Below are 72089 nucleotides of genomic sequence, written 5' to 3' on the forward strand. Positions count from 1 at the left end.
AATTTGGCCACAGGTCTGTAGGTAGAGTGACTGTTACAAGACAGCTCTGGCTGTACATATATACAAATATTTAACAAAAAATGCCATACGTGGCATAGCTCCTGGGTTTTGTAGACCAACATTCTTGTTGTGCACAGCAAATGGCTTTCTTTGCACTGCTCTTCACCGTAACGAGGGATGTTCTTTCCGAAGGTCTGGCTTGTAGGAAATGCTGAGTGCTCTCACCTCCCCGAGAGAGCTCCGCACTTTATGACTCAGACCCACGCTGACAAGATTGGATCTTTTTTTAATTCTGTGTTATAATGAGCAATCTCCTAGCAGCAAAGCAGGTAGGAAAGAAGAAAAAATCCAGCAAGGCTAATACTGAAACAAGGGGAAATCCCTGCGTGAGTCATTATCGAAAAAGGGAGTTTTCTATCCCCTTAAGCCATGTGATACTTACTCGTCCAAATAAGCTGATCAAGACTGTTAGGTATGCTTCTGTAATCTACTGTAGGCCTCGAATATAGGCTTGGTGTGTCTCTCCGTGCCTCTATAGCAAAGCACTCTTACGGTCTCATCTTCAATTTGCTGTGAACACAAGGTAGTTTCATGGTTGCAATGGGATAGCTCTGTTTTTAAGGACTGGCAGATACACGCTCAGACCTGATTCAGATTTTACGCTGAAGTAACTCCAAGGACAATTGCATCTATGTTACTGCTTTACAATGGGTGTAAACAAGAGCAGAATCAGGCCTACAACATTTTAATCATTCTATAAATTGCAGCAGCTGTTTGGTTTATTGTCCCCAATTTGTTCATTATGGTTTCCTGTTGTCTCTCTCCCCATGCTAAGACTCTGAGCTCTTCTTTATTACACAGAGTACTAATGCCTAGCACAATGAGCGAGCCCCGTTGTGTTACTGCAATACAAACTAATAATGTAGTGTAACAATGCAATAAACAGCCTATGAGTGTTAAGTTTCCATGAACACAGACTGCTGCAGGGTCATTATGCTAGGGCACGGGTGGGCAAACTTTTTGGCCTGAGGGCCACCATCTGGGTATGGAAATTGTATGGCAGGCCACGAATGCTCACAAAAGTGGGGGTTGCGGTGCGGGGTGTGTGTGAGGGTTCTGGCTGGGGATGAGGGGTTTGGGGTGCAAAAGGGTGCTCTAAGATGGGACTAAGGGGTTTGGAGGAAGGGAGGCAGGAGGTTGGGGTGCAGGAGGGGAACAGGCTCCAGGTGGCGTTTACCTCAAGAGCTCCCAAAAGCAGTGGCATGTCCCCCTCCTCTGGCTCCTATGTGGAGGCGTGGTCAGGCGGCTCTGCATGCTGCCCTGTCTGCAGGCGCCGCCCCTGCAGCTCCCAGGGGCCATGGTTTCCAGCCTACAGGAGCTGTGGGGGTAATGTGCAGAGCCCCTTGGCTGCCCCTATGCATAGGAGCCGGAGAGGGGACATGCCACAGCTTCTGGGAGCCATGTGGAGTAGGGCAAGCCCCAGCTCCCACTCCCCAGCTGGAGCTTGAGGGCTGAATTAAAACATCTGGAGGACAGATGTGGCCCCCAGTCCACAGTTTGCCCACCCCTGTGGTGGTGGCTGGATGACTGTATGGAAGAGCCATCAGGTACACTCCAATGCACACAACATCTCTATCACTACATTTGTGTCAGTTACCTTCCTTGGATGACATATCTTCACAGCAAAACCATTATTTAGATCATCCGAAGGACTGAGACCCTATGTTGTTATGCTGGGAAAGATTTGTGTGGGACAGAAGATTGTGTCTTTGTTGAAAGTGCTTAGAGCAATTTGTCAGCACTGAACTGGGGGGACATAAAACAACATTCAGATTACAATCTGTTTGTCCTAGCGTCCTTTAGAGCCTTGCCAAAGACCTAAGGATCTTCAAAGGGCCCAGTCTAGTGCCCACTGAAATGAACAGGAGACTTTCCCTGGACTTCTGTGGGCATTGGTCAGGCCTTGATTCCCCTGTTCCCTCGCCTCTAAACTGGCATGTGTGGTAATCATTCCCCACTGCCTGAGAAATGGATGGAAAGAGCGTCCTGTCAGTCTGTTGGCCTAGTTCCTTTTCTTCAGTTAGGGGATTAACTAATGATAGAAGGCACTCTCCCTCAAATGGCTTGCTGATTGGATGGTCCATGCAGTGTCCTCAGCACACACTGAGAAACTGGGTAGAACATTATTTGGGATCAAACTCAGCAGCACTCTGAATAGTAGATTAATATTTTGAGTTTGTCATTATAATAGGTTTAACATATCCGCATTGCCTGTTCTAGTTATAATCATTATCCTGCTTTCGCTATTTAAAAAAAAATAAAAAAATCTTCAATTAAGTATTTGATTACCACTTACTCAATACTCCAAGTACATTTCCTTTCAAAAAACAAAACACCCTAAAACACAAAATCAAGCACACCTGTCCATTTAAAAAAAAAAAAAAAAATATTAGCATTTGATAAATTTTCCTGGCTTGATAAATATCAGAAGTTTCACTCAATTTAATAAAACCTCCAGAAAACAATATGTTCTGGGTAGTGTAAAGAGAGTCACTCTACAATATATCTCCCTTTTAAATAGACAGAGCTGGCAATTATATTACTGTATAAATATTTCTCTAAACAAAAGTCCTCTGTTGTAATTATTTTCAGTTCTCCCTGATATGCACATAGCAATGTGTTGTAAGCCTGTGAATATTTCCTAAATATATAAATAGGTTAAAACAACGTTAGAAACAGCCGCCTGGTGCCTCTTTTTTAAGAAAAAAGAAAATTCAGGTTTTTATAAAGAAAGAAAGAAAGAAAAATCATCTTAAACTTAGTGGACAATATCCCTTTAAGCAGTTTCTGTGTCGGAGCTCATCTTGGTGTTTGGAAAACACTGTTCTTCAGGGAAGAGCCTGCTGAGATGCCAGCCTTCTGTGAAGTCAAGCTTCCTGCATGGCTCATTGCGGTCTGTTCCTGGCCCATGATGATATTAAAGTTCATTGTGGGTTTTGCAGAACTGTGTGTGTTTTGAAGCCAGGTATTAAGTATCAGTGGAGATTTTACAGAGAGGGGTCTGGGATTTCATATAGCACAATACCAGGACATCATTTTTTGGAATCCTGAGACTAAGGCAAAAACTACGTGAATAATGCTACATACAGATGTGAGTATAAGACCTGCCTGACTGTTTGTCTGGAAATCTAAGCTCTTGCTTTGGAAATGTCACCTTTAAATAGTATTTATTTACTACAGTCCCTCTCACGGTTATTGCAAGAGCTTGTCATGGTCTTCTTTGTAACAATGAGATAAGCAGTGATTAAAAATACTAAGAGAACTGTGCTATATAAAAAAAATAGATTCAAACTGGAATGCTGTGATACTCAGAAAGTACATCTGGTGCTGGAAAGCTAGTATTTGCTCCTAAATGCTCGTGTAAAAATCTGAAGTTGTAAAGATTCATTTTAAGGTTTATTTGTGACTAAATATTAATACGGTTACTATTAATGTTAGCGAGACAGGTTCATCTAGAGGATTGAGCCCTGGAATGAGAGTCAAGAGACCTGTATTCTAGCCCAAGTTCCAACAGTCATCGGTGGGCAAGCCACTTCCCCTGTTTGTTTCTTCTCTGCCCTCTGTCTGTTTTGTTCATTTTGATAATCTGTTCTAAAAGCAGGGGCTCTCTCTTTCTATGTGTTGGCACAAGTCTGCTCCAATCTGGGTGCTCTTTTAATGCAACTGCTACTATTGGTGCTCCAAAACATGTACTAGAAAATGTATAAATGGCTTTTTGTGCCTGAAATCAACTGTAGGCAGGTTACATTTTTCAAAGTTGTCACTGGCACATGTGGTGGGGTTACAACTCGCCGCTGTGGCGCCTCCTGCTGGTCATCCAGGGAATTAGCTCACCAGCCTCTGGAGTGCCCGCTGCAGGCCAGTGTCTCGCCTTGCCGCTGGCCCCCATGTCTCTCCTGGACCCCGGTGCCCCTTCTCTTGAGATTCTGCCCCCTGCAGTACCCCACATTCTCACTGGGTCTCCCCTCCCCAGGGAACTCCTAACCCCCTATCCCCACCTCAGTCTTTGGCTACTGCCAGTCACCATCGAGCTCCTGCTCAGTAGGGCAGTCTGCAGTATAATTGCCACTCATCAATCGGCAAGGGGGTTTGGACCTGCTGCCTCTGCCTGTATCTGGGCTGCCCTCTGCAACCCCGGTACATTTTCCGGCCTTTAGCAAGGCCTGCAGCCTGGGGATTTTCCAGACCGGAGCTCCCCAGCTCCTCTGGCTTTCCCCCAGCCCAGCTCCCAGCAGCCAGGCCTATCCCTCTCAACAGCCAGAGAGAGACTGTCCCTTGGCTTCTGATCCCCAGCCCTCTTATCAGGGTCAGCTGGGCCCTCATTCAGCCAGCCACAGCTGTCGTCAGCTACCCACTCAGCTTCCTCAGCCGGTCTTAATCTCTCTTACCCTGCTGCATCCCTCTCCAGGGCTGCTTTTACCCTTCTGGGGCCAGAGCTGGGTGATCACCCTGCTGCAGCATGACTGCAGGGACTCAGAACCCTATTCATGAACCATGCCTCCACTGCGCTAGGTACTGTACAAATGCAGAAGAAAACGATGCTAGTCCCAAAGACCTTACAGACTAAGAAAATACCAGGCTTTCAGCCCTTCTAGAGCACAGGTGGCATCAGCTATCCCGCTACATTGCATCTAAACAGCCTCTCAGTGCAGGCCCTTATGCATGAGCTACCCAGGAATGAAACAGCCAGATCTGCAAGATTTACAAGCCTGTCAGCATTCTACTCTGGGGCTTCCTGAGCACAGCACAGAGTGAAGGACAATACCAGCTTAGCCCCAGCCATGCTGTTGGGCTACAGGTCCAAGAGGGTGTTTCCAATCTTCCAAGCAGCTCTATAGACTTGAGAAGCCAGAGCTTCAGCTAGTGCAATCAGAACATTTAGGGTGACTATCAAGGAAAACATCCTCACTGTGAATGGATTACACCAATGATTTGCCACCTTTCACATCCCATGAGCCCTTGTTACAACAGAAGGCGGCTCTGGGACCTCCTAGTTCCTATCCATCCAGCCACAAGGAAAGGGAAGACGGTCCCAACCTTTGAAACCTGTTCACCAGCCTTCCCCCCGAGGAGTAGTTATGACCTCCAGACTGAGAACCCATGGACTGAGCTATAAGGACAGCCACCGACTGGGGTAGGTCATGGAAGAAGAAATTGCATCACTTGGGGATTTTATGACTCAACTAGACATTAAATATGCAATAGGGAGAAATATGGGACAAGGTGGACTGCTGATGAGTCTCTCTCATTCTGCATCCTGGCTGTGGAGTCCTTTAAATAGAATAGAGGTCCCGCAAATCTCTGGGTCTGGTCTCATGAAGCACACAACGGCAATGTGCTATGTACCTGGTGTCAGATAAGTTTTATTGCCTGTTTTAACAAGTACAAGCTGCTTTTGGATTCACTACTCCCCCCCACCCCTGTTCCATATATTCAGCCATTTCTTAATTGCTTCTATTTCATGCCTTCTCCCCCTTGCAAGAGATATGTTTTAATTTTATAATGTTTCTCATGCACTAAAACAAGTCAAGCAGTCACCAGGGCTAGAGGATCTAACCCTCCTCCAGTCAGCATGGCTGTGGCATAATAGCCATCATGTTAACTTTAAGTATAGATTATTATTATTGAGCTTGTATTTCCTTTGGCTGTTTGCCCAGCATGTCCTTGATAACTCAGGGTCACACACACACAAATAAATGAGTAATACTCTGGTCCTACTCAATAAGACGCAGTATAAAGATGATTAAAATGGCTTCAGTATTCAAGAATCCTTAAATATTGGACTTCAAATTAAATTTAAAATGATTTAGATTGCTTTCCATGAATAATTACTATTAACTCTTACTACTGTTTTTGCCCCTTTGCAGAGCCCTTATTGGTTCCCTGTTGTTCACACAGTAAAGAATATCCTTGGGTAATGTTTTGGAGATTGAAGGTACTAACAAGAGTTTGTAAAATTAATGGAATTCTGAAGTACCAGGCAAAAGAAAATTGGATTGATTTCTTTTGTGTGACTAATTGGATACCTGCCTGGTGAGCTGGAAGCAATGCCAAATGATGCATTTCAGTAGCAAAGCTATCATGCAATCATTTGCTCCATGGGATCATATCCTATCGGCACTGGGGGTTGTTACCCGGGCCCATTCTGAGTGCTTCCCAATTAAAAGCTTGACAGGGAACTGGCTCTCCCAGTCATTCACCTCCATGAAGCACTAGCCCATGTTGTTCATGCTAATAATTAAATCTCCCTTTAAAATGGGCATGCAATCACAAGCAGTTGCTGAAGAGAGTAAGGCTGCCTTCAGTACTGAATTGCATTTCACAACTCTTTCATTACTTCGCCTGGAAACTGTTAAGGACCTTGCTGAGCGCAGGCGGGTCCAGCTTAGATTAATTAAGCTGCAGACATTTTGTTAAATTGTAAAAATCCTAGAAAAAAATACCCGTTTCCTCTCCCTGGGATAGTTACTGACAAAAATCTTGAAAGCCTGAACTCTGTGCAGTCAGTGAATGGAATGAGGAGGAGAATCAAGATACTGGATTGTTAATTATGGACCGGACATGGTGATATTTTTTCTATATTCTGAATTCTCCATTAGATTTTAAGAGCCTCTCTCTCTTGCTTACCACAAACCTCCTGGCAGGAACAGAGGCATCAGATGACCATTTCTTTTTTTGAGTGCCAATCGTCTGCAACCTAATGTTGTAACTTGTGAGAGTGCTAGGCAGTCAATTGTAACATGAGTGATCTACCTTGGCATTGGCTTTAAATGCCATCAAACCTGCTCTGCTTTCTCAAGATGGGCACTGATACAAGACTCACCGTCTCAGAGCATCCCATCACAGCAAGATCCAGCATTGCAGCACTCTGCCTCAGTTTCCCCACAAATATCTTCAGCAACCAATGCATTTTAAATCATTCTACTCTCTGCAGGGTAACAGAGTCCCTTAGTCCAAGTCTAACACAACATCATAGCAAAAAAGTCTTCAGCCCCACTGGGTTCAGCCTTTAGCTCCCTTCCTTACCGGTGGGCTCCCAGCAGCAACGGCCCACCACACTGTCTAACCACCAACTCCTTCCTGGACTCCAATCACCTGGATCAGGACTACCCCCTACCTCAGGCCTCTAGCAGATCACAGGCCGAGCTCAGTATCCTCTCCTCTCCAGCCAGCTCTCTGGCTGACTATCCTCTCTAGGCCTCGCACAGGAGACTCCCCCTATATCTCTTTTCCCTCAGCTGATCTAGATGCCCCAGGAGATTCCAGATGCTTTTCTCCATGGACCTCCCCCACCTGCTTCATCTTCCTCCTTTTAAGTCAAAGCCCTGCCCAAGTGCAGCAGGGCAGAGCTAACTGAACAGGGCTGGCTGGCTGGCCTAAAACCTGCTGGTCCTTAAAGGAGTGGGCTGCTTTGTTAGACACTTTTTGTTATGTGGATCTGGACACTGGTCTTTTATAGCTAATCACCACCAAGGATGTCACCCAAACATCTTTGATGCTGGGTGATTCTCCTCATGTTCAGTCTCCCCTTCACTGGTTCCATTCATTTTTCATTCTTTTACATCCCAGCAATATCACCAGTTCCTCAATAAGGGTTCATGGACATTTTAGGCCTAGGACAGGTAAGGCTTCCCTACACAAAGATCTGAAGTTTTACCATATTTACACACTGACCCCTAATGCTAGACATGACGATTATGAACTTGGAAAGGACACGTTTCCTCCTTGCCACTGGCCAATCCAGTGTTTACCTCTTCTTCTTAAACTCCATGAACATCCTTCCCCTTCCTGAATTATATACTTCCTCTGAGCACCTTCTAGAAGTGTTGCCAAATTTATACCAGTGTGAAACCCAAATGACCTCTTGCAAGAGCCCATGATTTGTCAAGGTCTTCCCCAGGGTGAGAGCAGGGTACATCATTTGCTCATTCTGATTATCCATCATAGCCTTGGTAATAGCACTATGAGGTTCTTTAATGTTTTTTGAGAGAGAAGCCAGTAGCAGGGATGGCTGCTGTGCATACATTCGGGCTCCATGAAAACTGGTATATACAAGATAGCCTTGTCCGTATATTTTATACCAGCAACAATGCAATAATCGTTCATGATATAGAGATTACGCATGAAACATAAGAATGTCCTTAACTGGGCATGACCTTTACATATTCCTTGCACTGAACTTTGAATAATGGACCTTTGCATGCCTTGATTCATCCATGAGTGCTCCTTGCCCTTCTGTCTGTATAAGACACTTCTGTTTCTTACAATACTGTAGGATTGGAATTATGTAATGCACTTTAATAATGAGCATCCCTGTTATTCCACTCCGGAATCTCTCATGAGCAGGGAACGGCAACCATGTCAAATTAAGTGGGGGTCCGCTGCTGAGGACAAACATCCAGGAAGGAGAACGCTGAGGTTAACAAAGTTGTCCTGTCATGGCTCATTGCATGGCAAAGGTCCATTCACTTATGACTACTGAGACATTGTCCTAAACTTACATAGGAATGACAAGGTGTGTTAACAAATGGTGATGGAGGAAGAGTATAACACAAAGGAAATAGAAACATACTTTGATACCAGATGCAAACTGGAGATATCAGAGCAACAAACAATCAACAGCAAAGCCTTCTGAAGAGCATCAATAATGAGCTAGAGGCTAGGCCCTATTGCCAGCCCAAAATCTCACAAGACAATGGTGGTTATTTCAATACAACATGATATAGCAGAGAAATAGGAAACAAAATACCCACTAATTAAACTGACCCCTGCAATGTGAAGAACATTCAAAACTAATACCAGAGTAAGCTGTATAGGCCTATATATGGGACATGCTAGCATGGCTGGGACCACACCAGCCTCTAGCTGAAATCCTCCTTCACATCATGCCTTCAGAGTTTACCACCAAGAACAACAGTCCTTTTTTTTACTCGCTTTTAAAATATCTTTCCCCAAGCAATTCTGCAGTGAGTTTTGCTTCCCATTTACCTTCACAAGAAAAGAGTGCTCCAACTTCGCTAAATATGGGTATTTCCCCCCCTTATCCCCTGTTCGCTTACTTCCCCAATTCTAGGGAGGGCCTATATACAGGGGAACTGAAATCAACTAGCGCTGCCTGAGACTTGCTTCCTACAGCAGAGCTTGAAGGTTTGCCAGTGTATTATTACTGATCATGTTTATTATGGCAGAGACTATGGGCCAGGCCAAAATAGGGCCCCATTATACTAGGCACTGTACAAACACAGACTAGAAAAGGGCCCTTGCATTTGTAAAGAAACTGCTTAGTTCAACAAAAATAACGCTCTACTCACAGTACTGCAGGCTGGGAACTTGCTGCTTTATACCCCTGCATCACAACAGAGTTTGTAGGGTGTGGTGGGGAACTCCCACTTACAAAGAAAGCAGCAAGGAAGGGGTGGAGCATGGCTCCATCCCATAATACTTTGGGTAATCAAATTAACCCTATAATGACTACCTTACTACACCTGCCCCAAAAAGCATAGTTTAGGAGTTAGGGACCTAAAAGCCTTTGCGGATCTGGGTCTTACTACTTCTAGAGGATAATGTCACATATCAGGCCTATCTGAGGAGGTTGCTAGAGATCCGAAAGACATACTCTATTTTAAGAGGAAACAAAGGTTTAAAGAAATCAGCCACCCCAAGAAAGAAAGAAATACTAATAGGAAAGACTCAACCACTCTTCCCTGAGGCCCCATTATACACATCTAAAAGATGTGTGGTCTAGTCTGTCTACTAGCTATGATTTTTACCATGAGTACAGTCCATATGCTACCAGCAGAAGCATCTTTGTTGTGACACCTGTGCTCAAAGCCAAGACCACCTAAGCACACATGAATACTAAGAGCACATGACTCAACCTAAGTCTACAGAAATGAGAGATTAGTGCAAAAACTCACCGACTCCCAACCTAATGCAAATCCCAGATCCAAACGTTCAAGGGTGTCTTGAGAACTTTGTAACCTAGCTGGGTTTTGTAGCAATTCTAGAGCCTCCATTTTGGATGTGATCTCAATTTCTTTCCCTCTCTATCACTGTTTCCTCCCCAGCTTTGTGGCAATGAAAATAAATTGGCTTTGGCCTGTTGTATCCATAGAAGAAAATCATGGGCACAGCATGTCTTGTAGAAGCAATATGCTCCATTTTATTTTTTATTTGTTATAATTGGTCTCCCCATCTGGTCAAGAAAAGCACTAAACTCCAAAGAAGCCAAAAGAAAGCAAAGGGGAGGAGACAAGACAGTGCTCTCAAGTTGTGCTATTGGCTACAAGCACCAGGAGAACCCAAAACTAACTCAGAGCAATTTAGTCTCCAGGTCCATTCAGCCCTTTGCCATTCTGTCCAGAATTCCAAGAGCATATCACACAAACAGCTTAGGGGAGGGAGAATTTGAACTAGATGGGGCTGAGACAAAAAGAGCCTGATCCTCAGCTAGTGTAAATCCACATTAGGGTGACCAGATATCCCGATTTTATAAAGACAGTTCTGATATTTGGGGCTTTTTTATATATATGGGCTCCTATTACCCCCACCCCATCTCAATTTTTCACACTTGCTATCTGGTCACCCTAATCCACATAGTTCCATTGAAATCAACGCAGCTACACTGATTTACAACAGCTGAAGCTCTGGTGCAAAGTCTGGATCCAATCTGGATGCAGAGTCTGATGTGTTCAGATCCAAAGTGTGAGGCCCAATCTTAGGTTTTCACTTATGATGGAACTGCTGGGTTATGCAAATGAATAAGAGCTGAGTGGAGTTTAGGGCCCAAGTGGTGTAACAGAAAATAGCTGCTGACAGTCTGAATAGCTCTAGAAAATGCCCCTAGGAAGCGGGCTGCACATTGTATTACTCATTTCATATTATGCTGCCCCTGAGACAGCTTAACTTTACTGAACAAGGGCCATATTGGGAACTTGCTGGCAACCTTTGGGCTGCATTAATTTATATAGCATGGAGCAGAATAAAAGAGGCTGCTTGGATGAAAATGGAGTCTCACATGTTTGGGCCTGTAGTTTGTTCAGTTTACATATGTATTAAAAATGGGCTGTTATCAAGTATATTGTCAAACTCCATCAGTCAAATTTTTGGCCACCTGTTATAACCCAGTGACCAAAATTACAAATAAATGACTTCAGTGAGTCTACTTATGTAAATAAGGCAAGCAGGATTTGCCTGCAGAATGTGTCAGAAAGCAAGCAGCGGAGTGTAAAAATGATCTTGCGGATCACAATAAAGAATAACACCTATTTTTTAATTAAGCAGGGACACTATGCCAAATTCTGATTCACTTACTGAATCAAAAGTAACCCCACCAATTTCAATGCCATTATGCCATGCTTACCCCCAGCGTAAATGAGATCAAAATGTATTCCCACACCACTAAGCACTCAAAAAGAATCAAAGAAAAAGCAACAAAGGAATACAAGACAAAGCCAGACAGAGGATTCAGGGAGCAGGCGGAGGAGGGGAGTTAGAGGAGAGATGTTAAGATTAGAGAGTTTGTTTTCCTCTACAATTTCCATTTGTAAACTATGGTTGATCTAGTAGCTCCTGCATAATACAGTTCTTGGTGTAGCTCTCCCATGTATGTAAGGATTCTGTTAAAAGCACAGAAAATAAATGAAAAAAAATCAGTAAGAGCAGGTGGAGATGAAATAAAAACCCCCACACAATGCTGTTACAGATCAGTTTTCTGCAGCCCTAGCTTCTAGGGACTGTGGCTGACTCTTGCCATGAGGAGCCCTAAATGTTCTGTGAACACTTGTGCACAGTGTCTGATTTGGGGTGCAACATGGGACTCTTCTCCACAGCCTTCAGAGGTCTCTTTACACTACACAGTGTGCAAGGCATCATTGTAATGGGAGGATGAGCACTGTGCTGACAGGAATGCAACAGAAGGGATACATTATCGTAGGCACTGGCTCCAAAGCTTTGCTTGTGCCTTACCCTCCTTCCCGCCTTGCATATTGGAAATGCTGTGGTTGAATTCCATGGTCCCCGCCTTTCACTGAGTTTTTCTCCCTCTGTGCAAGCGGTTATTATTTTTAATCTCACTGAAGATAATGAAGCACCCTGAGTGGATGCTGGTAAACCTGTTAACTAAGCTTTGGACAACACAACCGTTTGTATTTGTCTTTTGAAGGGAATTGCTGGTTAACAAACATCTGACTATTACATTTGTAAAGACGCCAAATGTCAGCAGCTCTAATTTCCCCTTTAGTTTTCAGGACCTTATAAGGACTTTGAATCTGATAAGAAGCATTTGCGGGAAATGTCAAAGTATCTATGAAATCTTGGGCTCATTCTAGAATATGCCTCTGTAATAACTGGCAGAAGCCAGCTCATTTAGGCATCTCTTCCTATGGTGCAGCGCCATCTGCTGGCAGTGGCAATTGCATAGGATGCATTTGGAACCGTGCTAAATCTTGCATACTAAAGGTTATGGATTGCTTATGATCAGATCTCAATAGTTTAAGGCCAGATCATGATGATAGGTGATATGGGGGCTTCTCCTGACTCTTAATGTTCTGAAGACGCAATTTACAAATGAAATGTAAAGACTTACAAGTCACAGCTTAAAACAAACATAAGTTTGGGGAGTGGCGTTCCTATGGGGAGAAAAGCTAATTAGTGCCACCTTCTGCTGCTGAGCCTGGTGACAGACGCGTCTCACTGTAAATTAATGCCTGACATTGGAAGGGCTGTGCTCTAGGGTACCCGCAGGAGTCAGTCTTACTTACACCATTTGGTGATGGACTTTAGAAACCAAACACAGGAGCGAGGACTGATTGGCTGGTAGTGAAGACAAACTTATAATAAAATTACATTGATGTGCTGTGGAAAAATGGCAACAAAGTCTGATTTTAAAATGCTTATAAATGTGGTGTGGAGGGAAGGCTCTGGGATCTCTCTGATCAGCCTTGTGATTAAGAGAGAGGAATGGTTTTGTGGTTAAGGACAGCGAAGGACTAGGACTCAAGACATCTGAGTTCTATTCTTGGTTCTGCCACAGATTTCCTGTGTGACCTTGGAGAAGTCACTTACCTTCTCTGACCTCAGTTCCCCACCTGTAAGATGGTGTTAATACTATTCCCATTCTCCTGTCCTTTGTTTCCATTGTAAACTCGTTATGCAGAAACTCGTTCTTACCGTGTGTTTGCACAGGACTAAGCACTGAAGGTGGTCAGAAAATTGAGATTTCTTTCCCAGAAATGTTTTTAAGTTAAAATGAAATTTTTCAGTTCTCATCCATTTTCAACAAAAACTTGATATTTTTAAATGAAAAATAGGTCCCCCCCAAAAAAGTGTTTTGCAAAAACCCCATTTTCTGTCAAAAAAAAAAATAAAAATTGACCAACCCTACTAAGCTTACAAGGGGTTCTGATCTACACGGGTGCTTCTGAATACTGCGAGCAATCAGCTTACCTTGGTGACTAAAACAGATGTTTATTCCACCCCACCCCAACTTTTTCACCTGCAGTCAACACACCTGGACAAGAGAGAGTTAGAGTCTGTTCTGGTTCAACAGAATTGTTCAACTGCAGACACACTGTTACTGGTGATGAAGAGACTGAGATGGAAAGACTCTGCTTGGCTTCAAATCTCAGCGAGAGTTTTCAGGACTGTCAGAAATCAATAGAGTTACATTGATTTACACCTGCTGGGAATCTGGCCCATGGACTTGTTCACTGAGAATGATATGGCGTGACTGAGAAGCCAAGCTGGAAGCCCAAAATGGTTTTTAAGAAAGTTGCTTTTGCAGAGTATACCCCTTTAAATATTGCACTTTAAAGGATTTCATCTCAATCCAGTCTGTAGAGAAATATTTTTAACCCATATTGTTGTGCAGGAAAATACCATTCCAGGTTGATAAAGTAAAGAAGTCCCCTTCTAGCCTGGTTTGTGGAGATAGGAATATCCCATAATTTTTCCCTTCACTCTTGTAGTTATGTACCAACAATGCTGGATTTCTGTCTTTCGTTTATTTGCCTACATGCCTGAAAAAGAATGACAGGACCAAGTTTCTCCCACCCCCACAGCACCCCTTATGCTTGTTTGTCTTTGATTTCTGGTTTCCATTTGATTTTGAGGCACCCCAGCTTCTTGTAACACCCTTCCCCTCTCCCCACACTCTCTTAGGCCAGGAAAACAAGAAGAATCAAAGCAGCAGCATACCTTACTGAAGTGAGAACAGAGACGGCAGTCAGAGATCTCAATCTCTCATTCAGCCTGCTGGTGCCAACCATGGGTGGGAAATGAGTGGTTCTGGCTGGTGGGCCAGTGTGGTGTGGGGACCATGAGAAGAGCAGGGCTATGCCTAGCAGAAAGGGTAGCGTAGATGTAAGGCAGTCCCTGAGACCATGTCTAAGAGCGCAGTTTCCTCCCCATGCATATTCAATCTGGCCTTGCAGAGACAGCGAGCAAGGTTTTTGAAGTTAATATGGGCTTCACCTTAATTCAACAAAGGAATGGAACCTAACCTTCTACAACTGGTTTTGATGAGCAGGGCTTGATTTTACAGATTGTTCTTTCTCCTTTCCTCCTTCTCCAAACAGCCCCCTGAACGCCAGAGAACTCTCTGCATTTACTGTAATGGTTGTTTATTTCAACACTATGCCATTTAGCTCCCCAGTAATGTCAATCTTTCTTTTGCATGCAATTTCTCACTGCATGTGAGTTTCCTGCTGAGCTCTACAGGGCTTACTTAGGACAAGGTCCGAGTGAATAGGACAGTGAGTCATAACCACAGGCTGCCAGAGGTCACTGCCACTGCACTGTTTGGGAAATACTTCTGATTTACATATTCTGTGATGGTCATCACAGCTGAGGTAGTCTCCTCACACGTGGGCTGGATCTGGTCTGGCGGTAGAATAAATCCATAGGCACCCTTGTCTCTCAGCTCAAATGTGTAGAAGAATGGAATGCCAATCATGTGAGCCCAGTCCCACCAGGAGCCAGAGTTCTTGTCTATGAATTTAAAAATATAGATGAGACAAATGTATTAGGCACCATTCTTTATACATGACCCTGGGCATAGTTTATCCAAAATTGCTACAAGATCCCTGTACCAAGCACTATAATCATTCCATAGATAGCCATACTTCACAGTGGGAAAACTTGTTCTAGATGAAGTATTTGATTGCATTAAATATGTTTCTATAGAACTTGCATATGGAAAATACCACTTCATATCCAATAACCAGAGATGCATTAAAGGAATCATATACCTTCTTCTGAAGCCTTTGGCCTTAGCTACTATTGGAGACAAGACATGGGGTTAGATGGACCATGGTTTGTTCTAGTTTTGCATTTCCTTCATTGATACCATTTGGAATTTCCTGCTATATTAATTTTACTGCCAGCCTGAAAAATCCCTGACTGTTCTTTGTGGCCAGACCTCATTGTTCCTCTGCCTTGTGAAGCTCTTTCTCCTGCAACTTGCCATGTAACAACAAACGCTGGCTCAAGAGCACACTAATGTCTAAACATGCCAGCGTTGCACAAGCAAAACACCTTGTGTGTACACTCAAGACAGTGCAAGGCACGCACTAAAACACATGCAACTCAAGGTCTGATTAATGCAGGCATTGTGTCTGTGTAATTTACAAACACAAGTGCGTGTGTGTTCGTGTTCGCTAGAGCCAATTTACTCATTGTGAATATTATCTGCTACACCACCCCACCAATGTGACTCAACCCTTATTTAGAGGGAATACCTCTCTGGGTCAAGGGTAACTTGACTCTCCATGATTTCTACTGAAACTGTCAATCAGACATCATCATCTAGTGCTTGCTGTGGTATGGACACCTGTCCACTGGGAACTAGATTGAGACCAATTTATTTCACACAGAACATCAACCCACCCACCAGATGATAATGGCTGATAGTTACTATAGACCCAATCTGGATTTGAACGGCTGACTCATAGGTATGGTGAAATCACTTCAGTGAAGTCAATAGGAGTTTTGCCATTGATTCCAAAGGGACCAGGATTTCACTTTATATCACATACCAATCCCTGTGTGTGCCATGTGACACTCTCATGATGAGTTCTATATAAGAATTAGCATCTGATTGATCCTCCATGCTGTCAGCTGTTTTTAACGTATGAAAGGGCTCCACAATGTATCCCACATTGAAATGGCTGCAACTTAGATACTCATCTAAACCAGCTCCTCCATTATTACTCAAAGTGGAAACGCAATGAAACAGCAATATCGAGGAATAAGGCACATGGACCACCTTGCTTGCCCCATGAAAATAGAGAAAGCTCAAAACACAAACTTACACAAAACCAGAGAAGTCGGTCCCACTGTAAAATTGGTCCCATGCTTTTCCTTCAGTGCGACTGCTGCTTTCTCTGCAGCTTCCAGCTGTACATTTGAAAAGGAAAGAAAGTCTTAACCGGTTCTGGTAACCACATGAACTATTTGGAGTTTCAGGCTTGATTCTGTAGTTCACTGGGTTCAGGTTTGGGCATCAATTATTAGTTCAACACCAGAGCTGGTGGGAAAATGTGTCCAGCTAAAAAGCATTCCTTTTTTATTGCAATGGTAGGAACCTGTACTACTGGAGAAAGAGGATCTAAGTAATATACTTCCACTGTCAACAGAGGTCTGAGTGGTTGTGGCATGGATAGATCACTATCTATCTACCACTCTATGTTACATATAGGGTCCCCATTACCATAGTATCTGACCTCTGCACAGTCTGTAATGTATTTATCCTCACCACACTCTGGGATGGTAGGGCAGCGCTATTATCCCCATGCTAGAGGGGAAACTGAGCAACAGAGAGGCTAAGTGACTTGCCCAAGGTCACTGAGAAGGCCTGTGGTAGAAGAGGGACTCAAACCCAGCTCTCCCAAGTCCAAGGTTAGTGCCATAAATGCTGGACTGTTTTATAAACATGGATTTTAACTGAGTATATAGGGTTTGATTTTAAAACACTGAGGGTATGTCTGCCCTGCAATTAAAAACCCATGGCTGGCCCATGCCAGCTGGCTTGGGCTAAAGGGCTGTTTGATGGCAGTATAGATGTTCTGGCTCAGGCTGCAGCCCGAGCTCTGGGACCTTCCCACCTTGCAAGGTCCTAGAACCCAGGCTCTGGACTGAGCCTGAACTTCTATCATGAGACACTAGGTATTTGTAGGCACAGTTGTGGCAATCATGCAGACAAATGCATTTGCACATAAAACTGCAGGCACATTTTTTGCACATGGCAGTGGGTTTTGATGTTTTGAAAAACAGTCACATCCTGGCAACCCCTCAGTAATCAGATCCCTAATAATCAATTGCTAATTAGTTATGATGAAGGATCAGGATTAGTTCAGCCAAAAAAGACTTGCAGTCATCACACAACAATGTGCAAGACTGAGATGAGAAGAGAACGCAAACCTGAATTAATAAATTGAAGATTTCAATGTTTTGCAAACTTCCCATCCCCCTGGAAGCTGCAGTTATTACTGATCTTTTTCCTCTTGATACCTCATCTGTCCCTTCAGACAAATGCTGAGTCAATACCAATAAATACTCTAATTTCTATGGTAAATACAACAGTACCAAAGAGAGGCAAAGGGGGACTGAGTACAATATTACATAGACATGAGATCAATCTTAAGCACAAAGATGATGATCAAGATATACAGAGTTCATGCAAGCGTAATCCTTTACGCTGACATGGAGCATGGTTCTGTTGCCTTACCAAATCCTGGTGGTTACTTGCCAAATTGGTTTTTTAACCGTACGGAGTGAGAATGTACTGTCCATAAGAGTGGACAGTCAAAAAGCACAAAACATCGCTTTTCCTTTTTTCTATAAATCTGGCTACAGCTTTAGTCTCGGGTTCTGATTCTGGCCCTGTTCCACAGAAAGTGAGGCTGCTGCAGTTATGAGACACACCAATACCTGTACAGGAATTAAAAAACAAAGCTAAGCAGAGATGTTCACAAAACCCAATTTTGAGAGCATGGCGGCATTTCCATTATAATCTTAAAATGGGAGACTAGATGGCTCAGAGGGGTCTGGTAACATTGTGACTGAGTGCACCCGGTATTCACCTCCTACACACTAATGTAATCATCTTTGTAGAAAATATGCCTTGTGAAGCCTCACTTGAAAACAAATAACTCGCATGTCAGTAATATCCTGGTGAAACGTGTGTAGCACCATAAAGTTATGAAATCCCTCTGTATGATGTTAAAGGCACATGTTCCAACTCACATAGCCATGTTCAAACTCACCACAAGCACAAACGTTAGCAGTTAGATAACGGACTACTATTACTATCAGCAACTAATGTAGAATATCAGGGTTGGAAGGGACCTCAGGAGGTCATCTAGTCCAGCCCCCTGCTCAAAGCAGGACCAATCCCCAGACAGATTTTTGGCCCAGATCCCTAAGTGGTCCCCTCAAGGACTGAACTCACAACTCTGGGTTTAGCAGGTCAATGCTCAAACCACCGAGCATCCCACCCTCCTTCATAGAATTGGAGGCATAGTTATTTAAGGAAACAAAATTATTTTTGTGCTTGAAAAACAAATGCCAGGCTGCATCCAGGTTGAAAATCAGGATCTTAATATTTTTGCAAATGAGATTTCTATTTATAAGCATTTCTTGAAGAAATCAAAAATGTGTGTTCCCTTGCAGCCTTTGGAATACAAAATACACACAGCTCAGATGACGGTCTGTTGTTCTTGCTTCTCATGCCTTGCTATCTATTCATGTCTCAAAATCTGAAATACTTGGAACTTACTGCCCCAGGAGCCATTGAAGTTACGGTTAAGATCTGTTCCAAAGCAGGTGCTGTTTATAAGTGCAGAGCGGGATTTTCTCCACAGACGTTCCTGAGCAGAAATGGTTTCAGTTATGTAATAATACAGCATACTGGGAGATTAGAGATTAAAGTACTATAGCACAGCAGTTCTCAAATGGGGGTCTACAAGCCATTTCAAGGGGTCTGCGTGCCCTGCGGCCAGAGCCCAAGCCCCAGTGGCCTCCACGGGACTGAAGCCAGGTGGTGCAGGGCTGAATCCTGGAGATCCAAACCCTGGTGCTCCCTATGCGCCAGAAGCCCTGAGCCCATGGGCAGAGTTGGGGACATGGAGGGCATTCCCCCGCTCAAACTGCAGTGCAAGAGCATGTAGTCCCAGCAGCAGCTCCACACCTCCCCCTCCCCATCTCCTCTCCCTGCCCCCCGGCCAGGTCAGAGGTGGGAAGCCGGACAGTGCAGGGCAGCTGCTGGTCTGGCTGGTGCCACGGAGCAGGCAGCAGCAGTGTTCCCTCCTCTCCTGCTTGTCCCCTGGGTTGAAGCTGCTCCTCAGCTCCCAGTCCCCTTTGCTGCCGCAGAGGCAGCCAATAAAAGCTGCCTGGGTGAGGAGACCTGACTCCATGGCTGGCAAACCCCTCTGGGAACAGTGACTGCAGGGGACTCCCAGCACACAGCCCCTAATACCCCTCCCTACACCCTGAGCTACCCCCTTCCCTGCACACAGACCCAGCTACCACCTCCCTACCCCCTGAGAATCCCTTCCCTGTACACAGCCCCTAGCTACCACCTCCCTACCCCCTGAGAATCCCCTCCCTGTACACAGCCCCTAGCTACCCCCTCCCTGCACCCTGAGCTATCCCCCGCCTGCACCCTAAGCTGTTTTCAAACTTTCTGAGCTAAGCCCCTCGCCCCCTTGACTTACAATTTTTGGTTCTGCCCCACCCCCACTCCCAACCCAGACAGGCTGGGTGGCCTGCTGAGGTGAGTCAGGGAGAGGAGGTGGCACTCCCTCCCTGGACTCCAGCATGAAGAGTTGGCTTGAGCCCCGCTGGCCCCTGCCCCCCAAAGTAGAAGTCAAACTACTACAAGGCTCTTCCCTGTGGGGCCCTGGAGTTTTTATATCATGTTGAGGGGGGCCTCAGGGAGAAAAAGGTTGAGAACCCCTGCGATAGCAGGTACACCTTTAGTTCACATCCCTGGCTGCCTAGTAGCACTTGGATTCAATGCCACTACTGCGTGCGGTACATTTCTAGAGGTCAACCATGCCAGGTCATAGGACTTCTTCCCTGGCACTCCCCTACGTTAGCGCAGGGGTCCCAGCTTAAAAGACAGCCCCAGATTTAGGGGGTACCTCAGTGTCCAAGAATGATTATAATGGAATCCAGGTTGTGGCTCAGATTCAATAAACTCAGCTGATTTTTTTGTTGTTGTCAGCCAATCTCCTCAGTACACTTCAGTTCGGTGCCTCTCACCCCCATCTATTGTCCCTTTCCCAGTTTAGCAGCTGAGTTCAAACTCACACTATGCACTGCCTGTGTGCACTTCTCCACTGACTAACCAGACAAGAGAGTACAAGAATTGGAGCTCTCCAAATCCTGATGTTGCCCGATCTGGTGATGTTTGATTTGGAAGGCACGAGGCTTAATACAGATTCAACTCAATGGGAGACAGACGGGTACCACACAGAGGCAGATGGGACTACAGGACCTCATTAGGATCCCAACACTATCTCCATGCTGATATAATGGGGAGATGGGAAAATGGGAAAAGGCTGTGCCTCAGATGCCAGTGATGGGACTGTCTGTTTCTCCTGCTGGTGTTACTGAAGCATGAGTTGGCATACAAGGAAGTGAGGGGTGAAGATTGCAACATATTGTGTTCTTTTCCCCATGCAGTTAAGCTCAAGACAAAGTTAAAAACACCGTAGAAGAAGTGAACATTTCTGGTGGAGGGCAGGACACCTACCCTGCATACAGAGGTTAACTTAAGTTTTCTGAAAAAATGCCTTCCCCATCTTCCCTTGTGTCTGGAAACCCACCCCAACCCAGAAGAGAAGATCCTAGTATCTTCAACAGCATCCCCTGGCAACTGTCCAATCAGCACACATCTTCAGCCTGAAAGAGAATACTGACGACAACTTCCAGGGAGTCACTGGGGCTGAGCAGCAACAAACACCTTTACACTGCAAAGGTGCTTGATGCTGAAGTCTGCCCAAGAAGCTGCATAGGAGTTCTGGTCAACAGCCTCCTGAGCAGCCAAGAAGCATATAGATGGGTGGGATGTTGCAAGAGGCCACACTGAGCTCTCAGGACATTTTTGTCGGGGGAAAATTGTGAGTGATAAAACCCACCATGTACAGTTTGGCAATAGATTCTCTTGAAAATTTTGAAATGTTAATTTAAGATCTGCTGAGGCCCCAGTAAAGATTACTTGGAAAAAATGCAGCATTAGAAGGAGCTTCCAGACTCAAAGTAGCGTTAAAGATAGTGTGGTACAATGTGACATTGTCCAAGGTACTCCTGCAGAGAAGTGAAGGATTCTTAAAAGAACAGCTGCAGTCCAGACTGCTGAAAACTAGCAGGCTTTGGCCTCTGCATAGTTTTGGTGCTAGAAAGATGTGGATTTTTCCCTCAGAAAAACTACCTTCCCTTCCTAATAAAAGAAGCTGAAAAATTCACATTTGGATACCATTTTTGTACCAGAAATGAGTATAAATACAGTGTACATCTATCTTTATAATCCAGTTACTGGATTTTCATAACTTACTGTTGTCCAGGAATAGATATAACCATCGATATTGAGAACTGGCAGGATATATACGTCTAAGTTCTGCAGGAAGCTTTTTATCTTTGGGTCAGTTTTGTAATTCTGCAAAATCTGAGAAGAAAAAGTGCAAGAGACTAGCACCAGATCATCTGGTACAAACCAATCACTGGACAGGAATTCATTTAGAATTGGCATAGAATGGTTGGTCATCCTAGAATACTTCCTTGGGAAGAGACTCTACCTGCCCACCAAATGTATCGAGGTATCTACTGCACTTTCAAAGGCATTTCAAAAGTGATAATATATCAGATTACATTTATACTGCAGTCTACATTGGTAGGAGAGAGAGATCCTATACATATGGAACACCACTGTACAAAATCTTCTAGCTCTTTACTCTTGGGATCAGAAATGGAAAATTGTTCCAGATTTCACAGTAGCTTTGTGATGCACCAAGAGCATGATTCAAAGCACACTGACCTCAAGGGCAGGCTTCTCACTGACTTCAATGTGCTTTGTATCAGGCCCAAGCTGAGGATGCAATGTGCCAAATACTTTCATTTGTTACTTCACAAGCCCTGGTTTGAACTTGGGTCTCCAGATGTGATTGTGTAATGCACTAACACAAAGTATAATCTGTCTCTAAAGAGATAGTTTAACAATTTCTCATAAGTAGAGGAAGAGAACTGAGGAATACAAACTATCTGCAAATTTTATACTGAAATGGGAAAAGGTCTCACTTCTTTCATAAACCACTGGCAAAAGGCAGGAGAGATCCATTCTCTGGCATGAAGCCCACAGTCCATCCAAATAATCTTCTTGGCCTTATTTGATGGTTGACTTATCTGGGGAGTGTAAAAGTGATCAGTAGGAAAACTGTTATGTTAAAATAAAAGAGTCTAGCATATTCTAGTATGTGAAGTATGATCCTTGATATACTGCTTAGCCATGTGAGATGCTTACTATTACAGACTTCATTATGAGCAGCTTTCCTTCCTAATAACCCAATCTTTGCATCATCCCAGGCCAAGAATCTTAAAGTGTGCGTTGAACAAAGAGTACCAGTAAAGCTGCTTCTAATTCTTATATGGCTGCCTTCACTTACATTAATCATTCCCTGGGCTGATCTAATTTTGAGGTTCTTTTCTTTGGAAGAGGAAAAGCAGAAAGAAAGATAAACCAATTTTTCTCAGCAATGGAGACAGATCCTATGAGAACTGTCATGAAATAGCCAAGATAGAAAGGTCACAGATTATAGAGAATAGTGAAAAACAAAAACCCTCCACCACACACAACTATAGCAAACAGTTACACAGGTTGACTATGGTATATTATTAGGGCTGTCAATTAATTGCAGTTAACTCAAGTGATTAACTCAAAACAAATTAACTTGATTTAAAAAATTAATCATGATTAATCGCAGTTTTAATCACATTGCTAAACAATAATAGAATGTCAAATGAGATTTATTAAATATTATATTTCAAAACAGGATTTTAGCTAAATCTGGTGTCTTCACAATATAACAGTGGTCTCAAAGACTGATGGCAATTGTCAATACAAAAGATAGCAAACTCCTGTAGTGTTTTGTCTAGGAGCTAAAACCTCTCCTGTTATTTCATTGTACCTGGATAAGAATCTTCTTAGAGAAGGTTTGAATCTTGACATTTTCCCTCATAATTTTATGGAGATGCTCTTTATTTATCTTAACAACACTTTCCCCACTCACCTTCAGATAATACATTGGCCGGTTCTCATATGTCATTCCTAGATAATGCTGTGTCACCAACTCACTGTTGCTCTCCTTTATCTGGTACATCCAGTGAAAATCTGAAATAGTCATAGAGAATTGTTGCTCTAAACAGGGAGTTTCCTTCTTCTCTCCCCCACCCCCACTTCCAAATAGCAAATGTTTTATGTTTCTTAGATACACAGTATATGCCTCTGAGCATATTTCAGGCTGTGATATTACTTAGCATGGTTCAAGACCAAATAATGGGGGAAGACATTTCACTTACATCAAATTAAATACAAAGTAATACATTGCAGAGGTGGGCATCAAAAAGCACTGCCTAGGACTCCTTCAGGAGCCAATTCAATGCTCCAACCCCATCAGGAGCCTCTCTGTTGACTTCCCGAGGATTTGGATGATGAAGTCAAATCCTAAGACTATCATGGGGTGATCCATCAGTCAGATGACTATTAGTTTTTCCACATTTTAGGTCAGTAGCAGTTCCCAAAGCAAAACTATACAAATGCTTACAGTAAACACATCATATGCCTAGAAGATGATTTATCACAAAGCTTTCTCTTTGTGTGTGTCATCTAAATCGACTGTGAAATATATAAATGAGAACAACAGTCCAGCTGTCTTGGCTCACCACTCTCACCACATTCAAATCTCTTCTAAAGGCTCACTTCTTCCACAGAAGGGAACAGAACCAAAAGTGAAAAAAAAATTCAAGTTATTCCTTCCTTCCTAGGGCATCCCATCTTCTCCGTTTCTATCTGTTTTGTTACAAGCTTACTGGAATGTTCATCGTTTCATGTCTTGGTCAGTGCTGAGCACAATGTCAATGCTCACATAAATAACAGTGAAGAGGCATAACAACTGGATATTCAAATACTCAAAATATGGACTAAAAGCAGCAAACAATGGGTTGAAGCCTATAGATGCTGCCTAGGAGAGAAGAGATCATGTTCAACAATAGGAAAAAGAGAGTCCACAGAAGGACTGTAGCTAAATGCATGAATTCTTCACACAAAGCATTTACGTTATAGAGATTAAGAAACAAAGGGTGAAATTCTGCCTCGACTGACCTCAAGGACAAAATTCCCATTAAATTCAACAAGCTAGGATTTCATGCAAAAGACTTGAAGAAAGCCAGATCCTGCAATGAGCTCCAAGCAGGCGGACTGCTAAGTCACACTGACTTCTATGGAGCTCTCTGTAAACACAGGAGTGTTCGCATAGAACTCTCTGCAGGAGTAACACCTAAGTGGTAGACTTGGTTTCCTTCTTACCTCTTCCATTGGATGATATACAGTGTAGGACTAGCCCTCTGGAACCCTCCAGTGACTGCCACCCTTCCTTGGCATGCTACTGTCCAGTTGTTCTTGTACATCACGTATTAGGACCCTGAAGAAAAAATGAGAGAAAGATTAAAGTTCCCTAAACAGCAACTGAAGAATGACTTTTAGTAACATCCTTAAATCAAAAACATGGCCTTTACACCACGGTCTACCTTAAACCTCTTGCTCATCAGGCCACTAGATACGGCAATCATAATAACTGTAATAGAATAGGTCAATGTGTTCTGAATATTGAGATTTTTTAAATTTTAATTAAAAAAAAATCACTTGTTGACCCCTCCCCCATCCTCAACCCTGCCTCCCACTCCTTAAATACCCCCGAAATTGTTCAGGTTTTTTTCCTCACCAGTTATAAGCACCGGTCAAAATTTGTCAATGCTAAAAAAAATCAAGTTAAAGGTTTGTCATTTTGAAAAAAAAAGTATGGATTTTTAAAAAACTTCACACTTTTTAAAAAAATTTTTTGGAAGATCTCCCAATGCTGCTTTATTTGTAAGTTTGCAAAAATTGTCTTTGTCCTGGAAAATAGATGCTCCAGCAGGATAGCCGTAAATTAATTCTGAATCTGCTTCATCATGGGCCTGCTTCAGTGACTGCTGATGTCAATGAAAGTCTCCCACTGGCTCCATGGGGCACTGGATCAAGCCCTGTGCTTTTAATAGAATTCTTTGAAAGACAACCCAGCCATGTGGAACACTGTTCTAAATCTGTGCTTGAAGTAAATGCTCAGCATAAGACAACTGCAAAAGCAGTGCAAGCCCACTTGTTATTGTCATGCATTGAGAGCGCTAGTAGGCTACTCTGCTGTCTCAAGCACTGACTGGCATTTCTGAAAGGCTGCCCTTTTAACTTCTGAGAGTGCTCTCAGCTGAGTTTCAATTTGAGCTTTCTCACCTCTGTGTCTCAAGGTAAGAGACAGAAAAAAAAAAAAAAAGCTCATCACAGCTCCTGTGAACTGAAATTTCTGAGTTTAATGCAGCTTGAATATTTGATGACCCAAATGTGATATGCCATTTATGCTCCAGTTATCATATTGCCTTCCTTGTATGCCAACCACCTTCTTAGAGGGGTTTTTCCTCAAAATCTGTATACAGAAATTAACTATCATTCTATTTTTCACCTCTAAAGGACAGAGAATCAAATTTTCAGTCCCCCCTTCCACTCAGCCTTCCTTTTGTGCACCTCTCAAAATAGAGGCACAAATCATTATGAGTGCAAACACAGAGTCCAGTTTTAAAAAATCTGGGCCATGATATTATTTCAGTTAGACTGCAAACACTTATCCCAGATGCTAGATAGTTTATATACTGGCATCCCTATCCCATATTTCTCCACCTGTTGTTGACAGAGTATCAACATTAATTAGTTACTAAAGAGAATTCATTAGGGAGGCTATCAGATATCAGCTTTAATGGTGAATTGTCTTGCTTGTCATAGCTTCAGAATGGACCTTAATCCTCGTTCAAGGTATCTTTTATTAGTGAATGTCACTACAGCTGGGTTATATTCAATATGTCTAGTAGTCATTTGCCATCCTAGCACTGGATAGCTGCAGAGCTGTAATTTTCATATGAAACATTATAGCTGGTGAGTTGGGTTTTTAAATTTTGTATGTGATGTGTGACAATTTGGGAACCATATCTTTGTCCAGTTATGAATCCCATTTGGTTTTATGAACACTAATTGTACAGGTAACAGTCATTGTGACTAGGGGTATGTCTACACGGTAATTAGACAACTGCACCTGGCCTGTGCCAGCAGACTTGGGCTCATGGGGCTTGGGCTGTGAGGCTGTTTAATTGCAGTGTAGACTTCAGGGCTTGGGGCTGAAGCCCAGGCTCTAGGACCATGGGAGGTGGGATGGCTACAGCTGGCACAGGCAACCTATGGGTTTTTAATTGCAGTGTAGATATTCTTCAGATCATCCATTTGGTGGCAGGAACCTGGCATGTAGTGAGGAGCCATGTCTGGAAAGGTATAACCGAGCAATCAAGGCAGCATCAGCACCGAATGGCTCTCACCTACTGGAACAATGGAGTTTTTCCCAGAAGGGCCTTTGCTTTTGAATGGATCATCTCTTCAGAGAAATCTGTTTGGGGGGAAGGAAGGGATCTGCACTGAGGGATCTGCAGTTTCTTCCACTGACCACCTGGCCCAGAGCCAAAGGGAGCCAGTCCATCACAAACAGCAAAAGACATAGCTGGAGAAGTGGAGGCAGGAGGGACATTGTCTCCTTTCAAGAACAATAATCAACCCCAAGGACTGTCAGGAGTGGAGAGGTCCCTGATGGGGGAAGATTGCATTCAGGGGTTTATTTTTTTGCATAGATCTATAACTCTCCTGTGCTGTCTAAGAGTAAAGTGCGTGCATTTAAGAAGTTCCCTTTCAAAGCCCACGTTCCTTACTTTACCTACCACACTGTCACTGGGGAGTTAAACTAGAAATTAGAGTGCCCACAGGAGTGAAGCTCTGGAGGAGTGCGCACAGGTCACTGGGGAGGCTTAGGAGGGCAGATCACTGGATTCAGGGCCTAGGCCAGCTGGACCACAGACTCCCTCATCCCAAGAAAAGGAGGGCAGACAGGGAATTTGCAACCCAGGAGTGTGCAGACGCATAGGAAGTACCTGGACTCTGCCTAGACCCAGCTGGCTTGGACACACATAGGATCCAAAGGCTGGATCCAATTAACACAGTCTGATGACTCTGGGGTGGATTGGGGGAAATTAGCCATGTCCATGATAGGGAGGATGGTTCTTGAAGCCAATGGAGTCATTCAGTACGCAAGGGGATCCCTATCAGGCAATTAGTGGACATACTCATAAGATATCAAATGCTGATTTAAGCTGTCTTTCAGCTCCTGTAAACTGAAGGCTGGAACCCTGGCATGCAGTTCTTCTCCAGCCTGGATGTCTTCAGGCAGCAGTGGCTTCCACAAATCCAGCTGGAGAGAAAGAATGGGAACACAAATAAAATTTCTGTTTCCATTGCGAAAAAATCTAATTAAGCTATATTAGCTATGGATGAATAAGAGGAAGCAGTCATTCCTAATGCTCTCTGCCCGTGCCTCCCCAATCATGAACTCTCTACCCAGTTGCTCCCAGAGCATACCTCTGGGATATAGACTGTGATTTTCTGGACATGGGACATCAATTGTGGCCAGATGTTTCACAGGCCACATATGGGAGGATGAGAAATCTCAATTTCCTACGGCCACATAAGGGCAAGGCTCAATCCAGCCATTTATTAGTAAATATCTTAGGTATAAGCTTTTTCAGGCTGCTTTTTCCTTAATTTCTATCCAAAGTTAAATAGAAATCTGTTCCATAGAACTAACTTGGCATCAGCTTTCTTGTAAACATTGTTAGCATCACTCACCAGCAAGGTGTCACAAAGCTGCTGAAGTTGCTTTACGTGCTCAAATGTTTGTGGCAAGACTCGCAAAACCTGGTCCCTGGAAATTAAGAGTAAAAAAATGAGCTGAGCATCTGTTGAAAATTTCCACCTTTCCCCTAGGTCTAAAGAGTTGTTTTGTTATGCAGAAGGAAGTTAGCTCATCTAACCGAGTCCTATTTCATTGAGAACATGACTGACTGATGAATTAATATGGGAAGTGGCTGCCAGTACATCCCTCGGCCCATGCCGCTTCCAGCAGCTCCCATTGGCCTGGAGCAGTGAACCGCGGCCACTGGGAGCCGCGATCAGCCGAAGCTGTGGACGCGGCAGGTACACAAACTGGCTGGGCCTGCCAGGGGCTTTCCCTGCACAAGCAGCGGAACAAGTTTGGGAACCACTGCTTGAGATATATGTAGGATCAAGTTCTGTAGATTCTTTGGGTATCTCAGTAGGGCCCTACATTACCTTTACTTATTTGCCAGTGCCCTGATGTTTCAAACACTTAAGCACGGGAGCAATTTTATTTCATTGTATCAGCTTCTTTGAAGCCAATGACATTGCTCACATGATTAAACCCTTAAGTATGTGCAAGACTGGGGCCTAATAAAGTTGGTAATAATATACAGTGAGCTATTTCATCAACTTTGAGCTTTTTCTGTTCATGAATCAACCACAAATAGACTTAGTCTTTTGCATATTTATTCGTTATTCAAAATTGCTTGATGAAAATTTTATGCAAACCTCTTTTTAGCCAATAAGATTTTACAGACTACTTGCTGTATGTTTGACTATTCATTATTTGTGGCCTATGACAGGTCACCTAAATGATATGGTAGTGCTCCTGCTCCCTGATTAGTAGACTGAAACTTATAAACAGGAATATCTAATTTAAAAAAATCAGTGACTTCAAGATGGCTGGATGAAAACTTCCTGTCTGGAGATGTATTTGCTGAGTATTCCTGAGACTTTCACCATCTGAAAATGTTTATCTGAAAAAAAAATATTGAAGGGTTACAGAGAATGAATAAAAAAGGCTACAAACACAGTTGAAGCAAATGTGTGGTTTCTATTAAAACAAATCTTCCTACGAACTTTTTTCTGGAGTATTAATGCAGCTCAGCTTTGTAGTCCTTTAGCAAGCAGATGTGGAATTTCAAATTGCATAAGAGTTTTTAAAAGCAATAAATGAAAGGTTGTGATGCGAGAATGTGCCATCATCACTGGGAGTGGATTTTCATGATTACATTGCACTAGATATCCAAAGGTGAGTTAGTATCTTTAGAAGAGAACTGCTGTCACTGTTATGAAATCAGAGTGGTACCAGAAATATTTCTATTTCTTAGCAACCACTGGTTTACAATCGTCTCCCCTGATTTCAATGGGCTTTGGATCAAGTTCTTATAGTACATGTATGGTCAGAAAAGAATTTAAATGCAAAGATTCTACTATAATGGAAATTTATCACAAGAGCTTTGTGTAGCAAACCATTTATGATCACCAATATAATGAATGCTCATAGCATGAGTAATAATTGCTAATTGGGCATTTACACTCCCATCGCAAATGTACAATAACAGCTCAATACACATGCGAATTGAATTAGCTAACTCTCCCATTAGCCACTGGAAAAAATATAGGGAACGTTTAAAAATCCCTGAGCTTTTAAAAATATGATGCTTGCTGATTAGCTGAAACACAAAACAGGTCCGTTTCCTCTAACAACTGGAATTAGCTGTTTATTAGCCATACCAGGGAAGTGTCGTGCTGTTGCACTTTTGTCCATTAGGCAAAATGATAGCACTTGCATTACTAACTATTTGATATAACCAGAGTAAATGTCGATGCAACAGAACCTCGTAGATATAGGATTAATACCTCCCGGTCTGAAAATGAATCTCTCAGCTGCAGTTGGGAGTTTATTTTCCATAAAGGCTTGGGCTTGCTTTGCTCTTTGTCTATCAGAAAAGAAACAATATCCTGTCATGCTTTTCTGTTCCCATTGACATTATGTATTAATTGCACCAAATGAAAGAAATGCCAGACAATCAGATTGCTGCCAGATGGCCGGCTCTTATTTACTGATAAAACCTTTTACAATGGCCAACGTGGAGGCAGATAATTTTTAACAGTATGCTAATATTACAAAGATTGTGCCCATTTATGATTACGGACTAGGTTTCTCAATTATAGAAGTGCAAAGTCGATCCACCCAGCCAATCAAGAACAGTTTTTCAATAATAAAAACACAATGAAGCATCCTCATTATGCTAAACTAATAGTGTCAGTGTAAGCTGTGTTCTGACTGGCTGGTCAGAATTCCTACTTTTTATAATATAGTATGAGGCAAATTAAGATAAAGTAACAGATCCTTGTTGGCCTTTTCCAGAGTTATTTCAAATAATGTCCCTTTATTTAAGTAGCATCCTGCTCCCAACTCAAAACACAGGTTGGCTGGGCTGGGCTAGCTTTAATAATTCTATTCAAAGACTGGAGCCAGATCCAAACCCAGTTTAGCTGGGAGCTCAATCCCAGTCAGCAATTAGACCCCAAGGTGCTAGGTCCATTGCCAAAGAGCCAAGCACACTGAATGCTATGGGGGGCTTTCCATTGAATTCAACAGGCCCTGGGCCTGGAGATATATAGATAGTCTCTAAAAGGGGAGGAAGGGTCTGTGCCTACTGTGCTGGAGGTTTTATACAGCTAATGGAGGAGGCAGGAACCTATTTAAATAAGCTGCCCATTGGTTCCACCTCCTGAGCAGATCCCAGTCTTCTGACAGTGCCACATGGGGAATCCCTGGGCTATATTTACTGTGGTAAGTTCCAGCACTGGACTCCGTCTCAAATTGTATCAGTGTAAATCTAGTTATGGAATAAGACACTGATATTTTGCTCTCATCACATCATGTCCCTACCCCAAACCCACAGCAAATCCCAACCTGCTGTAAATCAATCTGTTATTATCTACATAGGGCCAGATTTTCAAAGGTCTTTAGGTGCTTAAAGTTGCAGATAGGATTTCAATGGTAGTTAGGTGCCTAGCCTACTTAGGCACTTTTGAAATCCCACTAGGGCACATAAATACCTTTGTAAATCTGACCCCTAGTGCCTAAAATGTGCTGGGTTCTTGCCAGAACAATAGAAGATTCAGCCTTGGACCCAAAAGAAATCAGATTTTCAACACGAAAATGATGAGAACAGCAAATAAAACAGGAGTTGGCACGGGGATTTAGGAGTGAGAATGCATTAGTTCTGCAATTGCACTCCCCAGTTGGGGAGGACATGTCTCCCTCATTCCCCCTATGCAGGAAGAGGGAATATGACATAATGGATAATGAGGGCAATGAGAAGACAATTGTGCAGTTGCTCAGGTTTGTTATGAATGGCTTTCTGATTTTTTGGTAAATTGAGATTAGATTCTATGCTGATTTATACCATGTAAAAACCCTTTAGTTTCTCTGTGTTTGTAAAGGTGTAAAAAGTACAGCATTTGCCCTCTAGCATTTAGAAGCAAATGCTTCTGAGGCAGCATTAATTTAGGCACTTCCACCTCCCCACTGTGCTACCTTCTCTCCTACCTAGGGGAAATTCCATCAGGGGACTTGCTAGCACTCTGTGTTTGTATTGTGCTCGGCACAATGGCTCAACTCTTGGTTGGACCCTAGGCATCACTGCAATAAACAGAGTTGTTAATAAATAAGAAATTCCATGGATTACCAAGAACTTTGTCCCCTGCAGAAGCAAATTCCACATAGGATACAATCTGGCCCTCTGCAGGAAATTTTCCTTCTTATTTTAAGCCCAGTTCTTCTAGCTATACCTGCATGTGCATTTTCGATAATTTTACCCAAGGTACGAGATGGCATTTCAAAGCTGTATGTCACTCTGTTAGTGTCCACCTCTATAGGCCCTTGCAACTATTTCTCTCTGCTCACAAAGGCAATTCAAGTGAGGTTCTGAAACCTCCAACCCTTCCTCTTAAGGGAACCACAGCTTGTCTCTTTCATATCACATCTTCTAATGGCTGCAACTTCAGCACTCTTCTAGGAGGTCAGGCCAGCGTGTCAACCCCAATGCTCTTCTGTGGGTGGATGGGCTAAACCATGCCCCAGAGCTCCTTCATTCCCCCTCCTGCACAAGCACCCACTATCTCTCACAAATCTATGCAAGACAACATTCCTGAGGTTGCTACAGGTGAATTTTCTCAGAATGTTACAGACTTTCATGGTATTCACAGGCAAAGTATTTTTTTGGTTTCTGTGGACTTTGCCATGCCATTTTTGTAAAGACAATAAATAGCGTGTATTAAAAATATCTGCCGCCTTCTAGGAAATACTGCTGTGGAGGAAATCATGCCAGTTTTAGTGTGAGGGAGGTGGAACAAAGAAAAGAATGAGGAATAAATATCAAGTTCATACTTTTTCAAAAATAATTGTCAATAGTACAACAACTTCATGATCTAATTCTCCCTTAATACTCTAGGTTCAGATCATTGGTATTTGCAGATTTGCATATTTTCAGATTTTTCCAAATTTTTCATTCCCTGAACTCTGTTTTTTTTACAGGGATTCCTTTGCTCCCTGATCCTCCAGTCCTCTTCTTTTCACATCTCTTGATACAAATTTTTAATTGGAGTTCAGTGACACAAAAGCTTTGGAGACATCATTTTGAATATCTCCACCCCCAACCCCTCACTGATTAATGGATTTACTCTTGCTTGATCATTCCCCTTCCTACTCCCGATATATTTGTAGAAGGCATTTTAGTCCCATAAATCCTGATCTTGGTGCTGCAACAACTGGATTTTAGCCAATGGGAGCTGAGCACACTGAGTATCCAAAAGGAGGCACTGTGAACCTTTCACAATTGAGTCCGTAACTTATTTGACTAGAATTAACTCATTCACCCTTTTTCTTGCTCTATATTTTCTCGACAAGCCTTAACTATATCTGAGTATTTGGATATGGTGACTCTCATTTTCCATTTCCAGTACAGGACTGGAACCTCCCGTGTTCCAGCTGTCTGTAACAGACACGCCCAATTTACAGTTCCTTGTTCCTTTCATTACATTTCTCAGAGGTACTGTAATCTGTTGTGCCTTCATTATGGCGTTTTAGGGTACAGCCCTAAACTGCAGCTCCCTGCCAGGATTTATACTCACCTAACATATTGCAACCTCAGGCCAATCCTCCCTGGGATCAGGACTCCCAGGAGGCAGAAGACCCGAGAGATAACTTCATGCTTCTGAAAAGAACCTGTATCTCAGCAGCACAGGGCCATAGATCATACAGCTATCTAGACTCCAGTATCAACTGTGGATCAAACTGACTCATGCACAGAAGATGAACCTATTCATAAATTATCTCAGCAAAAATTTACTACAGTTAAATAATTAACTCAGTATCACATCATCATTTTCTATGATGAAATGTGTAAGTTCCCATATAGAGATGGTACATCTTTTGGAGATTGGAAAAAGTTGGAGTTATCTGCTCAACCCTTCTTTCTCCTGACCTCCATTCATCTGTTAGAAACAAAGATATTGGTCTATACTGAAATTTACCAGCCTACTAACCCTTCTAGTCCTGAACTTTGTTGCCTCAGATTAAATGAGGCCCTGATGTGAACTAAACTTTTGCAAAATCAATACCACCCAGAGTTTTACCCTTCTTTATTGCACTGCTAAGTAAATTATGCTTTCGCCTACATCCCCCCTCTCTCTTCACCCAAAAACTGGCATGATTTCCTCCAAAGCAGAATTGCATAGGCACAAACAGACGTTTTTTGCACATAGTTTTTGTCATTACAAACATCGCATAGCAAAATCTACAGAAACTGAAGAAAATCTTGCCTCCATGAAAGTTTGCAATATTATATAAAAATTAACTTGGAACAATTGAAGGTGGGTTATCTTGTATTTGGTGAGAGAAATGCTTGTGGGGGGGAGGGGAAATGAGGAAACTCCAAGAACATGAGCTTTACTGTTCTGATTGCAATGCTCAGTCAATCAACCCACAAAATCTGTACTGGTGGTACGTAACATGCCTGCCTTACCTCCTAGCTAAGTGCTGGAGTTGTAACCATCAGAAGAGTAGATTCCAGAGTAGGTAGCACCTTCTTTTATAGCTCTCCAGAGGAAGCTGACTGAATACCGCATATTGCAGTAGTATCGCTTATTTCATATTCCAGCTGTCTGCTAATACAAACTACTCTGCATGTCTTTTCTCCTCAGCTGTGTACTGGGCTGCTGCTGTCAGGGTCTTCTCCACAATAACTAACTTCCAAGACCTTTTCCTCATGGTATCAGACCTGCAAAACCTCAAATCTGCAACACTGGACCATGTGACAGGGCGTCCAAATTAGGGACAAGACAAACAGGTTCAGAGGGAAAAGGCTGAACTGTTGCAAGCTTGTTTTCCTCCTGCTTAAATAAAAACAAAACATTAATGAAGTAAACCAAGAGATTTTCTCAAAGTAAATTTCAGCCTAAAGCTGAGGTGTCTGCTTTTAAAATGGGATATATTTATTCTTTGGTGATATTATTTCTGTTATGTCAATGACTTATCAAGCTAGATGTCATCATTTTGCCTAACAGGGTAGTAGAGTAGCAGTAGTAGGGTACGCAGTATAGTGGTAGCCATGTCGATCCCAGAAGAAGAGCTCTGTGTGGCTGAAAGCTTGTCTTTCTTACCAACTGATGTTGGTCCAATAAAAGGGTAGCAGAGTGACAGTCCCTCTCTATCGTTTTGATTCAAATTCCATTGAAGTCAATGGAAAAAGCTGTTGAATTCAATGGGTACCTGTACCAGTAATAATAAACAGCCCTTTACAACAGATATAGAAAATGGACTTTGGTTTGGGCTTTGGGACAAAACTTACTGATAAAAGAGGAGACTTTGTGTTCACTGTACTTTATTTGCTAACAGAGTCTGGTAAAGCTGCATCTTAGTTCAGTAAGGTACTTACGTGTGTGCTTAAATAAGACTATGAGTAGCACCAATGAAGTTGGGATAAAGATCTTTTGCAAAATGATTCTTCTACAGATGGAAAAATAATCACAGGATGAACGAGTAACTTCAGTATGTCTGTTGCCCTCTTGGGCATAAACACAGCTCTTGCCTGATGAAGTCAATTCTTTAGTCTGGTTCTCACTGGCAGTTGCTTATCTTTCTAGCACAGCTGGAAGGCAGCTTAATTCACTTATTCCCATCTGGAGTACTAGGTACAATAAGACATGGGATGCTCTGGTTTTAGAAAGAGTCGTGAATAAGAACATGCAGTTGTTCTAAATTCTAGCATCTCTTTTTGTCCAGTATAATACTTTGGACTTCTAAAGCACGTCTTCAGATCACAAAGCATTTTTTCAAAATGAATTTAGCTTCACAACACCCCTTTGAGACGGATATTGCTGCCACTGCTTTAAAGATCAGGAAAACAATCGAGAGAGAGAGAGACACCGATAGCAAGTAACTTGCCCAAGATCACAGAGGTATTCTGCAGCAAAGCTAGGAATAAAACCCAAATCTCCTGACTTCCTGTCACATACTTCCTTAAATATAAGAACCACCTGCTCTTCAGTTGTGTACAATATATGCCAACTCCAACCAGCTGGCTGCTTAGCCTGTTAGTTTTCCCATACTGGTATCATCTCATGATAAGCTTTTGGCCCAGAGTCAAAGTGATTTTCAGGGTTTGAATGATTCAACCTGCTTGTTATTGTTTCAACCTGGTACTATTCATATGCTCAGCTATTTTCCACTGGGATCTGCATACAGTCTGTTGAGAAACAGCTCAAAAGTTACATATTAATTAAACATAATAACAGAGAGAGGGCTTGATCCTGCAAGCCTTCTGTACCCAGATTCTGCTGAACAGCACGGGAGTTCTGGGCACTGGGGACTTTAGCTAAAACATTCTCTACACATCCCCCTCCTCAAACACTTGTTCAACATGTCAGGAGTTTCCCTGGTTCCACAGCTTAATTTAACACTGATTTCACCTGAACTGAAATTCAAACAAGAACTACATGGAATTCGGTTGTTTGACATTTTTCTCTTTCTTTCTCATCATCATCATCTAGACTGACTCAATTCTTCTCCAGTAAATGCCCCTGCATTGCTGCTGTATAGCGCTCATGATGTGTATGTATCTAGGGTGGAATCCTCACTCACAGGGATCAATACAACAGACTGCTGACTAGTGCGGCTTAAATCCTACTCTCACTGCATCAAGAAACTAGACTGGGTCTCTCACCTCTACTCCCTCAAACGGATGGTAGGAGCTTCTAAGTACTTTATTTAATTTAGACAATTTTTAAAGAAACTTTTAAAAAGACTGTTTTACTGCATTGAAAGCCCATTTTCTAGTGTTTTTTTAAAATAATTAACTCTAAGTAAGCCAAGTATTATATTATTACTACAAGCTAAACTGTAAAGACAACAAATAAGCCATTACTACTCTTTAATGGCTAGGAAACAGCTTACTGCACTGCATTTTAGGATATCCAGCTACATTTATTTTTATGGGTTTTATTACAAGCAGTAAAATAGTTTATTAACCATTTAATCATAGCACAAATGATTAGATGCACATTTATGCTTGAATAGAAAATAGAGACAAAATCAGAAAGGCTAAGGCACAAAATGACTTATACCTAGTGAGGAACATAAAAAGCAAGAAGAGGTTTTATAATATATTAGAAATAAGAGAAAGATGAAGGAAAACATACGTTCATTACTTAGCAGGGAAGGAGAGCTAAAACTGATGCCATCAAGAAAGCTGAGGTGTTTTATGCCTGTTTTGCTTCAGTCTTCAATAAAAAAGTTAATTATAGCCAGATGCTTAACACAATTAGTATTAACAACAAGGGGGAAGGAACACAAGCCAGAATAGGGGGAAAAAAACAGGTTAAAGAATATTTAGGTAAGTTAGATCAGTGGTTTTCAAACTTATTAGACTATGTTATTTGGAGAGGGGTATGCAGCCTATGGCAGGGGGTCTCAGGACAAATTTTTTGGTTACTTCGGAGTGCGGCCACCAACTCTGGCTGGTGGCCGTGTTCTCCCTTTTTCCTAAAATAATTAGCTTTAGGAAAAATAAATATGCACATATGCACATCCAAATCATTGTAATTTATTTATTGCTAGCTAGTAAGCAGGGGCAGCTCCAGGCACCACCGCAGCAAGCACATGCCTGGGGTGGCAAGCCGGGAGGGGGTGCGGCATGCCAGTCATTGTGATGGCAGCAGTCTGGGAGCCTTCGACAGCATTTCTGCGGGAGGTAAGCCGGTCCCGAGGCTTCGGCAGCAATTCAGGGGTGGGTACGCCAAAGGTGCAGGACCAGCAGATCAGCCGCAGAACCGCCGCCGAAGGCTCCCTGACTGCTGTGCTTGGGGTGGCAGAAAACATAGAGCTGCCCCTGCTAGTAAGTCTGTTGTGAAAAGTGATATTAACAAACATACAAGTATCACATTCCAAAGCAGAGTTCTCAGCTCTGGCAAGCCTGGGAACAAATTAAACCCTGCGGGGAGGGCCAGCGACGATGGAGTCTTGGGCTGGGGAAGGCAGCGAGAGTGGGAGCCTGAAGCCCTGTGACCAAAGCCCAAAGTCTCGTAGCTGGAGAATGGGGCCCAAGGATGCAGCCCGAAGCCATGTAGCTGGACCGGGGGGGCTGCCACCAAACAGCCAGCACCCAGAGCTGGAGCCTGAAGCCAGAGCCTGCTGCCCTGCCACTCCTAAGCTGAAGCCCAAAGCCTGAGCCCCATCGCCCCGGGAAGGTGGGGAAACTCACTGGCTACCTGCTCCTACAGAGTTGTGCCCCAGGTGACTCCAGAGGGGGGCAGGGCCCAACCCCTGCTGGCAGCCCCAGCAACAAACACTAAGGCAGGGCATCCAAGGGAGAGGGAGAGAGGGGCGCTACTTTGCCCTCCCCACCCCTCCCAATCACAGCCCAGGAGAATGTGGCCGCAAGAAAAGGCCCCGGTGGCTACATTTGAGAAACACTGGTCTATGGCATACCCCCTTCTGAGACAGGTATCTCATAACATACCTATGAAAACAGGAAAAAAAGGTCTGCAAGGGATAACACGATGCAACACAGTGCACAAGCCCTGGTGTGTGTTGTCCCTGATACAATTATTACTATTATAATGAACAATTTTATTATGTATATTCATAGCGTTAACCTTGCACAGCAAAAAGGAAAATACACCAATGTAGCTGCAGTTTTAAATGAAAGGATATTAAATGTTGATTAGATTGCCAAATCTTACTAAATAAAATGCATTGTCTGCCATTACAGGGCTTTTCTCGCATACCCCTAGGGGTACACATACTCCAGTTTGAAAACCACTGAGTTAGATGTATTTAAGACACTGAGGAAATTTATGAAACTAGCTGAAGCAATCCTGGAACTGTTTGCAATTATCTTTGGGAACATATGAAGGACATGTTACATTCCAGGGGACTGCAGAAGGGCAAATGTAGTAGCCATCTTTAAAAGGGGGAACAAAGAGGGACCAGGAATTTACAGACCAGTCAGCCTATCTTCGATACCTGGAAAGATACTGGGGCAAATTATTAAACAATCAATTTGTAAACTTATAGAGGATAATAGGGTAATAAGTAATAGCCAACATGAGTTTGTCTAGAATAAATCATGTCAAACAACCCAAGTTCCTTCTTTGACAGAATTACTGGCCTACTGGATGAGGGGAAGCTATAGATATGATATATTTTAATTTTAGGCTTTTAACGCAGTCCCACATGACATATGTGGTCTAGATCAAATAACTATAAGGTGGGTGCACAACCGGTTGAAAGACCATAGTCAAAAAGTACTTAATGATTTGCTGTCAAATTGGGAGGACATATCTAATGGGGTTCCCCCAGGAGTCAGTCTAGGGTCTACTACTATTCAGTATTTTCACTACTGAATTGGATAATGGAGTGGAATGTATGCTCATAAAATTTGTGGGTGACACTAAGATGGGAGTAGTTGCAAGCACTTTGGAGGATAGCGGGGTTAGACTTCAAAATAACCTTGACAAAATTTGAGATTGGTCTGAAATCAATAAGATGAAATTTAATATAGGCAAGTGTAAAGTACTATATATAGGAAGAAAAAAATCAAATGCACAAATACAAAATGGGGAACAACTGGGTAGGCAGTAGTACTGGTGCAAAGGATCTGGGAATTATAGTGGATCACAAATTAAATACGAGTCAATGAGACATTTGCAGGTGAATATCATTCTGGGGTGTATTAACAGGAGTGTCCTATGTGATATCAGACACAGACGAACATGATTTGTTGGGGAACAGTCAACATGGTTTCTGTAAGGGGAAATCATACCTCACCAATTTATTATAATTCTTTGTGGGAATCAATAAACGTGGACAAGGGAGATCCAGTGGATGTAGTGTACTTGGACTTTCAGAAAGCCTTTGACAAGGTCCCACATCAAAGGCTCTTAAGCAAAGTAAGCAGTCATGGGCTAAAAGGGAAGGTTGTCTCATGGATCAGTAACTGGTTAAAAGACAGGAAACAAGGGGTAGGAATAAATGGTCAGTTTTCAGAATGGAGAGAGGTAAATAATGCTGTCCCCCAGGGATCTGTATTGGGACCAGTCCTATTCAACATATTCATACATGATCTGGGAAAAGGGGTAAACAGTGAGGTGGCAACATTTGCAGATGATACAAAAATCACTCAAGATAGTTCAGTCCAAAGCTGACTGTGAAGAGTTACAAAGGGATCTCACAAAATGAGGTGACTGAGCAACAAAAGGGCAGAGGAAATTCAGTGTTGATATAATCAAAGTAATGCACACGGGAAAACATAATCCCACTACACATACAAGTAGTTGTTCTCTCTCTCTCTCTCTCAAGAAAGAGATCTTGTCATCATTGTGGATAGTTCTCTGAAAATAGCTGATCAATGTGCAGTGGCTGTCAAAGAAAGCAAACAGAATATTAGGAACCATTGAGAAAGGGACAGATAGATAGTAAGACAGAAAATATCGTAATGCCACTATATAAATCCACGATACACCCCCACCTTGACTACTGCAGTTCTAGTTGCCTCATCTTAAAAAAATAATAATATACTTGAATTGGAAAAGGGACACAGAAGGGCAATAAAATGGTTAAGGATGTGGAACAGGAGAGATTAAAAAGACTGGAACTTTTCAGCTTGGAAAAGAGATGACTAAGAGGGCTATAACAGAGGTCCATAAAATGATGACTGGTGTGGAGGACGTCAATAAGGAAGTGTTATTTACTCCTTCACAAACACAAGAACTAGGAGGTCACCCAATAAAATTAATAGGCAGCAGGTTTAACACAACGCACGGTCAACCTGTGGAATAACTTGGTAGAGGATGTTGTGAAGGCCAAAACTATAACAGGGTTCAAAAAAGAACAAGATAAGTTTATGGAGGAATAGGTTCATCAATGGCTATTAGCTAGAACGGGCAGGGATGGTGTCCCTAGCACGTTTGTCAGAAGTTGGGAATGGGTGACAGGGGATGGATCACTTGATGATTACCTGTTCTGTTCATTCCCTCTGGGGCACCTGGCATTGGCCATAGTCAGAAGACAGGATACTGGGCTAGATGGACCATTGGTCTCACCCATTATGGGCATTCTTATGTTCTTAACTGAGGTTTTTAGGGATTAGCTGAATAAAGGCCCATTCCTGCATCATTGAATGGAATGAGAGATTTTGGTGAATTTTGGAATCAGGCCCTTAAAGCTTTAACCAGGTTTTAAATAGTTGTAGGTATGTGTTTATGGGTTTAAATGCATTAGAAACAGTAATTCTTTTTTAGCTTCTGATTTTGGAAACCTTCATTGCTGTTAATAGCTGGAGAAACAGTGCTGAGAGTGTTGTCTGGGTTGAAAAGATTTAGCAACAGTATCTTAGTCAGTCTGGCTTTACCTCTGTTCAGGCCCTGCTGATTTTGCTTGGGATTGGGGGTGGATAATTAGAGCCATTTCCTAGTAATTAGCCAACATCTTGCCCTCACCACACAGGCAGGCATCAGTGTGATTGGCATGGCAGTAGGGGAGTGTATTACTAGTATGTATGTTTTAAAAAACAGCCTACCCTTGGGATCCCAGCCAGGATCCCAGCTCCTGGTGACCTGCACAAACACAAATAAGAGACAGCCCTTGCCAGAAGAGTTTACAATCCAAATAGAGAAGACAGATAAAGGCTGGGAGAAAATAAGTTCTAGTATCCCCACTGTACAGATGACAACTGGGGCACAGTTGGGAGTTAGAAGCATAAATGGCTTTAAAAATCTGGCCCTAACTAACTTGCCCAAGGTCACACACAGTCTGTGGCCAAGCTAGGAATTGACCCCAGCTCCCCAGTCTAGTGCCTTAAGACAACGCCATCCCTCTTCTCTGTTTCCTGCTCTTGGGGAGGCTGTTGTCAATACTGTTAGATGTTAATGAACTTTTAGTTTTTAAGTATTGAGGTTTTAGACTTAGCTGCCTTAGTCTCTCTCATCAACAGAAGTTGGTCCAGTAAAAGATATTACTTCACCCACCTTGTGTCTCTGATTTTTTAAGAGAAAGTTTTGCAATTTTTTGGTACTTTTATATTTAACCTGCCACTTTTCCTCCCTCCATCTGAAGCTGAGCTGATCACTCTTTACCCTGAAGCTTCAGGGATTGCAGTGGGAAGGTCAGACGACCAGCTTGCCTAGAGGTAGCTCATAGCCTTATGGTTTCTGCTGAACTAGTCATCCCAGAGGAGGCCTGGCTATGGCCTCAGTCACCCCCCTCATGCTCCAGCTGCTCCCCCAGCGGTTCTGTCACTACAGAGGAGCAAGGTAGGGGGACCTGGCCTACCTACTCCACCAGATCCCAACCCATTGCCAGAGAGAGGTTCATGAAGTGTCTAGCCCAATTACTGAGCTACCCCAACTTATGTTTTCCTCTAGATCACTTCCTGCCAGTCCAAGTGCCTCAGTTTGGGGCATGGTTGCTGGCTTAGCAGCCTGTCTTTTAGTGCCTTGTTCAGTCAATTTCTTTTAGTGCTTTCAACTCCCAAAGAGCGGGTCAGGGAAATCCCAGTCACTGCTGCTAGAGCAGCCCTCACAAAGCTGCTGCAACTTCAGGCACAGCTCTTGGCATGAGCCATGCTCCCTGATGCTGCATGCAGATCTTTTCCTGGGCTACTGGTGTCCTTTTAAACTATTTCTCTACTGGGAATGTGCCCTGTTCCTGGTGAGGGACAAGGCCTCCCTAGCCCAGTATTGTTCTACTCCCAGCACTGGTTGTGTGGAGCCTGTAGACCCTATTACACGGACCAAGCTTTGTGAATGATATGACAACCATTTGGGGATATCCATTGTGGTATAATGTAGCCACACAATGGAAAGACTATACCTATGCTGGAAAGGGAGGCTGTTTGCCAACAGCACTGAGGCATCTGCCACTTTGTACTTTATTTTGAGTACAGAACATTACAGAGCAAATCCCCAAGTGCTCTCTCTTTCTTAGTTACATCATACAACATCCAGCATCTATATTATCCATGTGACACTGCAGCTGAATGAGACTAAACACATTCTAACTAAGGATAGGTCTACACAGCCAACGTTAACCGTGGTTAACGTGGCTGTGTAGTCTCACCTCCTGTGCTGGGAGAGAGCTCTCCCAGCGCTTTAATAAAACCAACTCCTCGAGGGGAATAGCTACCAGTGCTGGGACCGGGGCTGATTTACTCCAGTTTCCTTGAGATCAGCATCAGGCCCAATAGCCGTCACTGTTAGAGAAAGAGAAAACAGTGTTTGGGAAACAATCCAAAAGTTTTCTTCTTTGAAGACTTAGGACCAGAGCCTCAGCTGGTATAAATTGGTGTAGCTCCACTGACTTTAATTTACATCAGTTGAGCATCTGGTCCCTAGTTTAACATGAGACATAATTCAGATGAAGCTATATACAAGGTGATCTGTGCAACAAAACAAACAAAAAATACAGAAATCTTAAGCCCACTTTGCAGCATGGATTGAGGAGACTAAGATGTGGCATATGATTGTAAATGGTAAATTGAACAAATTTATTGAATACTATCTCTTTGTCCAAAGGCATCAGTAGAATCCAATACCTTAAACAGTGACAAATGAAAGAAAATTATCCTAGTTATTGGAATTTGCATCTCACAAGGCCAGAGCAGATCTGGCACTTGATGGGTGCTATGGTAATCATGCCACTGTAGTATTGTATAGGAGTGTTCTCATGAATGAGGAGCAAAGTAGAATGACAGCCTACGTGCTACCTGGAAAAAGGAGGACTTTATTTAAATGCCTGCTGCAGACACGCTGGAACCAATTCGCCACTGCCTTGCCCAGTAGGTGCTTTTTTACACCTATGCAAAGTAGGTGCAGAAGGGCAGCCTTTTACACCCACCTTGAAAAGCTGAGTATGGAGATGTAAAAAGGCTCAGAGAGCTAAGGAGTAAAAGATGGTTACTCACCTTTGTAACTGTTGTTCTTCTTCAAGATGTGTTGCTCATACCCATTCCAGTTAGGTGTGCGTGCACCGCATGTACATTCGTCGGAAGATTTTTACCCTAGCAACCCCTGGTGGGTCGGCTGGGTCACTCCCTAGAGTGGTGCCATGGCGCTGGACATATACCCCTGCCGACCCAACCGCTCCTCAGTTCCTTCTTGCCGGTTACTCCAACAGTGGGGAAGGAGGGCGGGTTTGGAATGGATATGAGCAACACATCTCAAAGATCAATAGTTACAAAGGTGAGTAACTGTCTTTTCTTCTTCTTCGAGTGCTTGCTCATATCCATTCCAGTTAGGTGATTCCCAAGCCTTACCAAGGCGGAGGGGTCGGAGTGAGATGTGGCAGCGTGCAGAACCGCTGACCAAAGGCTGCGTCATCTCTGGACTGCTGAACCAGAGCATAGTGCGAGGAGAAGGTATGCACCAAGGACCAGGTAGCTGCGTGACATATCTCGTAGATGGGCACGTGAGCCAGGAAAGCAGCAGATAAGGCTTGAACCCTGGTAGTGTGTGCAGTGAGGTGGCTCGACGGAACGTGAGCCAAGTCGTAACAGGTGCGGATGCACGATGTTACCCAGGATGAAATCCTCTGTGAGGAAACGGGAAGGCCCTTCATATGCTCTGCCACCGCGACAAAGAGTTGGGGAGCTTTGCGGAAGGGCTTCGTCCGCTCGATATAAAAAGTGAGCGCTCTACGGACATCTAGGGAGTGCAGCTGTTGCTCCCTGCGTGATGAATGTGGCTTCGGGAAGAAGACCGGAAGGAAGATCTCCTGGTTAACATGGAAGTCCGATAACACTTTGGGGAGAAAGGCTGGGTGTGGTCACAACCTCACCTTGTCTTTGAGGAAGACAGTATACGGAGGGTCTGCTATGAGAGCCGAGAGCTCAGAAACTTGTCTAGCCGATCTGATGGCTACAAGGAAAGCGTGGAGAAGTGGAGAAGGGAGCAAGATGCTAATGGCTCGAATGAAGCCGACATAAGTCTGGTAAGAACCAGATTGGGGTCCCAGGTTGGGGTGGGGCAGCGTACCTGGGGGTACAGGCGCTCCAAGCCCTTGAGGAATCGAGATATCATAGGATGTGAAAACACAGAGTGGCCATTCTCCCCTGGGTGGAAAGTAGAGATGGCCGCCAAGTGCACTCTCAAAGAAGATACCACTAGACCCTGTTGTTTAAGGGACCAGAGGTAGTCCAAGATGGTGGGGATGGGGGTCTCAGTGAGAAGGACATTATGCTCTGCACACCAGCATGTGAAACGCTTCCACTTGGCCAGATACATTGCTCTAGGGGAAGGTTTCCTGCTACCCAGGAGTACTTGTTGCACTGGGGTAGAGCAGCGCAACTCAGACTGGGTCAACCACTCAAGAGCCATGCCATGAGATGGAGGGACTGTAGGTCTAGGTGATGCAGTTTGCCGTGGTCCTGAGTTATCAGGTCCAGGTGCAGAGGTAGTGGGATAGGGTCCGCTATTGACAGGTCTAGCAACATGGTGTACCAGTGCTGCCTGGGCCACACTGGAGCGATCTTGATCAAGCGGGCTCTGTTTCTGCGTACTTTCAGTAGGACCCTGTGGACAAGAGGGAACGGTGGAAAGGCGTATAGCAGGTGAGTCGTCCACGGTATGAGGAAAGAGTCCGTTATCGAACCCTGTGAGAGGCCTTGAAAGGAACAGAACATCTGGCATTTCCTGTTCTCGCGGGACACGAAGAGGTCTACACGGGGAAATCCCCACTTCCCGGAAGACCGAAAGAATAACGTGCGGGTGAAGCGACCACTCGTGGGAAAGGAAGGATCTGCTGAGGCGATCCGCTATGAGGTCTATAGAGTGGGCTATGCAAAAGTCCCAGAGTCGTAAGGCCTCGTGCCAAAGGGTTGAGGACCTTATCCCGCCCTGTTTGTTTATACAGTATATGGCTGTTGTGTTGTCGGTGAATATCGACACACAATGGCCTTGCAAGTGGTGTTGGAACGCCTGGCAAGCAAGGCGGACTGCTCTCAGCTCCCGGACACTGATGTGCAGGCCAGTTCCTGAGATGACCAAAGGCCTTGCGTGCGTAGATGTCTGAGGTGAGCACCCCAGACAAGATATGACGTGTCCGTCATCAGCGACATAGAGGGCTGTGGCGGATGGAACAGCAGCCCTGCACACACCAGGGAGGGGCTCAGCCACCATTCGAGGGAGCCTAGGATGTTTAGGGGAATGGTGACGATCCTGTCTATGGCATCCCTGCCTGGTCGGTACACTGAGTTCAGCCACGATTGGAGGGGATGGAGGCGCAGTCTGGCGTATTTCGTCACAAATGTGCAGCCCGCCATGTGACCCACGAGACTGAGGCAAGTGCGAACCAAAGTCAAGGGGTAGCTTGCAGACTCTGGATGATCACCACCATTGCCTGGAACCGGGGCAGCGGTAAGCAGGCCCTGGTGAGGTTGGAGTCCAGGGTGGCACCAATAAAGTCCATCCTCTGAGTGGGAATCAGAGTGGATTTTTCTGCATTGATCATTAGGCCCAGATGTAGGAAAAGGTCCTTGACAATGCCAATGTGATGGATCACCTGTGCCTCAGAGGTTCCTCGGATGAGCCAGTCATCTAGATACGGAAAAACATGTACCCGACAGCGGCGGAGGTGAGCGGTGACTACAGCCATGCATTTTGTGAATACTCTTGGGGTCGTAGAGAAACCGAATGGTAGGACCGCAAACTGAAAATGTTGGCAGTTGACTACGAATCGGAGGAACCTCCCGTGAGGTGGGAAGATGGCTATGTGAAAATACGCATCTTTCATGTCGAGGGCGGCATACCAGTCTCCAGGATCCAGGGATGGGATGATGGTCCCCAAGGATACCATACGGAACTTCAACTTTATTATGTATTTGTTGAGTTCCCGCAGGTCCAGGATAGGTCGGAAACCCCCTTTTGCCTTGGGGATTAGGAAGTATCAGGAGTAAAACCCTGTGCCCCATTCGTGTTCCGGTATCTCCTCTATGGCTCCTTTGGCGAGGAGCATCCGCACCTCCTGGAGGAGGAGTTGCTCGTGAGAGGGGTCCCTGAAGAGGGACGAGAAAGGGAGGTGGAAAGGGGGGCGTGAAATAAATTGGAGGTGATACCCAAATTCCGGCGTGCGTAAGACCCAGCGATCCGAAGTTATAGCCAGGACCACGCAGGGAGGAAAAGGGAGAGGTGGTTGGAGAAAGGAGGGAACGGATCGTTTGACGACACTGGTATGACGTCCTCGGGCGCACCTTCAAAAGGAGGGTTTCGGCCCTGTGAAAGGTTTGGGGGGACCTTGGTTCTGGCCCCCTTGGTTGCCTGACTGCCTCCAGCGACCGGTTCTACCCCACCTTCTAGCAAAGTCCTGTCTCTGCCTGGGCTGAGGGTAAGAGCGGTGTGGCTGGGGGCGGAACGGCCTGCGCTGAGTCACTAGCGTATGCATGCCCAGTAAGTCCATGCGCCTCGCGTCTTTTGATTTTGGGGCTCGGGACTGCTGGTCATGGCGTTCCCTCTCGTTGACCGACTGGACAACTAGGGAGCAAGGAGGGGGATGGACGTACAAATATTCGTAGCCCTTGGAGGGCACCATATATTTACATTCCACTCCCTGGGCAGCAGGTGGAACAGAGGCCAGAGACTGCCAGATTGTGTTGGCATTGGTCTGGATCGTCCATATAAAGGGGAGGGTCACTCTCGTGGGGGCATCCGATGTTAAGATGTCCACACTGGGTCTTCTACCTCCGGGACCTCCTCTACTGGCAAGTTCATGTTCTGTGCAACAAGCCTGAGGAGAGCCTGGTGGGCCCTCAGGTCGATTGGTGGAGGGCCTGTCATAGTATTCTTTCCCCAATCTGAATCTGAAAATGAGGTACTAGCATGAATTCCTCTAAGCTTAATCACCAGCTTAGATCTGATACGCTGCCACAAATCAGGACTTTGAGTGCCTGATAAACTCTGGTCTCCCCAAAACCTTCCCTGGGGACCCCCAAGACCCAGACCCCCTGGATCTTAATACAAGGAAAGTAAACTCTTTCCCTCACTAGTGGCCTCTCTTAGGCTTTCCTCCCTGGGTTCACTGGAAGATCATTGGATTCACTTCCTTTGAATCTTAACAGAGGGTTTCCCGTCCCCTCCTCTTTCCTCACCCAGAGGCAATACAGATGTCAAGCTCGTGATATCTAAACAGGGATTCCCCTTCCCCTCCCTTCTTCTCCCTGTCCCACTCACTTCCCTGGTTAAGTTACAGGACTCAATTCCCTTGAGCCTCACACAACGGGAAAAATCAAACAGGTCTTAAAAAGCAAACTTTTTAATAAAAGAAAAAAAGTTAAAAGTTATCTCTGTAATCTAGATGGTAAATTATTACAGGGTCTTCAGTTTAATAGACAATGGAGAAAACAGGCCTTCTCCGCGCAAATACAATTTAAAACTTCAGCCAAATTACAATTCAAACTCTACCGCCAGATACACAGTTTGCAAATGCAGAAAACAATCAAAGACTATTAATGCCTTATCTACTCATACTCACTATTCTGAATATATAAGAGACTGTAGCAGGGAGATTGGCAAGAAACCTGGTTGCACGTCTAGTCCCTTTCAGGACTCAGAGAAAACAAAACAAAACCCAAAAAACACAACAAAGGCTTCCCTCCACCAAGATTTGAAAGTATCTTGTTTCCTGATTGGTCCGCTGGTCAGGTGTTGTTTGTTAACCCTTTCCAGGTAAAAGAGACATTAACCGTTAACTATCTGTTTATGACAGGGCCTCCTGCCGATGTTCCAGCCACCGCCTCATCAGGGGAGGAGGATGAGGAGAGACCCAGGACAAGCGGGTCAGTTGAGGGCTCCTCTTGGTGGACAGCCTCTGTCTCCCTAGGGATCCTGAAGTCCTGTGGCTGGACCGACACTTCCTCTGAAACAGAAGGAGGAGGGCGGCTAATAGTGGGTTCCGGCACCCAGTGTTCTGGTGTGGCAGAACGCGATGGGCCTGGATGTGTACTTTGGGCCTGATGATATGCCCAGGGTGTGCAAAATGCCCATTGTTGAGGTCCGTGATCCTGAGCCTGGGGCTCGTGGAATAGCACGATGGGCCATCCGTATCCCTGTCTTGGGTATATGCACTGTCCGCCTGGAAAGACCCGGAAGGGTGCCAGGACGGCCAGGGAGGAGCTGAGAGGCCGTGGTAAGGGTCCATCTATCTCGCCATCAGTGATCTCCTTGGCACCGAGGATCGGTACCTGGAATCATACCAGTGCCGAGAACGAGACTGGAGACCTGCGTGGTGCCAGGAGGTCGACCTGGATCTCGAAGATCTACGACTTGAATGGCTGCAAGAGTCGTGGTACCGGGAGCTGGAGCAGTACCGAGAGTACCGTGGAGGCCGAAATGTCGATCTGTGCCGCGAGTACGACCGGTACCGGACAGGCGAGCGGTGCCAGAACTGCTAGCGGCGTCGGGATCGTGATCATCTATAAGACCGTGAATGGTGCCGGGATCTGGATCATGATCGGTGCCAGTCAGCCAGGCCGACTGAAGGAGGTCTCATTATAGCCGGCTTGCCTCTGGAGTGTAGTACCCACACCAGCGGTGCCGGGGGTTGAGGCAGGACAGACTCCGTCAAGGAGAAAAGATCCCTGGCTGTGGAGAACGTCTCCGGAGTAGAGGGGACCGTAAGCTCAACCACAGGCCTCGGCAGGGAGCTCTCAGGGACTGGACTCGATGGCCCTCGTGGGACCGGAGTCGACGGTACTGCAGCAGTCGGTGCAGCAGCAGGTGCAGGTGCCGGGCGGTCCGACCGAGGCTGCATCTGCAGCGCCGAGGGGACAGAGGCAGCGGAGGACCTTGACTTCTTCTGCTTTGGCGAGACAGATTGGTGCCGAGCAGGTCCCTGTGCCAGAGAAGGCCAGTGCCGCAGCGTCTTCGTGGTGCCGGGACGGTCCGGTGCCGGAGGAATGCTGCTAGTGGAGTGCTCCGTGCTCGGTGCCAAGGACGGAGGGTTCAAAGCGGCTTCCATGAAGAGATTCTTTAAGCGAAAGTCTCTCTCTTTCTTTGTCCTCAGTTGAAATGCCTTGCAAGTATGGCACTTATCTGTAATGTGCGATTGCCCAAGGCACTTTAGACATGTGCCCTGGGGATCGCTTGTGGGCATCGGCTTATGGCAGGCCAAGCATGGTTTAAGAACCGGTGAACCGGGCATGGGCCTCGGCACCGGCTGCGGGGAAAGGGCTAATGCCCAAACCCCGCTAAACTATACACACTAACTATCTAAGAACTATCTAACTATAACTATAGATAAAACCAACTATATACAACAAGATAACAAAGAAACAAGGAGTAGCTAGGGAAGTGGAGGACAGCTAAGCCGCGCTCCACTGTTCCAACGACCAACACGGGCGATAAGAAGGAACTGAGGAGCGGTTGGGTCAGCAGGGGTATATATCCGGCACCAAGGCGGCGCCACTCCAGGGGGCGACCCAGCCGACCCACTGGGGGTTGCTAGGGTAAAAATCTTCTGACGAACGTGCACGCAGCGCGCGCACACCTAACTGGAATGGATATGAGCAAGCACTCAAAGGAGAAATTGTTGTTCCTGAAATGATAGATCTTAAATACTTGGCTCAAATATCAACTATCATTGCAACACTCAAAGATAGGACAACATAGTTGTCCTGGGCTTTTATAGCTGCTAGCAAAAAATGGAAACACAAGGTATGTTTACACTGCACATTCCTTATGGCAGCATGTAGAGGACATATACTACATTCTCTCCCAGCATGGGTATAATCAGCAGAGGCACTTAGGTGAGTAAAGATATGCCTGAATCCTGTGGGTATGTACCTATGTGACTCTCTACACACTCAAGCGGTGCCTCCTCTGTCTACACTGCTATTTTTATCAGTGTAGGGCCCAACTGCCTCCCTGCTGCCAGAGCCTTTCCCCACTGCAGGGAAGCTCCCAGCAGTGGATAAAGGCTCCAACAGCTCCTTGCTAGCCAAGCCGTTCCCTGTCACAGGGAGTTGCCTGAGATTTTCCCGGCTGCCGCCTCTCTGACACGTGTAGCTACACAGCACAGCATGCACAGTGGTGTCCCACAATGGACATAGCCTGCTTTTCGCTGCGGCATGTAGCCATGCACACCCTACGCAACGCTGACATAGGCATAGCCACAGAGTTATACTCTGAGCAAAATTACTACCTGAAGTGTTTGAATTTTGGAGGAAATGCTAAAATGGTTTCTTAACGAGTTTGTTATTGACTCACAACCAGTGTTGCTCCATTGGATTTTCTATTCAAGCAAGGTTATTTGTGTTGCAATTTGCTTGGAGACCTGAAAACAGCTTAGCTTTAATAAATAATAATATAAAACAATACCAATTACAGTAGCCTGGGAACAGAACTCAGACTAGGGAAGAGTCAGGTCAGTCTGTGTAGCACTCTGGGTTACTACAGTTCCCTTCTCTTTTGCAATTGCCAAGTCCTAATTCTCTAGACTCCAGCACATGCAGGATACTCGCGTACAGTCCCTTTACACAGAACCAGAACCACATAACTCCCCTAGAAACACATTTTTGTACCCTCATTCTAGGATCCACTTATTTATTGTAATTTTTATTTTTAACCCTTCCAAGCTACCTCACTCCTTCTGCTCATCTGGCCTGGGCCCCATTCCTGTCCCTTCACAGCAGCCACCTGTTGCAAGAGCCTTCTTCTTCGCAGCACCTGTCATCTCACTTCCTGTCTCTTGCTTCACTGACTCTCTGCCCACTTTTAGACCTCACCTGGCTTGCATAGCCTAGTCCCAGTTATTACTCTGTCTGTGCTTTCAGTCACTTGACTTAAATAATATAATAAAGTTCAAAACTTTTTACCATACAGTTTATATCAAAGATTATACACAAAAGGGACCTGATCCTGCCACCCTTTTCCATGAGAGTTTTTGTTTCTCATGTGAAAAGGGTAGTTAAATTCAATGGGATTTGCGTCTAATGCTTTGCCTGCAACAGGAAATAGCCTGGAATAGCTATTCCACAATAGCTCCCCATGTGAATGCTTAACCCACACTGTCTACCCTGGGAACTTACATCAGCATAACTAGGCCTCTCAGGGGTGTGGCTTTTTCACACCCCTGAGACGTAGCTATGCCAGCCTAACCCCCAGTGTAGACAGTGTTAGGCCAATGCAAGAATTCTTCCATCAATGGAAGTGGAATAACTATAGCACTGCGAGAACCCCTTCCATCATTGTAGGGGGTGTCTACACTGAAGCACTGCAGTTGTAGTGTTTTAAGTGTAGACATAGGCACTTTTAGGGTATGTGGGTTTAGCTTACTCCACTTACATGAAACCACACAAAGGCATTCTTCATTTGAAATACCTATTGCACTTTAAATTAGCTCCCTAGCTTATTTTGCAATAGTTTCCCCATGTAGACAAACCCCTAGTTAATACTTCACAAATTCCTAATGGGGGAACAGAATGTTACATGGGTCCTCTATTCAGAATCCCTTGCAGCCCAGGGAATAAAACATGCTGCCCCCTTGCATGGATCTGACCAAATCTATGCTAGTTCTAAGAGGCAGAGTCTGCTCTCTTCTTTGAAAAGAAAGTTACAGCTACATCACAGTTGGGACATATCCAGAACTGCTATAACAGTGCAAATGAAAAGGGTACTATTTATCACTTCACAGCCTGCATGACATTCACTTTGTGCAAAACCTCAGCTTTCATTTCAGAAAGAAGTTTCTACTGATCACTAGAAAGAAAACCTTCCAAATGTGAACAGAGGGTAAACGGATACAAGGCTGCCTTCCTGAGTCTGCAGCCAGCCTGAAACAATGGCTCAGAGAGGTGTGAACGCCTCTGTCCCCTATTAATCTCACTCCAGTGAGAATTAAACACAACCCTTTAGGGTCAACATTAACGTTCATCGTTGCTGATCACTTTTATGAATGGAATGGGTGGGAAAAAGCCCCAGGTGCTGAGAAATTAGGAATTGCGGAGAGGAAAGGAATGCAGAGGGAAGAAAGGAGAGAATGAAAAGGATTAGGGAGAGCAAGAGAAATGAAAGTGAAAAGGAAAAGTGGGGTGGTGGTCCCAGGAGGGGGCCACATGCTTTCCCACTGAGTGATACCGAATGTGAAAACAAAGTACTTAATAAAGAATAGTAATTAATAAGTTGAGTTACTGTCAAATTCTATATTTGATCTTTGTAAAAATTATCCATTGACATCAATGGGAGCATGTTATCCTAAATATATACTCTGGCCCATGAATCATGCCTAAAAATGGAATTTGGCCTTCGCTGACTGACACCTGAAAATCTTGTGACATTTTAGATGCCATGGCATGGTTGCAACTGTAATATGAACGATATTCACACTCAAGCTAGAGGGAAATGCTAGGAGGCAAATACAGTGGCTGCCACTTAATAGGAATCCTGATATTATCAACTTCCATTGGGTAGCAACATTTTCTAATCTCGCCCCACTTACTTTAATGTTACTAAGATTTGGATATTGGCAACTTTCTGATGTGCCTCCCCTGTCTGCAGCCCTGCAAGTCTGCCTGTGGCTGGGAGGGGAGGCTGCAGGCAGGGCAGCAGTGGAAAGGTTTGCAGGGCTGCAAGAACTGAGACATGCCAAGCCCAGCCTCCTCTACTGTACAGCCCCGCAACCCCCAAATGGAAAGCCTCAGCATCTGGGCTGCATCCCCCCTGCTACCCTGCATGTAGCTGCCCCTCCCAGATGCAGGCAGGTTTGTGGCCAGACAGGGAGAGGTACCACACATGTCCCAGTACTTCATTCCCTGGCTGCAACCCCCAGATTTACTTTCTGCTTATTAGCAACCTTTGGATAATAGCAACTTTTTGCTGGGAACTGAGAGGTTGCTAACAAGTGGAATCCATGGTAGGAGGGAAAGAGAAGGGTAAAAGACTCAGAAAATCTGAAGACCAAAGTCTTCAGTGGGAACAAATATCTTTCTTGACTATCCTATAGCTGAATATTTATAGCACTGTATCGATAAGGTGCAGGAATAATACAAACAGCTAGTGATACAGCAGAAGCAAGGTACTACCACAAAGTACATTGCATATAGCATGAAATATGCCTTCTAGTCGGGGCTATTACGTTATAACTAGCATAATGAGAAGTGTCATTGGTTCCACCCACTACTGTTTTTTTCCAGTGGTCACTCATTCAATGCAGTGGTCATGAGTGCTCTACATCTCTAATGTAGTTTTGATAGCAAAGAAAATCGCCTGCATGCTATCTTGGCTACAAGAATAAGAAAGGTTCATTCAGATAATCAGTATTTCTTGGTGTATCTGATCCAGAAAGAGGGAAATCCCAGCAATGAGCAAATCTCTTTGGTCTGAAAATCCAGTTTTAAATCTTACAAGTTCAGGGTTTCAGCCAGTCTGAAAAACAGCAAGGACAGGCTCTTCTTGTGGTATGTTACCAGTCATAACTCTGTACATATCTGTACTAGCAAGTTCCCTCCACAAACATACATCATATTCAGCTGACCTACTCTGTGAAAGGTAGGGCAGCAAATTAAAATAATGCCTTGTTTCTTCTTTTCACCTTAATCCTTTTACTACATCATTGCAAAGCTTCAGCCCCATCCTCAGCCAGACACAGAGACAAAGAAGTGTGCAGTTCACAGCTCGCTACGATGCAAAGCAAGAGCACCACCATTTGGTTAAATAAGGTTACCGTCAAAGGCTCTGGCATATATTTACTAGCTCTGGTTGAACAGTATCGTTATCACAGAACTGACCATAACACAGAAATGGGTAACAGATTTGTAAGACCACGTTTCAATGCTGTTACTACGTAAATGTTCAAAATGACCCTATTCAAAAAAATCACACTTCATTAAAACAAAAAAATACATTTTAATTTTTCTGTCAAGTTTTTCCTGACTGACCCTTGACGGAAGTACCAATGAATATTCCCAAGAACAGGATGCAAAAGCTACGTCTGCCTCTTCCACTCCTTCAACGTAGAGCATTCTTTGACCACATTTACATCAGTAGGCAATAGCCCCATTATTCTGGTTTATCTTCTACTATGCAGTGGGCCAGTGGACGTTGTGTTGCATCACAGAATCATAGGACTGGAAGGGACCTTGAGAGGTCATCCAGACCAGTCCCCTGCACTCGTGGCAGGACTAAATATTATCTAGACCACCCCACACAGGTGTTTGTCCAACCTGCTGTTAAAAATCTCCAATGATGGAGATTCCACAACATCCCTAAGCAATTTATTCCAGTGCTTAACCACCCTGACAGTTGGTAAGTTTTTTCTAATATCCAATCTAAACCTCCCCTGCTGCAATTAAAGCCTATTGCTTCTTGTCCTACCCTCAGATGTTAAGAAAAACAAATTTTCTTCCTCCTTGCAACAACCTTTTACATACTTGAAAACTTATCATGCCCCTCTCAGTCTTCTCTTTTCCAGATTAAACAAACCCAGTTTTTTTCAATCTTCCCTCATAAGTCATGTTTTCTAGACCTTTAAATCATTTCTGTTGCTCTTCTCTGGACTCTCTCCAATTTGTCCACATCCTTCCTGAAATGTGGCACCCAGAACTGGACACAATACTCCAGCTGAGGCCTAATCAGAGCAGAGTACAGCGGAAGAATTACTTCTCACGTCTTGCTTACAACACTCCTGCTAATACATCCCAGAAGGATATTTGCTTTTTTTTTTTTTTTTGCAACAGCTTGTGGTCCACTATGACCCCTTGATCCCTTTCCGCAGTACTCCTTCCTAGGCAGACATTTCATCATGTGATGAATCAAACTAAGTATTGTGCAATAGCTGTAAGAAGTCTTGGAAAAGCTAATACTGAAACATAAGCAGGTATCACAAGGCAGTTTATACGAGGGACAGGATCTTACATCTATGAGTCTCAGAGCACTTTGTAACAGGGGGAAAGGCTTCAGACTGAAGAAAAAACATGGAGCATATACAATCATTTGCTGTCCCAGACTTCTGAAAACGAGACGAGAATATTATTTTTTGAGTTACAAACTTGTCCAGAGATTTGGGAGTTTCAATTTTCCACTCCAGTCAATATCTAATGATTTACTGCTTTTCTGGCTGGAGTTCTTACTGAAAGCTAATGACAGATTGACGCATGTTGTTCCATTCTCACTACAGCGAGAGCAGTCATGATCCCAACTGCTCTGAAAGATTGTCACAGATCCCCAGTTCAAGAACACATGAGAAGTTTAGCCCACTGGAGTAAGCCTATATGTAATTTAAAAAAAAGATAGATAGATAGATAGATAGATAGATGAGATATTTTCAACACTCTTTTTTTTTTTTTTTTTTTTTAAAGTCAATTATTGTTTAAGGAGCTTTAGCAAGAACTGCTTCTATTGCTAAAGAACTCCTTCAGTAGATATAGTTGAATTTACAAACTTTCTACAGGATACAGTGTCTTGAGGCATTTTTCAGGAATATATGAAAATGCTTCCCTCTTCTTGTGAACAGCTGTGATGGGAAAATAGCAGGGGATCTGAAGATCCCAGTCCATTTTAAATATTATCCTGCAAATTCACATCAGAAACAGGAAAAGCATCAACTGAATAGATTTCTCCCTTCAAACACTCAATTGCCTCTTCTTTCTTCAGTTTTTTAAACTCCTGGTAGTGGACCTTAGTGGAGAGGAGAGGAAAGGAAAGGATGCATTAGTTCTGCTGCTAAATAACAAACTCTCATTGTCTTGTGAACCAGCACACATAGTAAAGGGAAACAGATATAGAGAATCCCTGCATTCCAGAAAGTGATCAGTTCAGATCAGCAATTCCACATGAAAACAGTCAATATCTGATCAAATTCATAGATTTAAGATCAGAAGGGACCATTATGGTCATCTAGTTTGACCTCCTGCACAATGTAGACCACAGAATCTCACCCACCCACTCCTGTAACAAACACCTAACCTATGTCTGAGTTACTGAAGTCCTCAAATCATGGTTTAAAGACCTCAAGGTGCAGAGAATCCTCCAGCAAGTGACCCTTGCCCCATGCTGCAGAGGAAGGTGAAAAACCTCAAGGGAAAATTCCTTCCCAACCCCAAATATGGCAATCAGTTAAATCCTGAGCATATGGACAAGATTCACCAGCCAGCACCCAGGAAAGAATTCTCTGTAGTAACGCAGATCCCACCCCATCTAACATCCCATCACAGAGCATTGGGCCTATTTACCTGCTAATAATCAAAGATCAATTAATTGCCAAAATTAGGCTATCCCATCATACAAGGTTCTGAATTACGGTGGATTATGGTGTAGGGATCAAACTCCACCTGGACATAGTTTACCATAGTGGAGTCGTAGAATATCAGGGTTGGAAGGGACCTCAGGAAGTCATCTAGTTCAACCCCCTGCTCAAAACAGGGCCAAGGATTGAACTCACAACCCTCGGTTTAGCAGGCCAATGCTCAAACCACTGAGCTATTTGCCCAACAACGCAGACTACTATCACTGATCAAGGAGTTTTTCCGGCAGTGTCAATTTAGGTTAAGTTCACCACTTCCAGTACTCTGTTCTTCACCCATCATACATGTCACCATACTGATAAGACCTGCATTTCAACTTCTTACCAGTATCACATGATAGCCCAGCGCTTTCAGATGTCTCATTTTCATTGCCAACTTGCCTCGGGGGTGTCTTGTGCCAAAACAGAAAGCAGACAGAGGAGAACAGAGAATAGCCACTCTAAAGCCAAAAACAGTAATAATTTCTTAGGGAGCTGGCAAACCGCATTATGCTGGTGCAGTTTAAGTATTCTTCACAGTTAACTGTTCAGAGAATGCCTTTAATATTAAGGAATAGCACTGCTGTGTTTGTTTATTGCTAATATTTTTGTCCATTTCTAATTTAATCATTCTTTTGCTTCTCTGGACTTAAGCAACTTAAACCCCTCTCTCCTGCAACGTGTTTTATCTAGGTGCTGAGGGCTGCCCACACAGTTCTTATGGCAAAGACTGAATTCCTGGAAGGGGCGGGAGCCTCTTCAATCTAGCAGACAAAGGTATAACAAGATCCAATGGCTGGAAGTTGAAGCTAGACAAATTCAGACTGGAAATAACGTGTAATGTTTTAACGGTGAGGGCAATTAACCATTGGAACAATTTACCAAGAGTCATGGTGGATTCTCCATCACTAGCCATTTTTAAATCAAGACTGGCTGTTTTTTTAAGAGACATGCTCTAGTTCAAACAGGAGTGAATTCAGGGAAGTTCTACGACCTGTGTTAGGTAGGATGTCAGACTAGATGATCAAAGCGATCCCCCTTCTGGCATTATAACGTAGGAGACCTTTATGAGGGCAGATTATCCCACATCTACCCACTGTGGAGTTTCTTGCACCTGTGTTTGAAGCATCCAGTGCTGGCCCCTGTTGGAGGCAAGATACTGGACTAGGCCCTGGTCTGATCCAGAATGGCAATTCTTATGCTCCTGTGAGAGCACAGAGAAAGTGAATTACTTGCTCTGCAGATCAGTGAGCCAGAGGGGCAACAGGAAGAGCCTCACCTAAAGGCCTGGTAAAGAAAACTTGTAACCAAATAAAGGTACCTTTGAACATCTGGAGCATCAGCAGGATCATCTACTTCAGTTACTGGAAGCGCTTTTTTCCTGTTTGCATCCATTTTGATTTCAAAATCTGAAAGAAAAAAACAGTCAAATATTAAATGCCACAAGAGGCTTTGACCATTCCAATGTATTTCATGGAGTCAATGGAAAAGAAACAGCTATAATTATTGCATGTGTGTGACAGTTTGGACAATATATTGTTGTTCCTTTAAGAGCAACAAATAGATTCAGTTGGCACCTTGACACAGTCAGAAAAGGTGCTTGTTATCGCAAATCAGATACAGTATGCATAAGTGTATCAATTCAGGATTTAAAGATAAAAATTCTGACCAGGTTGCTCTGAAACCTCAGATGGATCCATACATATTCCCTTGCCCTTTTATCATTGAATTTGATAAATTTAGGAATAAAAAATACCAGAAGTATTACAAGTGAATCAGGCAATGATAGCTTGCAAATGATATAAATCATAGAAGTATAAATCCTGCACACAAAAGAAACCATACACCATGGAACTTTACTAAATTTATAAATGGTCTCTCAAGGAAGAAGAAAAATCAAAGAAAAACTGTTCCACAGCTAAAACAACCACCTTGAAGATTCATATTTTGCCATTTTATATTGTTTCTTTAATCCAAAGATTAAAAAAATAGGTTAGCATTAAAAAGGTCAGTGTTGTTTAATATAGTTATGGCCTATTGGGTTTATGTAGGATTAGTTGCCTCAAAAGCCAGATTTTAACCACAAAAAGCCCAATGCAATTTTACAAACCAGAGCAGTAACAATATTTTAGTCAACTGTCCAACTATTTTAACGTGAATGTCATAGAAAATACAACCATAAAGGCACAGTTGTCAAATAGACCTTATCACCAGACATTTATATTTTAAACCCCTTGTATTATAGGTAATAGTTGCCAATCCATTTCTTTACCACTATAAATCAAAATTCAAAGGCACATGACAATGAACTGGTCCCATACCAATGTTGTAATCATGTGGCAGTTGGATGTTTTGCTGAAACATACGCTCATCTCCCAGAAGTTTCAGCAGAGCCTCACGAACCTCAGGGAGATCAGAAACCAAAGGTGAGGAAGGTTTCTTTATAAACATAGTTGCTGGCTTGGTGAATGAAAGAGGACTATCAAGTTCCAGACACGTGTTCACATAGTGCACCATCATTTCATTCTGTTCCTTGTTAAGGCCATCTGAAAAAAGGATAGAAATGTAGCATTAGAGTGGACTTGATATATTTATATGGTATCATTTTATGTCATGAAATCCACAATTTCACTGGCTACTATTTGCAGTACGAACAGATTTCAGTTTTGCTGAGCAGTAGATTAATTCCAAATTAGGCACAATAAAACTGTTTCTTGAAAAGATGCCATCAAGACCCTGTTAAAACCTTCTTGTACTACATAGCTATCTAAGAAATTTACAAGACACACATTACTGTAGAATCAACCTCCTGATGAGGTAGAGCAATGCTATTATTCCCACTGTAAAGATGGAGAACCGAGGCACGGAGAGGCTAGATTTATCCAAGGTCACTGAAGAAGTCTATGATAGAGCAGGGAGTTGAACCCCAAGGCTCCCAGGCTCTAGGTTACCACCCTAGCCACTGGACAATCCACTCCTGAAAGTCTGAAATCTGTTCATTTGCTCACTTTTTCCCCCTCTATTGTGCACAGCTACACACATTACCCTGTTACAGCAGGGTTACTAATAAGTTGAAAGACATTTATTCACACATGGAGGTTGTTCTTAAAAAACCAAAAAAAACCCAAATACTTTAATGGATATTGATAAAAAACACAAGAAGAAGTCAAGTCACATTTTGGATGTCACTCTGAAAGCGTGCTTTAACAGTACCAAACTACAGAGCTGGGCAACATTTTTCAGTTGAATGGCAAATTCTCTGATAAAATGCAAGTTTTGGGGTGAGAGAAACTATTTGCAAGTTTGGATCAAATTCAGCAAATAGTTTCAGACAAATAAAATGAGGGGAAAAATTGTTTTGAAAAGACATTTCCACAATCTGCAAACATTTCATTTAACCTGAATGGAATTTTTTGTTTCAGTGAAGAAAGCCCCCCTCCCCACTTCACCCCCCTCCCCACTTCACCCCCCCAAAAAATTCAAAATAAACTGATATTCCCCCCTTTTTGATTCCTCCAGCGAATGGAAGAGTCTATTATTCACTCAGCTGTACTGAATTATTCAGGTTCCAAGTAGACAGACTATTTTGTTGAAGTGTAGGGACTAACAGAACTTCCCAAAGTATACATAATCTGAAGCAACAAATACACTTACGCCCTGACTCAGTGCCAAACTAAGCGATTAGCTGTAGAGAATTATAACACGAAGCTGAACGACTACCTTGAACCATTTCAGTTAGCGTCTTTCATCCCAAAGCAAAAACAGCCAAGTAACTTCTAACAACTAGTTGTATTTTGAGCTAAACTTTGATATAGCTGAAAAACATATATGACTTGGGTTAATTTTTTTAAATGTTCTTGGAAAATCTTGAATGCGTATCACAGAAGTGAGAATCCACAATTTGTTCACATTTGACTTTCTACAACAAATCTTCCATTTACATACATAGGTACACAGTTACCTAGGAAACACTTCCCTCATTACTGAAATGTCTTATCTGAAAATGGTACTTCCAAAACAACCCTCCCCACCGCCATGATGAGAGCATTGGTTCAGTGCTGGGTCTGAGGACAGAGTCTCCTGAATTATTAACAAGTTACAACTCAGGTTTTTTTATTTCATATCTAATATTAACCTGTCTGCCCAATTTAGCTTGTGAGCTTCAATGCAACCACACCCTAAGGAGTGATTGTGTTGAAGCTACTACTACTCTTATCTATACACTACTCTGAATTCAATGGCATAACACACATTAATACATTAATGACTGACCTGATTTTAGTAACTCATTGAGGTTGTCCTCTTGCAGGAGCTGACTAAGTGCAGGCTGTGGCAAATACTCTAAAATGCAAAATGAATACACTGCCTTCAGCAGATCCACATTAGAAATCCTGGTGAGGTACTTATTCAAGGCACCATTGAGAGACTCCAGAAACCTTCAAAAGAAAAAGAGAGACATCTTTACATATAATTTATAAATAAACTCAGACTTTCCTGAAAATCTCTATAAAATATAAATCAGTACTTTTGAAATAAAACCCGACATTCCAATTTACTTGGATAACCAGAACCCAAGTCCAGCACCTAAGCTTGCTGCTAGCTACAACCTGTTCACCACTTTTATCAGTCTATCACTTAAGTGATGAGCACCCGTTCTCTACTACATCTTATGCATTCTCTATTACCTTGCTTTACTGTTTAGAAAAAATGTATATCTGCCTTTTATTTAAAACAAAAACAAAAAAAAACAGTGACCAGTATAGCAAGTTTATCTCACAGATTAGTAAAACAGGACCAAGAGAGAATTATTTCACAACTGGAATCCAAGATCAGTAGCAAGTACTCTTCTGTGTGCCTGTTCAGGACACCCATATAACAACTATGTAATTTAATACAAGGCTTTCTAAGCCAGAACCTACTCCTGATTTTGGCATTTGGGAACATGGTTGAGAAGCGAATACACGCGGAGAACACTTAGAATATCCTTCAGGTTCAGGGATTCAGGATGACTTGTCACCTTCTCAGCCAAAATATCCATCAGCTCAACAGGTCGAAAGCGAAGTCCCTCGAAGGCAGACAAAAACAGGACAATCTAAAACGTTAAAAAAAAAAAGTATAGGAAGAAAAACCATTTTTAAGGCTAAAAAAACAAATAAATTAAAACTAGAGTAAGAGTCTCAATACAGAAATTTACTTAATTGTCTAGTGTTATAGCATCAGAGAGGTTTTTAAAAATGAAAATATACTTTTGAAATTGTAATATTTTATTATGAGCATGACTAACTATTATTTATTACCATACTGCAATAAATAGGAGAACAATGGACTGTTGAACTTCCAAATACTTATTAAAATATTTAAACTAATATTGCCTCATTGTTTCCCTCTAATTCACCATCTGCATGTCTGTATCCTTCTGTTGTTTCTTGTCTTACACTTAGATTGGAAGCTCTTTGGGGCAGGGACTGCCTTTTGGTTCTGTATTTGTCTAGTGCTGAGCACAAGGGCTCAGGTCCATGATGAGGGCTTGTTGGTGCTACACTAACACAAATAAAACAACAGCCAATGTACCAGTTTTACTGAAGATTTCCCCTCAACCAATCTGTATAAATACACAGTGTTGTTTCAAAGATATACACCAAGAAAAAGAAGTTTGAAACTGACACATTTTTCAGCCATGGACCAATTTCTACCAAGTTATTCCTATTAAGCTTTCATGAAAAGAAACCAGAGAAAAACTGAGTTGTTTTTTGTGCCCTTTGAATTTTCTAACATTATGTAATTGCTCTACATGTAGAGCAAAACTGGAACGTAGCCCAATTTTAAGCCCATTTCAGAATGCAAACTGAAGTTCTGAGTCGTAACTAGCAACTCTATAAATTGTGTTTGTGTGCACCTGGGCACAGCTGAGTACTGGCAGTTCTAGTGGTGTCACCTGGGCACAGCTGAGTACTGGCAGTTCTAGTGGTGTCACTTGTGGTCACTACCTCACCTGTTTAGTGTCCCACATGCAGATGGCTGAAGTCACGTAGTTTGCTATTGCTGAATACAGAACTACATTGCGGTACCGAAGGATGCTGCATGATTTCAGAACACGGATTAGCTGCCAAAATGGAGTACCAGGGATATTCTCTGTAACAGAGGAATAAAAAAAGTAACAGTGACTGTGAGCTGCGCGTTGTGGGATATGACTGGGGCCAGCAGCCAGCAGGGTGTGCTGTGAAAAATCAGATGGGGAGCCATGAAAAAGACTGGGACTGGCTGGGCAAAGGAGACCGGGATGAAAAGTTTGGGGATACAGACTGGGACTTTGACTAGGAGCCTAGAGGGGGATGTTGGGACTAATTGGGCAAGGAGACTGGAACTAGGATGAGAACCCTGAGGAGTGGAGACAGACTGGTTTGGTGAGGAGAACAAGACTGGGACAAGGAGCTGAGGGTGGGGGAAGAGACTGGGACAAGGCAGAAGGGACGAAGCTTGGGAAGAATGGGCAGAAAAGTCTGTGCCAACCAGAGAACAGTCCCCTCCAGAGCCTGGAATGGAACCCAAACATCCTGAGTCTTACCATTCCTCTGCCTATGGGCTTCACAGCTATTTGCAGACAGCAACGTGTCGCATCCCCCTCTAGTGCTGGTCCATATTGAGGACCACCAACTATTATTACTATAAGTTACTCCCTTTGAAGCAGAGGGAGAGGTGTATGAGCTGGATCTAAAGCAGTGGTTTTCAATCTTTTTTCATTTGTGGACTTATAAAAAAATTTCTGAATGGACATTTCCCTTTGGAAATCTTAGACACAGTCTGCGGATCCCCTGTGTGCAGACCACAGGTTGAAAACCACTTGTCTAAACGTTTCAGTTCTGCTGATGACCTTTATGTGGGCATCAGTATGATACCACAGGATGGAATGTTTTTTTTTAAGTTTGCTTTTAAAACCCTAGGAAATTATATGTATGGATGCACATGCACACACAAACCCCAAAATAATTTGTATTAAAAGAAAAGTAGCAAGGCTGCAACATCGAACACTCAAAAGTTAGGCAATGCAAGAATTAAGGCTTCCTGTGTAACCTTAATTCCGTTCCCCACGTGCATATGCATTATGATACAGTCTGTACTTTCATGATCACATTCTATTTTTTCCACAAGACCTGTGCCTCGTTCAGTGCACAGGACAGACATGATCAGAGGATCATCAGGGTTGCATAATGAAGGAGGCTGTCGTCTAGCCCCTGCTTCATTTGTTGCAGTAGTTGGAAGGTGTATATTGAATGAGACAGATGACTGCAGAAATAGGAAGGATGGTCTCATGGTTAAGGCTATTTGAATGTCATTCTGGATTCTATCCTTGCCAAGCTTTGTCTTCTATCCTTCGATCCTATGTAATGCCGGGCAAATCACTTAGCCCAATGTGTTCCTTATTTTCTGGGTGCCCAGGTTGAGACCCTGGAATCTGATTTGCAGAACCGCTGAGCACTCACAGCTTCAAGTTGAATCAAGAGGAGCTGTGCTTCAAACATATAAAGTGTCAAATAACGCTAAGTGCTCTGAAAAAAAAAAATCAGGTGCAGTGCATTTCAGATTGGGAACTCAAAATTAGTGCACACTTCTGACCTTAATATCTGTGTGCTTCAGTTCGGCATACTTAAAATGCAGATATCACCGCCTCACTCTTCGGTGTTATGAAAATAAATCCGTATTTGTGAAGCACTCAGATATTATAGTGATAAATGCCACAGAAAAGCAAATTAGGAAATTAATAATTCTGTCTTCAGATCAGTATTTGAATCAGGTGCAGTAAATAAGACCTATGGCTATACACTGAACAAAGTATTCAACAGCTTCATACTAGGAATACCATCCATCCTGAACATTAATGAAGCAGGGATTCCGTGGGAGAAAATAGTTTGTTGCCATATCATAAGGTGTATGCACAAGGAAACCAACTTAAGGCTGCACATGAACCTGAATTTTGACATTTCCTACCTTTTGAGGGCTTGACTTTGCAACATTAATGTTTTTTTACCATAGTTTTGGATTCAAGAGTATATATCACTAGATACTGTGCAATTATGTCTACAATACTTATTGCAAGGGTCTGAGTAAAGGTCAGAGTATTAACCTTCATTTTAAGTTCCTTTGGGCTCGACTGAGCCATCATTCATGAAGCAGAACTCAATAATGAAATTCACTTATCAGTGAACACCCCCCCTTCTGCTTACTCCCTAAACACAGAGCTGTCAATTCATACTATGAGATGCAAATTTCCAGTTCAGAAACAGTTTTAAAAGCACATCTGAAACCACTAATTTTACTTGCTGGTCTTTAGTTAGCATTTTCTCTATTTATAGAATTTGGGGAAAAGAAAACAGAATTTTAACTTCAGAGCTATGAAGAGTGCCATTATAAGCCACGGACATAACATTTCATGGTATTAATGAGGGCAGAGACCATAAAAACTACTTTCTTTGGTCATCCATCAGTCCTCCAAAATTTTTTGTACTGCGTTTTGTCTGATGGATCTGTATTGTTAGACTACAAAACAATCATGATTTGTGGGCTTAAAAGGAAATTGGAGTAAGACATTTTCATTAGGAAGAGTCAGAATAAAGGAGAGGAGAAGTTTAAAAATTCACTTTAACTCACCGATGATTTTCTTACTCGAGGCATCCAGGATTGGCATGGAGCAGTAATTCATCGCAGCCAGAGCACTAAACATGTGTTGAGCATTCAGAGGAGTCAAGTGGTCCAGCTCTTTCAAAACTCTATCCTAAAATGAATTCAATTTGATTAGACTCTTCATTCTTGGCATTGGCAGTCCAAATTATCTCTGCCAAAGAATGAAATGAATTGGGGAGATCAAAACTACTCCAATCCCGTAACCTCACCAGATTCGCACTGAAGAAAGGGTTGGAAGCAGTGGAAGGAGCTTAAAATAACTCCTTCCAATCACTTTTCTTATAGAAACAACTACAGCTATTCTAATGTTTAGTTTGAGCTGTCCTTAAAAAGTTCTCAGGTGCTCCCGTTTCTTTCTTGAATCAAATCAATACAAGAGGACCTTATAATACTTATTCCTGGTTACTACGTATATAGTTTTCCTACCAGCGCTTTAAAGAATGGTGGTTTGCTAATTAGCCTGGATGGCATATTTACCAATATTGCACAGTTAGGATGATATCTAGTCTTTGCCACGTGCAAGAGCTCTAAGTTATTCTAAATCCTTAGTAAATGACTCACTATTTTCTACTGCCCTTTGTGATACACCTTTGGCAGATGTACACTAAATTAAATAAAATTTAAAAAACTGGTGAAACTATAGTGGGCCCACTTCTGATATCACTTAAGCCACAGTAAAATCAGGAGTGACTGTTTGCATAGTTAGGATTATACTGACGCATCAGCAAAAATTAGGCCCACTAATTTCAATTTCACCAGCTCTTAAAATAGTTTCACCCAGTACATTCTCAAAGACACAAAGGGCAATGAAAAAATGCATCAGTAATAGAAAAAAAAAACATTCAAACAATGTTTTAAAAATACTCATATATCACCCCGCGCCTGGTATCATGTAATCGAAACATCTTTATAGAACTCTCATATCTTACTGGACTTAGGAGCAGACCAATATTATAATACCACCATCAAGCAAAATGATAGAACTATGAGAAGGGACCTCAAGTCAGAAAAGCTGATGGAGATCGCCAAGTCCTCGTGGCTCCATGAACAGCGACCCACAAATACTGATCTCGACAATCAACCACCCGTCCCTAACCAAAAACACAATTTATCCTAACTCTATCTATAACTATCTTCCAGCGAATCCCACGAGATATACCACCACCTCCCTAGGCCGTTGATTTCCAAGATGTTTAAAACCACCCCACCTGACAGATTTCATAAAAAAACCGAAAAACAAAAGAAAAAACACACCGAGTATTTTCCTATCACGCAATCAAAAACTAAACCATGCCCCTGCTGCAGTATAACCCATCCAGACCAAATCTAAAAGCGACCATAGAACAAGAAGAAAAGAAAACTGAAACACAATATTTCTCCAACTCTCACTATGAACCTCCTTCTACCAGAATAAGCAGCTTTCTTCATAAAAAGTATATCGTCCCCCTTCAGTCTTTCTTTATTATTCCAAACATAAATCAAACCACATCTATTCAGCTTCTTCAAATGCGTCATGTATTTTAAGACCTTTATATCAATTTCTTGATTGCTCTTCCTATTAACCATCTCACCATCTTCCATCCACATATACTTTCTTAAATGTTAAGAAAGTGCCCAGAACTGACACATACTTATAAGCTTCGAGGCCCCAGTAACCACACATGAAAGTTTAGGCAGGAAATAGAACTCCTCACTCATGTCTTGACTCACACAATAACTTAGTTAATGCTGCCAGATCACGTTTGCTAATTTTACAGTGCAACAGCACCCCACATACAAACAGCTTAGAGCATTATTTAGCCCTTTGATATGAGTACCAAAACAAAATCTATCCCAATAGATACCAACATTCATGACACCCGTAAACTAAATTTCCAGACAAGATCTACTTTCCCAATAAACCCACCACCTCCTGTATCATGAAAACTATTGTATACTCCATAATTGGAGACTATTAAAGCATTATGCTACTTTGTAAACTTCATCCTGTTTTCCTCAGACCATTTCTCCAATTTGTCCAGATCATTTTGAATTATGACCCTGTCCTCCAAAGCAGTTGCAATCCCTACCAGTTTGGTATCATCTGACACTTAGATATTGGCATAGAAAGTACGCTTATTAAGTCGTTGATGAAGATATTGAACCGAGCCAGTCCCAAAACAGACCCCTGCGGAACCCCACTTGTTATACCTTTCCAGCAGGATTGGGATGTAGTTACTTGCCTCTCAATAGCATGATTCATTACATTAAAAACCCTGTTACAATGAAGCTCACGGATAGCACCTTATCTTTCATGCTACCAATTTCTTACATAAACATCTCCACACTTTCTATCCCTATGCACGGTTTGACCTTCGCACTCTCTACTTATTTAAGTCCCTCCTGCAGACATACCTCTGTTGGGCAGGCTACAGCAAACTTAATGGACATGCGTAGTCATTTAAAAAAAAAAATTGTTTCCCCTTTCTCAGACCACTATTTACTTACTTACCCGTCCCTGGAGGATGAGCAACTTGGGGACGTTACCATTCATTTTCAATGTCTGGAGACTGCTTAGCATACAACAGGTGCTACCATAAACAACTAATAAATAGCAACATAGGAGCAGTAGCTATGCAGGAATAATAGTAGGACCCACCAATGATTTTAATCTTTTACCTCAAATTTCCTTTTGAGAGAGAGTGGGGCATCTTTCCCAAAGCATTTCATCATGCTTTGCAACATAAAAATGTTACTGATCTTTGGAATTCGCTGCTCCACCAGTAACCTGATAAGGAAAAAAATGATTTAAGGAGGCTTGGCCTACACACACAAGTTGCACCAGTAAAGCTCTACTTATTTTGGCAGGAGCAGGCACACATCTGTCTCCCATGGATGAATCCCGAGTTAAACTGGTGTAGCTCCTCACTCCTCTTCCACACGTACTTTTTTTTTTTTTAAATTAAACTGGTGTAGCTCTACACTGACGTAGTTAGATTGACTTAATAGCAACGCAGCTATCTCCTGACAATGAAGTAACTACACTGGCGTGAAGTATTAGTAGGACAACTTCTCACTATGTGCCATGATCTGTCCGGCAACCTTTCTAAACTCCACTGCCCAAGCAACGCAGAGGACCCTGGAATGCCCACCCACACTGCACCATGCTTACACTGATGCAGAATGCTGCTGTGTGGACAAAGTGCTGCAACACTGCAACAGACCAATGCAAGGGCAACAGAGTGAACATACTGCAGGGAAACAGAGGTATCAGTTTAACTAAACTGACGTAACTTATCCCAATGCAATTTCTCTGTGGAGACAAGCCCCCAGTGACCCATGAAATTCAGGAGAGCCTCATACAGGACACAGTAAAGTGGAGCAGATGGAAAGGAGAACAAGTGATACTATGGTCTGTAGGAGAAGAACAGGATCTTAATATAGCAGAAGGCAAAGCATCACATAGAGAAGGACTCTGATCTGGTGTATCTGTGGTTGCCATTTTGGCTCAGTAGGAAACAAAATGGCTAGAAAGACCAAAAAAACCCAACTCTTTAAACCAATATTTTTTTTAATCAAATATCAGAGCACTAGTTTTGGAAATTTCAGTGTCTGTATGGCAGTGGAAGGTCTCTGATCCACTGAGACTGACATTTCCCTGTGAACAGGCAGGCGTTTGATTAATTGAGATGGAGCCAAAGTCTTCTAAGTGAAAAACAGAGGGATAACCTACTTTGCCCCAAACTCCCAGAACTGTGCACATGAATTCTAACAGAATATGTTGTTATTTCACCAATGCGCCCATCCTCTTGTAGCTGGAGCTGAAATTGAATTGATACATACAATACAAATCCGCTAATATGTTCTGTTACAAGCTTGGGAACACCAGGTCTCTGAAGGAGTGAGCAGATGGGGCTTTGTAGACTGATAATCTGAGCACAAAACCACCACCCATAAACAAGTTATTCTGAAAAAAGAATAGATATAATGCTTCTCTCGCCCCTACATTTGAATACAGGAGGAATACAAGCTAAAATGGTATTCCAATTCAATAGCTTTTCCTATTGAAATAAAGAAGAATAATACCTAGCTGAAACATAGGGCTTTTCATTAATAGATCTCAAAGCACTATACAAAGGAGGGCAGTTTTATCCTCACTTTACAAAGGGGAAAACTAAGGTACAGAGAAATGGACGGGTTGCCCAAGGTCACCAAGCAGCCCTGTGGCAGAGACCAGGTCTCCTGTGCCCCAGTCCAGTGTTCTAACCTATCTCCACCCTTTCTGCCAAGAATACCAACAATGATGCCAAAGAGAGTTACTTGTTTCAGCTACTAGCTGATGATAATGACTTGGGCCCCAATCCTGCTATGAGCTTCTCGGAGTGGACCTTGCACAGAGTTCAAAGTAGAATTACAGCCACGGTCACTACAGAGTGTCCCTGATTGTCTAAGACCATGTAAAGTTACTTAAAGGTTCAAGTGTCTTCCTGCTTTGGACATTCCTACCGTATTTTACTTATGAGAACACTGCAAGGATTACTGAAATGTTCTAATGCAATGTATCATTAAATAATCCTCAAGAAAATGCTAAAAATGTAAGCCAGAAAATATCAAAGTGTATTTTGGGCAAAAGAGTAAAGATGCTCATTCTCCTTTCATACCATATTTATTTTTGTCCAACAGAAATAAATGGTCACATGACAAGACTTGTAAGTAAGGAAACCATTAAAAAAAAAAGTAATTTTCTCACTGTAATCCAGCTTGAAGAGCATCCACATTTCTGCTTTTTTCCATGGTTACCAAGGTGGTTGCCACAACAGAGAGACATTGGTCATCAAATTCATTGAGGCGCTCCTATTAAAGATATTTTCACAATGTTAGAAAATTCTTAACACTAAGTGGTGGAATGGTCAATTTTTACCAGCTATCTCCCTCACGCACACAAAGAAAAAGGTCAAGTCACTGGGGCTGATTCTACTTTGACCTACACATTGGTATAATTCTACTGACTTCTATGGAGTTAAGTCCCAATTTCCCCTGAGAAAATGAGAAATCAGGCCTAAAAAAAAAAAGTCACATTAAGGACAAAAGGAAGAACTTGTGTAATGTACTATACACAGTGTGGATACAAGCTGGGGAATATCGTAGTGGTCACGTTCAAGATTTCCTCTCTAAAGTGTTTTGTAAACAGTTAACAGCATTTTTAATATGCAGGTTCAAGCACATCTGGGGCCCAACCGTGGGCACCCTTCCCCTCCATGTAATAAGTCAGTGCCCTCTTTCCCTCTGAAAGCTGCTTTATTAAAACACATACAACTCTACAAAGTAGGATGCGTTGACTAGGTGCAGAGTTAGGAGGAGGAGGAGGAGATGGAGGTTGTAGAGATGAGGACAGAGTGGTTTAAGGGAACGGACAGGGAAGAAACAGGGAGAAGAAGTTGCACACAGAGGGCAGGGGGAGTAGTTGGTGGGGGGTTCTGAAGAAAGTCAAGAAAAACTCCCAGGACAGCAGCAGGTCCAGAAATGGAGAAACCCTCACCTAGCACACCATGAAATAGTTATATGATGCTCAGAGGAAGTCCTGGGTTGCATCAGCAGCTAGGGAAGGTCCTGTAAAAATCCCCAAGACAAGGGGAGCATAATATAGCTAATAGTGGGTAGACCAAAGAAAGCTCCCAGAAGCAGCAGGTAAAGGAACTTGGAGTCAAGGAGGACACTGGCCTCTGTCCTCAAATCAAAATATCAAAAATACCTTTCCTCACAACTGCTCACTCTCAAGTCTGCCTCCTATCGTGTGAGGAGAAAGGAGACAGGGAAAGGAGAGTGGAGGGAGAAAAGAGTTTTTCTAAGCCTCAAACAGATCTAAAGTTTTAGCACGGCCCAAAGCAAAAGTATCCTTTGTGCACTCTCTCTTTATATTGTGTGGTGTGGGTAGAGGAATGAAAAGAAAGCATGGGCAGAACTCAAACCACAGGCATTCATGTGGAGACCCTCCAAGGCTATAGCCTCTACAACCTGTAAGAGCTGGCGCTGGAATTTTATTCCAATCTTTAAAAGATTCCAATACTTACCTGACAGACCCTCAGCAAAGTCTGAACCAGTCGAGTGTTCTGGGGTACCCCTAGCTTCAACACAGCATGTAGACTGTATACCAAGTCATCACGCCACATGCTCCTAGACTCTTGCATCAGATGCTGACATAGCTGCATAAATGCAGGATGCTTGACCATCAGTTGTTTTTCATAATGCTTCTGGTCTTCGGACAGCTTTTTGATGAGCATCCACATAGTAGTAAAACAGTTACTACAATGTTTCTCAGAAATAGCAGACTTTGAAACTAGGTCTAATACGTCACAGGGAGATACGCATTTTTTAAGGTCATCAAAGAACTGCTGTAGCTGACTCCTTTCACTCTTCACTACCAGATTCTCTTCAACAACACTTCTATCTTCTTCGAGAGGGTCCAAGGCACTAGATGAACTTTGCACATGTTCATCTAATAGAGTCTTTGTAGCATTCTGTTCTCGTACAGTGGCATCT

General features: G+C 43.2%; 2 protein-coding genes across 11 annotated transcripts in view; both read right to left on the reverse strand.

Annotated features, from left to right (window-relative positions):
* Nucleotides 1-14818: 14818 nt before the first annotated feature.
* On the reverse strand, nt 14819-34400 carry CPO (carboxypeptidase O). The gene is given in 11 exon segments (XM_075069818.1): nt 14819-15048; nt 16371-16455; nt 17786-17988; nt 18836-18926; nt 21617-21727; nt 22357-22461; nt 23346-23446; nt 24721-24755; nt 27526-27650; nt 28085-28160; nt 34312-34400. Coding segments are annotated over 11 exon segments (1251 nt in total).
* Nucleotides 34401-53577: 19177 nt separating this feature from the next.
* Nucleotides 53578-72089, reverse strand: part of FASTKD2 (FAST kinase domains 2) — a 21217-nt gene continuing 2705 nt past the window's right edge. For 9 of the 10 annotated variants that reach the window (XM_075069970.1, XM_075069968.1, XM_032765061.2 and 6 more), the window contains 11 exons: nt 71621-72089; nt 70300-70403; nt 68229-68337; nt 65538-65661; nt 62884-63023; nt 61811-61983; nt 61164-61327; nt 59213-59437; nt 58213-58300; nt 57238-57352; nt 53578-56287 (listed from right to left, as the gene is read on the reverse strand). The exon at nt 71621-72089 is cut by the window's right edge and continues 342 nt beyond it. In XM_075069970.1, the coding sequence (XP_074926071.1) occupies nt 56168-56287; nt 57238-57352; nt 58213-58300; nt 59213-59437; nt 61164-61327; nt 61811-61983; nt 62884-63023; nt 65538-65661; nt 68229-68337; nt 70300-70403; nt 71621-72089 (1831 nt within the window). In that variant the 3' untranslated portion in view covers nt 53578-56167. Of the gene's footprint in view, nt 56288-57237; nt 57353-58212; nt 58301-59212; nt 59438-61163; nt 61328-61810; nt 61984-62883; nt 63024-65537; nt 65662-68228; nt 68338-70299; nt 70404-71620 lie in introns of those variants that run through there. The other variant, XM_032765065.2, reaches the window with a different exon arrangement.

Source organism: Chelonoidis abingdonii, chromosome 10 (assembly GCF_003597395.2).
Source record: "Chelonoidis abingdonii isolate Lonesome George chromosome 10, CheloAbing_2.0, whole genome shotgun sequence".
Lineage (NCBI taxonomy): Eukaryota > Metazoa > Chordata > Testudines > Testudinidae > Chelonoidis > Chelonoidis abingdonii.